The 71,310-nt window shown below is 47.7% G+C and overlaps 1 protein-coding gene and 3 pseudogenes across 1 annotated transcript; 2 read left to right on the top strand and 2 right to left on the bottom strand.

The window, feature by feature from the left end:
• The first annotated feature begins 12,777 nt into the window (after positions 1 to 12,777).
• LOC142024671 (L-amino-acid oxidase-like) lies at positions 12,778 to 15,787 on the top strand (annotated as a pseudogene).
• A 9,284-nt stretch (positions 15,788 to 25,071) lies between these two features.
• Positions 25,072 to 27,982, top strand: LOC142024670 (L-amino-acid oxidase-like; annotated as a pseudogene).
• Positions 27,983 to 31,920: 3,938 nt separating this feature from the next.
• LOC142024872 (L-amino-acid oxidase-like) lies at positions 31,921 to 50,469 on the bottom strand. The gene is made up of 7 exons (XM_075017172.1): positions 50,457 to 50,469; positions 42,279 to 42,502; positions 39,908 to 40,014; positions 38,140 to 38,341; positions 36,775 to 36,828; positions 34,355 to 34,488; positions 31,921 to 32,734 (listed from the first exon to the last, which is right to left on the bottom strand). Exons 1-7 carry the CDS (start codon positions 50,467 to 50,469, stop codon positions 31,921 to 31,923), a joined length of 1,548 nt encoding a protein of 515 aa, XP_074873273.1.
• An 8,247-nt stretch (positions 50,470 to 58,716) lies between these two features.
• LOC142024669 (L-amino-acid oxidase-like) overlaps positions 58,717 to 71,310 on the bottom strand; it is a 14,628-nt pseudogene continuing 2,034 nt past the window's right edge.

Below are 71,310 nucleotides of genomic sequence, written 5' to 3'. Positions count from 1 at the left end.
TCCCTAACTCTGACCCAGTGGTTCTGCCAGGAGTTAGTGCTTTGTTTCAGAGGCACAAGCTGAAATCTGTTGCCTGGGTTTCCAAACATTTGAAATAAAGGTTTACTCGTTGTTCTCTGTTCTTGGAAGGTGTGCCACAAACGGTGAATTTTGAGTAATAACTGACATTTCCACATTTTGAACTGTATTCTCCCCCGGGCCCCACCCCGGCCTTTTTCCAATAAAAGGAAAGGTAAGTGGAGAAGAAACTAAGTCAAGAAAGAATCTCAGAATTACATCTCCCTCTTTTTTTCCCAAGTCACAATTTACCTCCTCTAGGTGATAGTACTCAATGTGTCCCCTCTTCCTGTCCTTACTCTGACTGGTCCTGAAGGCTCCCACAGCAGGCTGTTGCAGCTTGTGGACTGGTGACTCCAGACTAAGTTCAAAGTGAAAATCCTTCCAGCTTGTCAGACCTGTTAGCATAACACTGAACCTGTGATAGAGCCATTAGGTGGTAACAAAGTCATTTAAGTAGCCAAATTAATCTGTGTCTGCAAAAACAACAAGAAGTCCTGTGGCACCTTAGAGATATTTTGGAGCATAAGCTTTGGTGGACAAAGACCCTCTTCACCAGATGCATGAGTGGGGGTTCCAGAGGAGGGTCTAAATTTATAGGCTCATGAAAAGGAGGGAGTCTCCATCAAGAGGAGGGCCAGAGCTGACAAGGTCAGTTCAGCCACGGAGGACGTGACCCATTATCAGCAGTTCTTGTGGAGCTGTGAACCTCAAGAGAGGAGAAATCAGGTCAGTTCAGTCAGGGAGGATGTGGCCCATTATCAGCAGTTACTGTGGAGTTGAGAACCTCCAGAGAGGAGAAATCAGGTCAATTCAGTCAGGGAGGATGTGGCCCATTATGAGCAGCTAATGCGGAGGTGTGACCATCAAGAGAGGAGAAACTGTTTTTGTGCCTGGCCAACCCCTCCCAGTCTCTATCTATTTAACAGGCACGTACCAGCCCTGAAATGACTGACAAAAGCAGCTGTGCCTTGCCCTGTCTGCAGGACCTGCGTTTATAACCTGCTTCAAATGTTTCATTAGTTTGCGGGTGAAGATCAAAAAATCACATCTTTAAAAAATGTCTTGCCTGGATATTCAGAGAGGGTGTACAATCTCCATCCCTGGAGGGCAGCAGAGCAGGGAACTGCCTGTGATACAGGCGGCAGAAGAGAGGAGGAGGGTTGAGGGGAGCCATGTGGAGGAGGTGGTGGCCGTGACGGCCAGGTGGAGGAGCAGCATTTTCGGGGCTCAGAGGGGTTAAGCCTGTGGGCAGAGGGGCAGTTTGGTGTTGGGGGCACAATTAAGGTTTATATATTGTTTTCCCGTGGAGAGCCCTCCCCTCCCCTGGTTTTGAATTGCCTTGGGGCACAAAGTCTTACTGCCTTGCCCAAATGGGTCACCGTCTCCAAAAGGTGGGGAGCTCTTGCTCTAGGGGCTGGGGAACGGCTTGTCTGAGGTGGTGGTGCAAAGGATTTCAGCAAAACCCTCCACATCCCGATGTGGGTTTGGGGTTTCTTCCTCCCCCACCCCCGAGATGCTGCTTACTCAACCGTTCCAATCGGTTGAGAAAGGCTGAGGAAGAAAATGTAAAACTAGAGAAGTGCAGCATCATGGAACCCAGAATATTTCATGGTGGATTCAGCGAGGCAGCTGACTTGACCCTTGCTGCAAAGTTTTTGGCAAATTAATCCTTGATCAACTTCAGGGTCTATAAAAACCCTGTGTCTGGCCTTTTTATTCCCAAAGAGAGTGCTTTTAATTAGGGGCCTTCTGCATCGCCCATCTTCAACATCTGGCCTGCAGTGGAAAACATGCTCCCTTTTCTGTAGAAAGAGGTTTTAGAAGTGTGGTTATTTTTTTCAAATCTTGGCTACATTTGGGCTCAGGCGTTCGGCAGAGCAGGGAGTGGGCGAGAAAAGAAGAGAAAGACGGGGGGGGGGCCTGGGCAGGGCTGGGGTGAAGTTATTAGAATTGATTTTTCCCCTTTATCCCGCCCTCTCTCGACAGAACAGCTGACTGGCATTCGGCAAGTGGGGTTGCCCAGGGAACCAGAAGACCTCTCCGTTAATAGAAGTATCTGTCTGAATGGGGACAGTTGTAACTGCCAGATGAAGAGCTGGGTTTGTTGACAAACTCTCGACAAAGCGCCCTAGCTGTCTAGATCAGGGTTCCCAAACTTTTTGGCATCTCGCCCCCCTTTTGAGTTTTGAGAAATTTTGATCTAAAAATGTTGTTTGGAATTAAAAATAAGCACAAATCATTTTTCTTGGCCCCTCGCTGGTGCCTGGGGGAGCCCCAGTGGACCAGCTTCCTGAGCGCTGTGCCAGCCGCCAGAGCTGCCCACGCCAGCTGCCTGTCCTCTTCAGACCTGCACTGCCAACCTGATCCCCGCGGTGCCGGGGCCAGCCACCCACCTGCCCGCCAGCCGCTGGGGCCAGCTGCCCACCCAAGCCCCACACTGCTTGGGCCAACCACCCACCCACCAGCCCAAGCCACCAGAGCCCCACGCCACTGGGGCCAGTTGCCTGCATGAGTTGCCTGAGCCTTGCGATGAGGCGCCAGCCGCCCAAGCCCCATGAATCCCACAAGCCGGCCGGCCGCCTGAGCCCCACAAGCTGCCCCCCACTCCCTTCCCCTCCCACAAAGCCAGGCACCCCCAGTCCCCCATCTAACCTCATCCTCCTCCTTCCCAACCCACACTCACCTTTTCACGTGGGTCTTCGCCAGCTGTCTGCTTTTCACAGTGGCTGTGCCAGGCCACCCACATAAAATGACAGGGGCGGAGAGCCAGAAGCTAAGTCTGTGGCGGGGGGGTGTAATGAGGGGCTGGGTGGCCTCTCGTCCCCCCAGAATTTCTTCACACCCCCCCCAGCTTGGGAAACCAGGTTCTAGATGCTCCATGGGTTTTGTCAGCGGAAGCCCGGTTCTGTTGACAGACAGTGCCTGCGTAGACAGGGCCATGGCGTGACTTTGGTTGTCTTGTGCTTTCAAGTGTTATGGAAAGATGGAATCATAGCTCTGCTCTGAGCAAGGCTCTAACCCAGTCCCTGGCATCAGAGGACGTCTGAAAGAGTGAACTGTATTTTTTTTTTAACCCCAGTGCATTTTCCCTGAAGGAAAGGTGCTGGAATCCCACCAGCTGGGACCCCACTGGGGCAACCCTGCCACGTGTGGCTGGAAAAAAAAGGCGGCGGGATGCATTCGGCCAGGAGAAAAGCCCTGGGCTTTGCAAGCTACCGTGGGTTATATTTGCAATAGTTACCGGTGGGGCTTGTTTTCTGCCGGAACGCCCCCCCGAACGGCGTTCCCACACCTCTTCTCCAAAGCCAGCCAGGCAGCTCCGCCAAGCTGCCTGCGGGTCTATATAAGAGCCATTTGCAAGTCCGGATGCAGCCACCTCTGGCTGACTCCTCCTCCGCTTCCCCCCGCCTCCCCCCACAGTGCCTGCAGCACTGAAACGCCAGCAGTCAGCTGGAGGAGGCAGTGGTAAGGCGCTGGAGGTAGGGGGTGAGGCAGAGTGGAGGGCCGGTTGGGTGGTAGCAGCTTAGGGGAATGTGGGGTTTAAGCTAGGGGGCAGATTGTGGCCAGGCAGGGGGGGTTAAGCTGCCAGAGGGCGAGATGGGGGAGATAAGCCACTGGGGGGGGGTTGGGGCTGCACGGGGGGTGTCTTAGGGGCCACTCAGGGTGGTTAAACCACCAGAGGGTGGCTCGGGCTCTCCTGGAGGGTGATTAAGCCCTGCAGCTTGCCCTTGATCTTCCCCCCCCGAAAAGTGGAGGGGCCATGTTACTCTGGGACCCTGTTTAACCAGCCCCCCCTGCACCCGCCTCACCATACAGAGGCTGCATTTCAACACCCAGTCCCCAAATACCAGCCCTCAGTGCCCCACACCAGAAGCAGCCGCATTTCAGGTCTGGGCAAGCGGTCGCCCTATCAGCAGCTCCCCGTAGTGTCTCAGCACTGGGAGAGCGATCTCCCTGTAAGCAGCCTGCCGCCCCACCCCAGAGCCAGCCGCATCTCCATCGCTGCACTGAGACACTTTATTAACCATCAGCGGTCTAAACACTGGGAGGAAAACACCAACTGAGACCCCATCTGGTAGGAGAAGCAGCCGTCCAGATAGCGCTAGCAGACCGTCAGGGGGAATGGGGCACTCTGTCACTCGGGGGGGGGGTCCCATCATTTCAGCCACCGTCTAAACCTGAGTGGGGTTTAAGCCGGGGGGTGGGGAACCTGTTGTGTGTGGGACATTTGCTGCAAAACCCCGGCAGCTGGGGCATGGCAGCACCTCCGGCCCTGGGGGCAGAGCCCCCGCTGTGGTGAAGGGCCAGTGGCAGAGCATCAAGCTACCACTGGCCCCGTGGGGCAGAGGTCTGGATGGGGTGTAGGGTCGAGGCAGAGCGGTTTGGGTCTGCAAGGGCGGGGGTTAAGCCTGGGGGTGGGCAGGGGGTTGGGGGCTTAAGGCAGGGGACAGAGGGCAGTTTGGCGCTGCGGGGGGGGGGTTCAGTTTGGGGGCGGAGGGGGCAGTCTGGCGCTGTGGGGGATTTAACCCTAAGGAGGTGGATGGGAGCTTGTTTGTGTTCTGGACGCGTCAAAAATTGCTCTGCGGCCCCCGACGAAAGAGGTTGGGACAACCCCCATCAAGACTTCTCCCTTCTATGGACCAGCCCCTGGTGTGCGGCAGAGAAGGTTTGTCTTCCTGAAACACCCGAAAGAAACAGAGGCCACAGACAGCAATTACCGAAATAATCTATCTCTTACCAAGAACCAACGTCCTAAACTCCTAAAGAAAAGCAAAGGGAAACAAAACTGTGACAGAAATAACACAGATATTGCAAATAACCAGTCCTGAGTGTGTGGCCGTCTATATGCATCAGCCTGTTGTTTGGGATGAGGTTGTGGGCTGCTGTCCAGGGGGTAAACCGAGTTCCCCCTCCAGGAGATCCACCATCTCTGTCTCCTGCCCGTTCGCCCCCTGTCCTTCTGCATCCCCTGGGTGCTGCCAGCCTGGGCCTTCTGTGCTGAGGATCTCTTGAGGTTCTTCTGCAGCCATCTTTGCAGGGAAAAGAAGCTGAGGAAGGAGGGGGTGGATTGGGGCTCTTTTCCCAGTGAGGCATCAGGGGCTGTGGATTGAGTGCATGGTGATAGCTTGTTGGGCCCTCCTTCCTGGCTGATTCCTGATAGTTCCATCTCCGGGCTTTGCTCCCATGGAAAGGGAGCGCCTCCCATCTGCCCCAGGTCTTCCTCCTCGGCTGGCTGCTGCTGAGTGGAATCGCTGTCCATCTGGCCACCACCTCCTGTACCCGAGTCCCTTGGGTTGTCCTCCGAATCCCCACTGGGTTGAAGGCCGACATCGCACATTCTGCTTGTTCTTCCATCAGTCGTCGGGGAACCGGCACGGCGAGGGGGCGGGTAGGGGTGGACGTCGGCGTAGATGCTGTTGCAGGGGACGCAGCATGTGGAGATCAGGGAGTAACTCAGGACGGATTCTTCGTCGAAAGAGCTCTAGGGGTTGGCGTCCTCGAGGAGCCCTGGAGAACAGACGGCTGCTTTTAGGCTCTGCCTCCAAACTCGGCGAGGAGCCCAGCTCACTCATGGCGAACTCCCGCACGAGCAGAAGTCACCGTCCTTTCGGTCACCTGTCGCCGAGCTCCTCTCCCGCTCCGTCCAGCTCGCCGAGATAAGAACTCAGCGAACATTCTAGCACGACATCACAGAGGTTCTCATCGCTTCACACCCCCAAGCCCACTCCGCCTCGTTGCTGTTGTATAAATGAAGGATACGGAGATCTACCTATCTCACAGAACCGGAAGGCCCCTTGAGAGGTTGTCAAAACCAGTCACCTGCCCTCACAGCAGGACTGATCACCATCCCTGACAGTTTTTATTTTAAAATCTACAGTAAATCCCCGAAACGCACGACTTCTGTCTGCCTGCCTGGCTCCCCCAGCTTCTCCCCGGCTTCCCGCAGCTACGAGAAGCCAAGCCACAGCTGTCTGCCGAAGCAGGTTCTCCCAGCTGGGGGAAGCCGGGGACACATACAGCCATGCTGCTGAAGTTTCTCCCCCGCTCCCCCCAGCTGGGAGAATCTGGGGAGGAGGCACACCTGGCTCCCAGAGTGGTGGGGAGCCAGGAACCAGGTGGCAGCCTGGTTCATGGGTCTCCACTGCACCGTGGGAGCCAGTAAACTGTCCAGCGCTGGTGCTGGTCAGTTTCCTGGCTCCAGCAAGTGGAGGTCAGCCAGGAAGCTGACCAGGGCTGATGCTCTGGTCAGTTTCCTGGCTCCTCTACCTTGCGCAGGAAATTTGACTTAGGCAGGGGTTGTGAGAACACATCCCTTGCATAAGCCGGGGTCTAGTGTATTCGCAATCAGATGCCTAAATGGCTCCCTGAAGGATTAGGTTTACAACCCTGGGTTTAGCAGGCCTGTGCTCTAAAGACTGTTACCAATTGTTGGTCCCTGTAACTTATCTGCTTAGCATAGACCAAGCCTAGGTTATTAACTTATTTCTAGACTGTGTCCAGTAACAGAGAGGGAGCCGTGCTAGTCGATACACTATCAAAACAAAAAGCAGTCAAGTAGCACTTTAAAGACTAGAAAAATAGTTTATTAGGTGAGCTTTCGTGGGACAGACCCACTTCTTCAGACCAGAGCCAGACCAGAACAGACTCAATATTTAAGGCACAGAGAACCAAAAACAGTAAGCAAGGAGGACAAATCAGAAAAAGATAATCAAGGTGAGCAAATCAGAGAGTGGAGGGGTGGGGGGGAAGGTCAAGAATTAGACTGAGTCAATCGCTGAACGCAAATTGATAATTTAATTGGTTAATAGCATAAACTTTGATTAATAATGTATACTGATTAACGGTTAAATCAGCATTTTAATACCATGTGCTGCAAAAATCTCCAGAAGAGCCACTTTCTTCTTGCAAGCTCCAGGGGGACCATTGCTGCTTTAAGGCATCTGTAATGCAGAGCTAGCTGTGAATATTCTCAGCTCAGGTGAGGTCCAGAAGACACCATAGCATGCATGGGCTAAACTTTTCCATACAGTTTAGCATTGCAACACATCTGCTCCTCAAAGTTCTACACCTCTGCCATTGTGAAATTCACATCATCACTCTGTCTTCCGAGCATGAGAGATGTCAGTCTAAGCGTCTCTGAATGTATTGGTTTTCTAATTACGCAATCCTAAAGCATAACAACAACGCAACTGCCTGGCTGCCCAGGACTTGCAATGACTTGCTGGGGAGGGTTAGGCCTCTCTGGGTTATCTTGCTGGGTATCTACCAAGTTTGCTCGGGCCTTTGTTCTTTCTTTGGGAAAGTATGCACTTATGAACTTCGGCACTTCACGCATCTGACGAAGGGGGTCTTTGCGCACCAACGCTGACGTGCCAAGAAATCTGTTCATCTACAAGGTGTCCCAGGACGTCTCGCTGGTTTTTGCAGATACAGACTAGCACAGCGACTCCCCTGATATTTGGGAACTTATGAGTGTCAGAGGGATAGTTGGGTTAGCCCCTGTCTGCAAAACCACCAAGGAAATAAAACCTGTTAATGGCTATGTCTGCACTAGAGAGCTGCATAGACAAAACTGGGGTTTTGTCGACAAAACTCATGGAGTGTCTACACGCACAAGGCGTTTTGTCAACAGAACCTGTGGGCAGAAAAGCTGTGTAGATGCTCCAGGGGGCCCTGTTGTCAACAGAGCTGATCAAATGATGGATCCACTTTTATGTGCGGACATGAGCTGTTGGTAGAAGTTTTGTCAGAACGTCTCTTCCGACAGTAACTTCTGTTGACAAATGATTCTAGTGTAGACATAGCCTTAGTCTTCAAGTTGCTACAAGATTCCTGTATGTTTCAAGGTTTTCTGTGCAACTCTCCCCAGTCTGCCTTGATCACATATAGCCAGGGGAATTCATTCGTTCCTTCTAGTTCTTTGGACAGTTGGAATTAGTTATTATTTTTTTTCATCGAGTTCAACCCAAAATATAGTCCCTAAGCTCGAGACCCAGAAGTTTTCTAACTGACCATTTTTTTTATGAAAGTGTTAGTAACTTCTTTTGGTGTCTTGTTTTATCTGATTTGGCTACACTAGGCGTTAAAGTCAATTGCAGATACGCCGTTCTTGGTACAGCAATTGAGTAGCTCGAATGGACTTATCTACAATCGACTTACCTGGCCAGTCTCACAGGGGGAGGTTGATGGAAGAAACTCTCTTGTTGACCTCCCTTATTGCTTGTGCGATTGAGGGGTACGGGGGTCCACTGTCAAGCCCCAAGTGATAGGATGGGTTTCTGGGCACAGCTCGAGAAATCACTCCAGGGTATCTTTGCTTAAACTCTGGGCCACTCACAGCCCAGGCTGGGATTTCCTTCTCACTAAGACAGATCCAACCAGCCTCCATAGCACTTTTGCCAGCACCCCTGGCCAGCAAGAAACCACACAAGCAAACCCACAGACTTCTCAGCTGTTCTACCAGGCAGGACCAACAACCCCCTAGAGACCCTTAAGCCTGTTTCGTCCAACACCCATGGATTCTTCCAGACCCCAAAGGGCCCAGCCCCAGACCCTGCTCAATATATACTTGGATCTTACCCAGACAACCACACAAAAGCCAGATCCTTAGATCTAGGCACTCGTGGGAAAAGACCCACTTCATCACATGCATGACGTGCAGAAGGACATAAGTGCTTACATTCCCAAAGAAAGAACAAAGACCAGAGCAAACTTGGCAGACGCCCAGCAACGTAACCCAGAGATGCCTAACCCTCCCCAGCCAGTCATTGCAAGTCCTGGGCAGCCAGGCAGTTGCGCTGTTCTGCTTTAGGATTGTGTAATTAGAAAACCAACTACCTAAGGGGCTATTGATACAAAAGGAAGAACGGGGCTAGAGAGAAGGAGGGTCAGAGCAATACTTTACATGCCTCCGTCCGACCTCCTATTGCAGCCAGCGGTGTTATTTGCTGATGCCTGAGAGTCTCTGAAAGTTGATTTCAGGTTGCACAGATTTAGGCATTGGCGAAGCGTAGATCTGGCCTGCTGGGGTCCGCCTGCTGGGGCATGGACCCTGGGAGAGCACAAGACAAAGGAACAAAGCAAATACCTGCCAGGGCCCATCTTACAGCTTTTCATGTGTGGAGGGGAAATTCCATTCTTCTCCACAGGCCTTGGCCCACCACCTGACCAAGTGGGTCACTGTGCTGAGTTCCCATTTGCTGCAGTCCCAGTAGGAAAACCCCAACTTCACACAATGGGTGTTGGCCATCTGGGCCTTTGCTCAGTCTATTGTCCTGGCTGGGGTGGAGCCCCGCCTCCCTTAGTGAACCTCAGCTCTGAGACATTTCTCACCCAGCTACAGAGCGAGAAATTTATAACTCTACCTACATGCATGATACAGACACACAAGTAGCATCCACAGATTCAGGGTGTCGTCAGCTTTCATTTGACACCTCACCCAGCCCCCCCCCCCCCCCCCCCCGCCCACACACCAATAGCCACACTGGGCATATCAAATGGTTGCCAGACCCAATATAAAAATCCAGCCACGTAACGCTCCAATAGTTTGATTTTGCAGGTCCCCACTAGGTGTGCGAAATAGATCCCTGGGTTACTGACCCTGACTGAGTCGAGCTCCTGGCAGTCCTAAATATGGGACAGGGAGATATGGGGGGAGGGGTGGCTCCTCCAAGCCCTGGGAAGCCATGAAGGAGGAAGCAGGTGGGGTGGGGGACGGCCCAAATACGGGACAGTTTGTCCCTTTTTAAAAATAAGTCGGGATGTCTTTTTTGGTGTCCCAAACAGGAGACCGTCCCACCCAATACCAGACAGACAGTCACCCTAACCCCGAGCCTCTTCTGGTACGCCTGCTTTGTGGGTTGCTGCATTAATTTCAAGTCAGGAGTGTTTCTGGAAATACCTAGTTTCACATTTCAGGAACACTTTGTCATCAGTCACGCGTGACGCCAAAGATCTCCAGTAACAATGGCCACCTGGAATATGAATCAACTCCTTGACTGCTTTAGTATGCCCGTCCTATTTCGTGCGGGTATTATGGCTTGTTTCTCCTGGGTAACACAATTTTCCGCCTTTGGTACAAGCAATCGTGTTGTTGAGCTGGAACGGGTCCCACACAGCCTGAGGGTAATGACTGATCCCACCCAGGCTATCGCGGCTTGCGAGTTCTAAGCCAGTCTCTCATTTTTCCAGTTTGACCCATTGGTTCAGCTGTTTCACCAGGCCAGACGGCTTTGCTGTTTGAATAGCTGTTTGAAGGCTTACGTCTGCTTTTAACTGTCACTGCTGCGAGTGATTTTTATCTGTAAACCCAGCGGCCAACCCATAGGCGGAGGGTGAAGCTGCCGCATGGGGAGATACACTCCCCAACCTGTGGTCCTCCAACCTTGCTTGACTCAGCCCCACTACCCGGCCTACATCCCACCATCTCTCTGTTCTCTCTGCTCGTCAATTCCAGCCAGATTCCTGAATCCAAATGTAGCAAATAGCAACTAGAATTAAAAAAAAAAAATCCCTCTTCTAAAATTTCTTTCTAAAGGAAATGAAGCTTGTGTACCACTGGAGCCCAGGATGGGAAGTCATTCTTCTGCTCTCCTCTGCGCTGGTTAGGCCTCAGCTGGAGTATTGTGTCCAGCTCAACTCCAAAACGCCGTGTAGACGCGCAGCCACTGGGAGGGCTTCCGGAAGGAAGTCCTTCTTCCAGAGGCCCCTTCTTCCCGAAAAGTTTTGGGAAGAAGGGGCCTCCAGAAGAAGGACTTCCTCCTGGAAGCACCCCCCGGGGCCATGCTTCTACACGGCGTTTTGGAGTCCGGAAGAATGGTCTTCTGGACTTCAAATCACATGACATTATGCTAATGAGGTGTAGGGAATTTGCATCCGTGCCTCGTTAGCATCTTTCGGTCCCTGTATTAGCATGCCACTTCCAAAGGAAGTGGCCTGTGTAGAAACGGCCAATGAGAAAGCAATTGGAATACATTTTCTAGGAGATACCTCGCACCTCCCCTGTACCCCTTCTGCACCTCCCCTGGGGAGGCGCACCCCACAGGTTAAGAACCCCTGCTGTATTCTATCAAAACAAAAAAGCAGTCATGTAGCACTTTAATGACTAACAAAATAATGTATTAGGGGATGAGCTGTCGTGGGGCAGACCCACTTCTTCAGGTCATGGCCTTACCAGAACAGACTCAATATATAAAGCACAGAGGTCCAGAAATTGTTATCAAGGTTGGCAAATCAGAAATATAATTAAGGTTGGCAAAATAGGATAGAAGAACAGAAAGAGGGGGGTGAGGGGTGCAAAAGTTAAGTTTTAGGTCAAACATTAAAGTATGAGAAAGGGTCCTTATAATGGGTCAGGTAATTGCTGTCCCAGTTCAAACCACGGATTAATGTGTCGAGTTTGAATATGAACGTTAGTTCTGATCATTCCCCCTGCAGAAGGTTCTTAAAGTCCCTTTTCAGTAGAACACAAACTCTCAGGTCTTTAACAGAACGGCCCACTCCATGACAGTCCTGGCTGGCAGGTGTGTGTATTTGGAGATTTTTGATGTCTGTTCTCTGTCCATTCATTCTTTGTTGAAGAGTGTTTGCTGTCTGTCCTACATACAAAGTGTGTGGGCATTGTTGGCACATGGCGGCATATATGATGTTAGTTGAGGAACAGGAGGATGTGCCCGTGATTCTGAAATTAACGTGGTTAGGTCCGGTGATGGTATCTCCAAAATAAATATGGGGACAAAGTTGGCAACCGGGTTTGTTGCAAGGAAAAGTTCAAGGATTAGTATTATTGTGGTGTAGCTTGTGGTTGCTGGTGAGAATCCTCATAAGGTCGGCTCTGGCAAGCTGGGAGGCTTTTCGCTTTTAAGGGAACTGATGCACTTCTGGGGAAGTGTCACCAGTCTGCAAGCTGCCATAATCTGCTGTGGGAGCCTTCAGGACCAGTCAGAATAGGAGCAGGAAGAGAGCAGAAGTTGATGCTAAGACCCAGAGGAAGCATTGGCCTCTTACACAGGTTAACCCTCTCTAGTCTGGCACAGTCTCATCCAGCAACATCCGTAATCCAGCGTGATTTTCGTTAGACGGACACCGACTTCTTACAGATGTGACCAAGTTTCCTGTGGTCCCATAAAGTTTGTTTCCAGCCATCAGGCCTGGCTGTCAGTGTCCTGGGCTGTTCTTTAGCTGTCATTTACCCCAAACGTCTTCTCAGAGCCCAGCAAGCCTTGGAACTGTTGGTAATGTGATAGACAATATTGACCTTCCATCCTCCCGCAAATTCTCTCATCTGGCACTGGTTAGGTCCCAAGGGTGCTGAATTAGAGAGGTACAAACTATACCCTGTGCCCATGGGCCAGCTGGTCTCTGATATTTTCATGTTGTACACTCCCCAGAGCTGTTTTGTGCCACTCCATGGAAAGCGCTGGCAAAAGAGTCAACATTTCTCCCTGGTTCTTCAACTCTCTGGTGAAAACGAGCCCTCTCACAGATCGCATTGCTTTGAAATACAAATCATGGCTATTAGCCCTCACAAGTTTATTGGTTAACTGGCCCAGGCCTGTAGACTCCAGCTGCAGCCAGCCACAAGCAACCGAAGCAGCCCTGGCTATGGCGGATCTGGTGAACACGGCAGATGGGCAGTGGGTCTGAGTGGTGGGACCTATGTTAAAACAGTTAATGCACTGTTTGACATCCCTTGTGTAAATGCATAATATAGTATGCATGCATCTTCCACCTTCTTGGCTCTCCCCCACTCATGAATATTTAGCTAAAAAAGTAAGCTTAAGTAGAGGAACCATCAATGTGATTGGTGACTAACTGAATGAAGATGGTAAATTCCAGGTGTCACTTCTTTATTCCCTCATGGAGCACATGACATTATCTGACAAGGGGTAAGGAAAAAGGGGATCTTTATTCAGTCGCTTTATTTGTGGAAGAACATGTCGTTCTGGTGGGATCTGTCTGGGAAACTGAACGGCGAAGTGTCCATCAACCTCAGCTCATCAATGTGGGACAGGGTCTTTGCTGAAGTAGGCACCGATGGTCCAATTCTCCATAAAGGGTAATTGTTTCTTACTATAATTCTCTAGGCAGGGAAGACCAGGGTCACTTTCTCAGTGTCCGTAGCTTCTAACTAGGACAGATCCTATGGTTCTTGGTAATTAATTCCAGAATACACTTGCAATGGACATACTGGGGCATCAGTCTGTTGTATCTCAGAATCCTTTAGGTCAAATGATGCTCTTCAGTGACCTTCATGTGGCAGAGCTAGTTCCAATGTCATCTCAGTACTCAAGCAGATGTTAGAGTATTTCACAGGACCAAGCTTCAAGGAGGTAGCTGATCTAAACTTTAACAAAAAGCAAATCACCCTGTAGCCTCTTAAATACTAACAAATTGATTTATTAGGTAACGCGCTTTCATGGGTAAGACCCACTTCATCAGATTTCCCGTTCTGAAAATCTGAAGAAGTGAGTCTTACTCATAGAAGCACATTACCTAATAAATAAATTTTGTTGGTCTTTAAGGTGTGACAGGACGGCTCACTTTTTGTGGAGCTGCAGGCTAACATGGCAACCCCTCTGAGGGGAGGTCTCTGCAGCAAAGTGATTTCAACATTGCAAGCCCTTACACAACACAACTGCTATTTTGAAAGAATTTCAAAAGAGTGGATGGCTTATTTTGAATTTGGTAAACCTCATTGTACGAGGAATAGTGCTGATTCCAAAATAGATATTTTGGAACAGGGGCAGTGTTGACAGAGAATAGGGGTTATTTTGAAATTAACCATTCCGGAATAGCTTATTCTGAAATAATTCTTCTGTGTAGACATAGCTCCCGAGTGCTTCCAGGGCCTGTATCTGAAATCGGCTCTGTTGTGTGTAGAAGCACTACTTTGGAGAAAGTTTTGCTTATCCCAGGGTTTCCCTGCAGTGTAGATGCATTATTCTGGAATAGCTTGTTTCGGAACAATAACTCCGGAATAAGCTATTCTATAACACCTTTGCTGTGTCAACACACCCTAAGACTAAACGTTAACAACAGCTGTCCTGGAACTCGAATAAAAAAGTTAGAGCTGGTGCTCAGTGGAGGTTTGATTGTATATTCCGCCATGCAGCTCCTTACAATTCTCTTTTTCATTGGGATATTCTCTCAGGCTACGTTGAAATTGCCAAGAATAATCTGCAAAAGATACGCAAATTGCGCAGATCATTTGTGTATCTCCTGCTGACTGTTCTGCTGGGAGGTGCTTTCCCGACATTTTGCCCATCCACATGGGGCCAAATGTCAGGAAAACCCCCTCTGCCGACACCTCCCTTCTTCCTCGTGGAACAAGGATGACCGGGGTGTTGGCTGGGAGCTCCCAGAGAAGAAGACTTCCGTTGGGAGACCGCCAGGCTCCTGACAGAAGCCTGCAATCTAGACATATCCTTGTTTTCCACTGATGTCATTGCCTTGCCGTCTTTTTTTCTCTCCCTTTTTTTAAGTCTTGATGAGATTATGAGGGGGGGATTCGATCCTCTTCCCAATGCTTTCTACCAAGATATTCACAGGAGTGTTCTATTTCACTCCACAGTAGTGAAGATCAGAGTGCAACAGAAATGATTCAGGGGCTGGAGCACATGACCTATGAGGAGAGGCGGAGGGATTTGGGTGTGTTTAGTTTACAGGAGAGAAGACTGAGGGGTGATTTAATAGCAGCCTTCAACTTCCTGAAGGGGAGCTCTAAAGAGGAGGGTGAGAAACTGTTCTCAGTGGTGTCAGATGACAGAACAAGGAGCAACAGTCTGAAGTTACAGAAGGAGAGGAGTAAGTTGGATATTAGGAAAAAACTATTTCCCCAGGAGGGTGGTGAAGCACTGGAATGCGTTGCCTAGAGGGGTGGTGGATTCTCCATCCCTAAAGGTTTTTAAGTCCCGGCTTGACAAGGTCCTGGCTGGGATGACTTAGGTGTGGTTGATCGTGCTTGAAGCAGGGGGCTGGACTAGATGCACTGCTGAGGTCCCTTCCCGCCCTAGGATTCTCTGACTCTATAGAGAATGACCAAGTGATAGTGTTTTACCAGAGGCTGGATAGGTTGGCCCTCTTAGCCGTGATGGCTGACTGTATTCTCGTCACCACCCCAGCCAAAGCTACACATCTTACTGAATTCTCTCTGCTTCTTTTGACTCAAAAGGCCCATGCCTTGCGCGCCATTCACTGCTCGGAAGCCACTACGATTGTTTTGGTCTGCAATGAAAAGTTTTGGGAGAAGGAGGAAATCCACATGGGGAAGTCAATCACTGATCGCCCTTCCCGATTCATCTACGACCCCAACCAGTTTCTCCAGTGGGATGGGAGTGATCCTGGCTTCCTGCGCCTGGGGTGATGACGCTGAAGTCTTGACTTCTTTCAGTGATCACAAGTGTGTTGATATGGTGCTGGAGAACCTGGCAGATATCCACCAGCTGCCCGAGGTTTATAAGCAGAGCATCTGCAATAAACAAAGAAGTGTTCCATGGGCTCCTGTGTTACCTTCACCCCATACAAGTTTACCAAGGACTTCAAAGCTTTGTTTCAGCATGAAGGGAGGGTTTGTTTTGCTGGATAACACAGCACCCAGCTTCTGGGCTGGATTGAGGCAGTTATGAAATCCATGATTAGAGCAGCCAGGAACATCCCTGGGGTTATCAATATCTCACTCAGGTGTCAGCAGGAACCGAAAGGCAATACAATGTTGTGGATGGCATAATAACAAAGGTGTATTGGGGAAGGTGCGGATGGGTCAGCAACTGCCAAGGGTATTTAGTAATTGCACTGCTAATGAGCAGGTGCGACGAGATTGTTGTTTTAGTTTGCGCCTGGAGGGGGAAGGCAGAAACTCTCTGCTTCAGCACTAGAGAGCTGCTCTCACCCTCGGTGAGAGAATGTCGTGGAGGCAATTATCTTTCATTGCACCACATTCTGCTGGGGAAAGAGACAAGTTTTCAAGCTTATGCAGGGCTCTTCTTCAGCTTCCTCTCACCAGCAGATGCTGGTCCAATCACAGGTGCCGACTTTCTCCAGGCCCTGGGAGTGCACAACCTGCCTGGACTTTGCCTCAGGCCGCTACCTGTCCTCATCACCAGCCCTTCACCCAAGCCCCTGCTCCTGCTTTGCTTCTTCCTGCTCAGGCCCCGCCTCTTCCTGTCCATGCCCCGCCTCTTCCTGTCCATGCCCCGCCTCTTCCTGTCCATGCCCCTCTTTTTCCTGCCAAGTTCCACCCTTTCATCAGAGCATGTAGTGCCCCCATTCCACCTCTTGCCTCCATGCACACCATGAAACAGCTGAAAGAAGAAAGCAGGATGGTCTGGGAGGGACGGGAAGTGGAGGAGACCTGGCTGTTTTGGATCCTAGGCACCTCCTAGTTGTTTTTTTTTTTTCCTGAGCGCCCATGAGGTTGGTCTGTACACGTCCAATGAAAGATATTCCATCGCCAACTTTGTCTTCTGGGAAGGCCAGGACCAACCCACCTATGACAACTCTGCATGTCCTGACATTTGCTCTCCTCAGCCACCAGCAGGTAAAGCTGAGGCTGTGTGTTCGCTCGCCTGCTGCTAAGAAGGGAAAGAAGGAGTGACCAGCCCCAGCGACACCTAGGATGTGTCTACGCTACAGACACATGCTACAAACTCCCCATGTGTCCAATGAAGTGCCCACGAAAGCTGGTGCTCCAAAATATCTGTTAGTTTATAAGGTGCCACAGGATGTCCTGTTGTTTTTGAAGTCATATGGATTGGGAGGGGAATGCGGTGTGGGTTCCTGGAAGGAATGGGAGACTGTCTGATTGAACAGGGTGTGGAGGAAGTCAGGTCGGATAAAGTCTACAGATCTTTTATTCACAGGCTCCGTACGCCTGGAAGGCTGTGACTCAACTCTGAGAATCGTACAGTTTATGCTCTGTGCCTCGCTGGCAGAGGTGCTCTACAACCTTGTGCCAGCTACCTCTCCCTTTCACTGGGTACGGAGTCAGCATTTCCTCCAAGGACGTTTACCTGTCTGTCTCTCTAAAAGGTGGATACAAACAAGAGGGTGGACTGGATGACTCCAGCTGCCATTGGAAATGGACGGGTTCTATGAGTGAAACATCTCTTGGAGCTTTTGCAGTGCAGTGGGAGACGCTGTTCCTTTGGGTGCCTCTTATTGTGTCAGTTGGTTAGATGTTAGGAAAGAACTACTTCCCCAGGAGGGTGGCGAAGCACTGGAATGTGTTACCATAGAGATTTTGAAGTCCCAGCTTGACAGCGTCCTGGCTGGGATGATTTAGTTGAGGTTGATCCTGCTTTGGGCAGGGGGCTGGACTAGATGACCTCCTGAGGTCCCTTCCAGCCCTAGGGTTCTGGGATTCTGTGAACTGGTTTTCATCTCTTGCCTCTTTCTTTCTCTTTTCCTCTTCTTGTCTTTTTCTTTCTTGTTTTCAACTGACCTACAAGGATATATGATAGATAGATAGATAGATAGAAATTTGTGTACATGAGGATAGATAGATAGATAGATAGATAGATTTTTGTGTATGAGGATGGATAGATAGATTTGTGTACATGAGGATAGAGATAGATAGAGAGATAGATTTGTGTGTATGAGGATAGATAGGTAGATAGATAGGTAGATTTGCGTACATGAGGATAGATAGATTGATCTCTTACTGTATCAATTGGTGTTTGTTTTGCCTCTTTCTTATTGTCTTTCTCTTCTTGTTTTTTCTCTGCTCACTTCCAGCTGACCTTCTCCCAGAATCCTCTCCTCGTCTTTATGTGAGGCAATGTGAATTTAGGAGGGAAAAACACCAGTGTGATGTTTTTGGTTACATTTCTCCTCCTTGCCACAGCAAATCAATTTTGCTGAGGTACTCCAGTGTTGCCGCTCTGCACTTGCAGAGGTTGTGGCTTGGTGTTTAGATTCAATGAAAAGGTGAAGAGCACAGATTATATGTTCACGAAGTGAAGGGACAGCAGGGTTGTACGTCGCTGCTACAACTATTTATTTTTAAAGAGTAGAAAAGCCACTGAGGCCACTCCTCTTTAAGACCACGTCTACACTGTCGTAATAAGTTTTTCCAGAAGATTTTCCTTTGCAAGAGTGCAACCACACAAAAAAGTGGATTTGATCCACTCTTTTGCTAGAGAGCGGCCACACAGTCCCCGCTCTTTTGAAAGAACGAGCCAGGGATCGAAAAATCCAGCACCATGAGGACTGCTTTTTCTAGAGAAGGGTCCATGGAGTATCTACACAGGTTTTTTTCCGAGTCTTTCGGAACTCAGCTGGGAGAGAAAGAGGGCTTCGGAAAAAAGTCCTGCGTTCTTCCGAATTCCTTTCCAAAGAGTGCATTTTGGGTGTAGATGCTCCATGAGATCTTTCAAAAGAGCCCCGTTTCCGTCGAAAAAACTCACTAGTGGAGACACAGTCTATAAGTGTGGTAAATTTAGAAGGATAACACAACCAGTGTGGTATTTTTGGTTGTGTTTAAACGGATGAAAGCAACTTAAGTTTCTCACAGGCACCAGACTATCCCATACCTCTGTGGAGGTCTCAAGGCAGGAGGGGTTGTGATAGAACAGTAACTATAGGAAACTTAAGTGTAGGGTGGCATGTTTGGGAGGGCTCAGGGCAGGGGGATGTGGAGGTTCTGCAATCGGGGTTTGGGTTAAGGAAGGGCTCAGGGCTGGAGTGTTGAGGGTGCAGAAAACCATTCAGGTAGGTCTACACTCGCAAATGCAGCTCGAGCATTGACCATCTAACTCCAGGGTTGTGAGCTCCATTCTTGAGGGGGCCTTTTGAGGGTCTGGGACAGGTTACATTAAAAAAAAAGTCAGGGATGGTGATGGTTCCTGCCATTAGGACAGGAGACTGGACTCAATGACCTCTCAAGGTCCCTTCCAGTTCTATGATGCGTGCAGGGCTTTTTTGTGGTGGAACCAAGTTCTGGCACCTTTCTTCTGTGAGAACACCAGGAAAACTCACCGCTGGCCCTGCAGCAGCGTGGGGCCCAGGGCATTAAAATCAAACACCCCAATCCCTCTAAGGAATCATCAGACTTGAATTCCGGCACCCTTTTTTCCTAGAAGAAAAGCACTGGCCATGTGTGAGTTCTTTTCAGAAAGGACGGAGCGCTCATGAAAAATCCTGCTCTGCATCTACACACAAAATGAGCTCTTTCGCTATTCAAACGAGGCACTTTTTCTGGCAGCCCTCTTCCCCTCCCACATGAGGACGAGCGCCTTTTTCCGAAATATTCTTTCGGGGGGAAAAAAATTGTTTAGATGCCATGGGGATCCTTTGCTCGAAAGAACAGTCCTCACGGCACCTGATGTTCCGATCCCTGACGTGTTCTTTCGAAAGAGCGGGGGCTGGATGGAAGCTCTCTGTCCAAAGAGCGGGTGGATTTTTCGATCCCTCTTTTGGCGTGTGGACACGCTCTTTCGAAAGAGGGTGTTTTTCAGAAGAGATCTTCCTCCAGGACCTCTTTCGAAGGAGCGCTGTAGCGTAGACAACACAAAGGCCTGTGGCACCTTATAGACTGACAGATATTTTGAAGCATCAGCTTTCGTGGGCAAAGACCTGCTTCGTCAGCTTGTTGTTCTCAAAGCTACAGACTAACACGGCTACCTCTGTGTCAGAAGAGGTTCTGCTGGGAAACATGTCCTGACAGTAACTTCTCTCGACAAAATTCTGTAGCGGAGACCCTGCCACGGGGGGGAAGGAGGTCGTCTCTCGATAGACAGACTGTCTGCTGTGACTCCTGGTGACAGAGATGTCGCCCTGTTAGTCTGTATTCTATCAAAACAAAAAAGCAGTCAAGTCGCTCTTTAAAGGCTAACAAAATAATTTATTAGGTGATGAGCTTTCAGGGGACAAACCCACTTCACTGATCTGAAAAAGTGGGTCTGTCCCACAAAAGCTCATCACCTAATAAATTATTTTGTTAGCCTTTGAAGCGCTACTTGGCTGCTTTTTTGCTGTTTCCTGGTGCCTGTTTTCTCGAGAGAACAGCTGGGCAGTCCGGCCACTCTGTCAACAGAGCCGAGCTCTCTTCCAATCGGCTTTGGTGGGCGTCCGCATTCTGTCGACAGAAATTTTGTCGGGAAATCTCTTCCGAGAGTGACTTTGGTAGCGTAACCATGGCCAGTTATTCTTACAGAGTTAAAAAAAAAACCCCAACCTTTTGAGGTTTTAAATGAGGCTCAAAAATTCATGATCTGAGGCAGCTCAGGTTCTTGTTGGGATTCTTAGGGACTATTTCTTGGAGTTATTGCAGGCTGTTTAACTCAAGTTGTACGTTTAGGGTGACCACACACCCTATGGCAAATATGAGACACCAGCTTCCAGGGATGGGAGGTTTCTGTCCCATGTCAGGGCTCCTCAGCGGTGGGGGCAGCTGACCCCCAGTGAGACACCAGAGATGTGGGCTCCACAGCCTCCTGGTTGGGTGGGGATGCTGAAAATAGGGGTCTGCAGCCTTCAGGTGGCAGGGAATGTAGCAGCCGCTCCATGGCAGGGGTCCCTAATAGTTGGGGCTGCCGTGCTGGGGAGTTGGGCGGCCACCCCACAGAGGTGCCTGGGGTGCGGGATGCCAGGGAACTAGGCAGCCACCCTGTTGAGGATCTCTCTGGCAGCGGAGGGGCTGCCGCCTCAGGGAACTGGGCTGTTGCCCTGCACCGGGGGCTCCCCAGACCCAAAGACACGGTGCCAGCGAACTGAAGCCCCACAACATGTGGGACAAATTGCCCATTTTCTCAGAAAGGTCAGGACACCTGTGAGACAGCTTAAAGAAGGGAGGTCCTGGGAAAAACAGGATGGACGGCCACCTATGTAGGTTAGATGGCCTGGTTAGTTCTCGTCTGTTAGGAATATGGCTGGAAAAGAAAAGACGAAATGATTATTATTATTTATTGTCTTCTAATATTTTGGATGACCATCTTCATCTGTAACTGCTACGCTTCAGTTGTATTTCACAGCCCTAAAACCCGAATAAACCTTCATTGAAAGATTGAGAAAATAGGCTCCAGGAAGGAAAACATCAAATCAATTTAGTCTAGAGTGGAGAAGACTGAGAGGCAATATCCATAAAAGTTCTCTGGTAACCTCCAACCCCCATACGGCCACACCTGGGCATGATGTTCTGATGCTGGAACTAAGAGCCAGGTGTACAGTGGGCACAGAATGATGACCTGGGTAGAGGCCAAGATACACTCTCAGCTTTAATGTATTTGCATAATCAAGGTGTGGTGGTAGTTATCCTGCCTTGGCTTCCTATAGCGGTGTCTCCCATCGGAAGACAGGGATCATCGCAGAATGAAGAATACATAGTTACACTCAGGAGCACGGATGCCTATAAACCAATTGTTTTCGGTTTTACAGCTTGTCAGTGGTTCGCACGCTGTCACTAAATATGCGTTACATGGGTGTGGTGACCCCGCATGATTTTTGGTTTCAGAAACTCTCTACACCCAAAGATAAAAATCTTTGCACCAAGCAGCTCTTTTCAGGTATTGTTCAATAACTCAGAATTTGACTATCAGTGTTATCACAATAGCTTCGATTTAGCAAGGTTGCTTATGAAGTTATACGATGCCACTCTGTGGTGTTATTAACACACACCAAACTGAGGTTGCCACTGACGATGTGCCAACCTACTCCGGGTCCCGTGGGTGCGAGTGGGGTGTGATACAGCGGGGGGAGTCGGGAGGCCCGGGACCGACCACCCCACCTTTATAGCAGCCTGATATAGTGTAGCAGCAATATGTGATTCAGTGTATCCACTTTAAAACCTAGGTTTCCACAGTATTATGAGTACCAGGAACAATAACACTCCGATTGTGAGCACCACAATGCCCTGTGGCTGTTCTAAGTCCCAATAATTCTCTATACAGACCCAGCTAGTCCAGCTAGTGGTATTTACCGATAGTGATTTATTCATTTATTCGTAACTACAATTACTTAACACTTGTTATATATATATATAGTTATTTATTTGGCATAGGCTAAATACTAGGTTACATATAGCTCTATATAATTACATGTAACTTACCAATAACATCCAATGCTCCCACATCTCACCAACAACTACGTTACAGCGGCCCTTCAAGTCAGAGATACGGCTGGGTTGGGACCTTTCGTGGCGGTGACGTCCGGGTGATCAGGCCGGGGTCTGCTGTCTGGACTGGAAGTTGCTAGCCTCCGCCTTGTGTCCAGGAGCCCACACTCTTATTCCTGCTAAATCACCTTTTATACTGTTTCTTACTTGGGGGTTCGATACCTGGCCAATTAAAGCGTTTGTTACCTAATTTGGGCTTTCTATCCTCCCGGCCTGTCAGAACGTGTTACAAGATTTCCTCTGTCCTTGGTCTTTTTCTGAACCTCCCCTGGGACCCTCTGATGTTGTACAACCAAGATGTTCTCTTTGGGGGGCTTCCAGCTACTAGCCCCAGCTGTTCTCTTTGGGGGCTTGCTATCTGCTTGTCAGGATGTTCTCTTTGGGGACTCTCCAACTGCTTGTCAACTTTCTGATTTCTTTCTCCTGGCCTGACTTCAGACCTTCCCGCCGTTGTATGATAGCGTTCCAAGATGGAGTGTATGGTCATTCTGCCTTGCGAGTGAGGCCCGGCCACCGGGTGCTCGTGCTCCCACAGCCACATAACCCTCTGTCAGCCAAGGGAAGTACGCGCTGCTAAATTTGCATTGAAGCAATGAATAGAACAGAATATATGGAGATAGAGATCTCATAGAGCTGGAAGATACTTGAGAAGTTATTAGCCGTGTCTACACATGCACGCTACTTCGAAGTAGCGGCACTACCTTCGAAATAGCGCCTGTCACGGCTACACGTGTTGGGTGCTATTTCGACGTTAACATCGACGTTAGGCAGTGAGACGTCGAAGTCGCTAACCCCATGAGGGGATGGGAATAGCGCCCTACTTCGAAGTTGAACGTCGAAGTAGGGCACGTGTAGATGATCCGCGTCCCGCAACATCGAAATAGCGGGGTCCGCCATGGCGGCCATCAGCTGGGGGGTTGAGACACGCTCTCTCTCCAGCCCCTGCGGGGCTCTATGGTCACTGTGTGCAGCAGCCCTTAGCCCAGGGCTTCTGGCTGCTGCTGCGGCAGCTGGGGATCCATGCTGCATGCACAGGGTCTGCAACCAGTTGTCGGCTCTGTGGATCTTGTGTTGTTTAGTGCAACTGTGTCTGGGAGGGGCCCTTTAAGGGAGCGGCTTGCTGTTGAGTCCGCCCTGTGACCCTGTCTGCAGCTGTGCCTGGCACCCTTATTTTGATGTGTGCCCTGGAGGACGTGTAGACGTTATTCATCGAAATAGACTATTTCGATGTAGCGTGCACATGTAGACGTAGCCACTGAGTTCCATCCCCTGCCCTCTGGCCAAACCCCTTCCCACAAGGATTGTTGTTGTTTTTTAAAATCTATTTGCCCTAGACCACTAACTGGCCTTCTCAAGGCTTAAACTCACAACCTTGTGTTCAACAGGCCTCTCCTCAAACTACTGAGCAATCCTTGCAGCAAAGGAAATCTGGGTTGGACATCAGGAAACGCTTCTGAATCGTCCAGGTAGTTAAACGCTGGAATAAATTAACTGGGGAGGTTGTGGAATCTCTATCACTGGAGATATTTAAGAGCAGGTTAGCTAGACACCTATCAGAGATGGTCTAGATGGTGTTTGGTCCTGCCATGAGGGCAGGGGATGGGACTTGATGACCGTTTGAGGTCTCTTCCAGCTCTAGTGTGCTATGATTCTATGACACTAGCGGTGCTCATTTGCAAGGAGTGTTCCATTCGGAACACGTAACCGTCTTGCTTTGAAAGCTGCATTGGGCCCCCTGGGAACTTTCAAACTGAGTTCCGAGGGCTGATATGAATTTTAAAGCTGTAAGTGGAGAGGGCATTGGTTACCTCACACACCCCATATTGCTTTGCATGATCCTTCCATGTCGCTGCACATCACGGGACACAGGACTCCTTTGTGGCCATGTTTGGGGAGGGGGAGAAATCATGGCTTTCTATTTTGGAAAAGAAAAACTTACCTTGAATTGTGGAGAGCAAAAGCAGAGCCGAGGGTATTTTTTTTTAAAATGACATAAAGCAGAGCTTCTGGTTAGGATCCTCAATCCAATGCATGAAGTTAAGTCTTGAAGACCTTGTTCAGTTGCATCATCCATGGTAGATAAATGTCTCCCTCACCTTCCCTAAGATGATGGCTAGTCCCAGCCCCTCATAATTATCGCATCCCAGTGGTATGCACAGATCTAAGTGACTCTTTAGGGGGCTGGACCCTCAAGAGTAGATTGGGTTGTGGTCCATACGTGGAACTAGCCACTGTCAGAAGACAGGATACTGAGTTTCACGGACTATTGATCTGTTCCACTCTTCGTTCGTAAGTTCTTTATAAGGATGCATGAACTGTGAGAGGATCTGCGCTCTAACTTTCCTTTCACGGGTCTCTTCACTGATTGTATTTGATTGGAACAGCATTCCCAGTGTGTTAACATCACAGAGCTCTGCATTTGAGGTGTAGCAGCAACGAAGGGTCCTGTGGCACCTTATAGACTAACAGAAAAGTTTAGAGCATGAGCTTTCGTGAGTTAACTCACTTCTTCAGATGCTGGTTAACTCACGAAAGCTCATGCTCTAAACTTTTCTGTTAGTCTATAAGGTGCCACAGGACCCTTCGTTGCTGCTACAGATCCAGACTAACACGGCTACCCCTCTGACATTTGAGGTGGTGAACCACTTCCTAGGGCTGAGGAGCACATGTCAGAGACATCACTGATCTGCATGATCCCTGAAAGGAGTTGGCTTCACCATGGGTATTGTCTGTCTTCTTTGCATCTCTGTCTCCAGTTCTGCTTCAGCTCTTCCTCCTCGTGGCCATCCCGAGCTTGGAGAGCTTTCCTCACAAACTTAAGGACTGGGAAAAATGCTTCATTGACAAAAGTTTTGTGTGAGAACAAATGAGGATTGAACTAGGCACAAGAGAAAGTGGTAGAAATGAATGGTTTCGAGGCCAAGAAGTATAACAGGCAAAGCTGGGCGTGCCTGGCTCAGTAGTTATCTCCCCAACGTACTCGAGTAGGGGGGTCCCTCACAACACTTGGTCTGGTGCAGCGCTAGCTGGGCTCACCAAGCCACCACTAAAATGTTCACAAAAGGCCCCAGCTCCTTAAGGTAGCAGTCCCCAAACTTTGTACATCACTCTCCCCTTTACCTGCCAACGACCAGGGTCTGGCGGCATTATAACACCGACGGACCCTGATGGCAGGTAAGGCAGCCAGTTAAGTTCTTTATTTAAGCCCAACTTAATGATATTAAATTTGTAAAGGAATTCCACTTCAGATGTCTCCCTCTCTAATTGGGTGACAAAATTCTTTTGTGGAAGAATGGCTACATTAAATCCATTACTGAACATCCAGGGAGGTTAAAATATTCTCCGATAGGTTCATGCGTGGTCCCATTCTTGGAGTCTGATTCGTGTTCTTTGGTGCAGAGACCGGTTAATGCGTTACCCATAGGACTGGATGTTGTTTTTAAAGTTACAGATGAACACAGCTACCCCCTGAGACTTTTTAGTAGAGTTAGCTCGTTGGGTCTGAGATGGAAAGATGTTCACAAAGACCAGAGGCCCGCTTGCCAAGCGATCTCAGTGTTAATGGCTGGGACATCAGCCCATCTCTTAGGTGTACTGAATAATTCCTCTGTTCATTTGTAATTAAATATCTCTTTAGCTGTCATTTCTCAGTGTGGATATGATAGACATGCCCTTTCTGCCCTTCCTCTCTCCCCCAGCCAGGAATATTTGCTTAAAGAAGGCAATTTAAGCAGAGCCGCCATTGACATGATCGGTGACGTGCTGAATTTGGATGGTAGTTTTCACATGTCTTTTCTTTACTCCGTCATGGACCATGGGAAATTGCAAGAAAGGTAAGAAAAAGAGTGTCTTTCATCACCCGCTTTCTCTGGAGAAGAATGTGGTAGGGTAGGAGCTGTCTATCCATCCATCTTCCAATACATCAACCAGCTCATGAATCTCATCCATCTACCAGCGTGGCCGGTTGTCTTCTTTGAAATGGGCCTTGGAGGTTAGAGGAGGCGGTTGCTCATTACTATATTTCTCTAGTCCGACAGGGCAGGGGACCCTTTCGGAAGGGATGAGGTGTACGTTACTGAAAGGGTCTGTCCGTGGGTCCTGTGGGGAGAAGGCCTATGGAACTCAGTAATTAACTTCAGAACCTCTATGGTGATACCAGTGCATCGTGATGTTGTCTCAAAGCAACCCTTGGCTCAAATCACCCCAAAGTGGTGGTGTTAACCTTACCCAGTGCCCTGGGAGGGACATCTAATTCCAAGGCAATCTTAGGAATCATGAGGAATTTAGATCATTTAGAAGAGTGAAATTTGCTGGTCTTAACCTGAACCAGAGCTGTCTTGTCCGTAGGATGCTCGCTTGTGGCCACCCCAGTGTGACAATGCAGGGATTCCCAAGGCAGCTGCCTCAACTGTCCCGCAGACAGGACCCATGGGGCCCAGAGTAGTTTTGGGGATTACCTGGGGGGTCCAGAATGGCGAGGCAGCTGGGGTAGCCCCCCCACTCACCATGGTGACGGGAGCTGGAGTGTCGCAGCAGCTTTCTGCTCTCTGCTACCCATTTCCCAGCCTGCTGTGCTCCATTCACCACAGCAGCAGGAAGTGGACTCCCCCAGCCTGGCTCCTGCGCTTGAGGTGGGGGGGGGGGCACTGCTCCACTCCCCTCTAGGGATGACCCTCACCTTAAGTGTCACACACCTGGCCCTGAGCTGTAGTAAAAGAAGCTGGCATTGCAACAGTCACGGCAAAAGCAACAAGAAGTCCTGTGGCATCTTATAGAACACCACATTTATTGGAGCATAAGCTTTCATGGGCAAAGACCCGCTTCGTCAGATGCACGTCAGTTGCTGGGAAGGTGGGGAGCAGTCGATAAATTATATCTTGAACAGAGCAGGTCCTTACAGAGCCTCTTATTATTTTTCGTGATATTGTGATGGATGCGGTAATTCCTCTGCCATCTCTTTCCTCTCCTCTCCCCCTTGCCCCCCGCTGCCTTTCTTTCAGTGTCGATGAGATCACTGGGGGATTCGATCAACTTCCAGAAGCTTTCTACAAGACTCTCCAGGGGGACTTTCTATTTGGGGCCCCAGCAATGGAGATAGTACAAGGCGAAGACCAAGTGAGAGTGTTTTACCGTCGGTCACCCAAGTCGGCCATCTTCTCGCTGAAGGCCAACTACGTCCTGGTCACAAGCACGACCAAAGCCGCCCGGCTCATTCATTATTCTCCACCTCTTTCCTCCAACAAGACCCATGCCCTGTGCTCCCTCCACTACTCGAAGGACGTGAATATTTTTTTGGCCTGCAGGAAAAGGTTTTGGGAGAAGGATGGAATCCATGGTGGGAGGTCAGTCACTGATGGCCCATCCCGATTTATGTAATACCCCAGCCACAATTTCTCCAGTGGGGTGGGGGTGATCCTGGCTTCCTACACCTGGGATGATGATGCTGAATTCTCTGCTTCTCTCAGTGACGAAAAGTGTATTGACTTGGTGGTGGAAGACCTGGCCAAAATCCACCAGCTTCCCAAGAATTACCTCCAGAAGGTCTGCGATAAACATGTAATCAAAAAATGGGGCCTGGACAAATATGCAATGGGAGCCTATGTTTCGTTAACCCCCTATCAGTTTGTCGACTATGCCAGTGTTTTGTATCAGAATGAAGGGAGGGTCTATTTTACAGGTGAATACACCGCCCATCCTCACACCTGGATTGACACAGCTATGAAAGCTTCTGTGTGAGTTGCAAAGGACATTTACCATGCTGTGGATGCGATACCCAGGCGGCGACAGAAATCACTGATGGAAGATAAACTTTAAAGAATTTATGGGCATTTAGTAAAGTGGAAACTGACCGGGGAATTAAAAATCGTGCTGCTAATCATGGAGCGTCATGATTATTATCGTTGCTGCGTTAGCGGTAATGACTCTCTGTCCCACTGTGGGAGTCACAGAATGAAAACCAAAAACACAGAACAAAAACACAGAATAAAAAAGACCCTGCCCTCTTGTGATTGTACTACAGTACTACAGTAAACATTTTCCTACCCAACAGCCCTGGGACGGGGAGGTTGCTGGATATTCAAATATTCTGGATAATAGAGAGGTAGACCTAGCAACGCACAACACTACAGAAAAACAAGATGAGATATTAAGAAACAAAAATTCAGGCAGAGTACTTTATTTACCAAGAACAGTCATATTGTACCCTGTAAACTTGCACTGTGTTTGCTGTATTTCTTAGTATTTACTTTCACCCTACTGTACTTAAGGACAATGTCACTAAAATTTACTTATGGTTGAAATGCCGGTTATTTGAGAGTTCCCGATGATAGAATGCCGGATATGAAAGAGTTTACTGTAGTGTGATCACTTGACAATTACCTATTCGTTTCATTCCATCTGGGGCACCTGGCCCTGGCCACTCTCGGACAACAGGATGCTGGGCGAGATGGAGGTTAACCCTGACGCAGTGTGGCGGTTCTTATATTTTTATGTGATGGGATACACAAACCCCATGCTGGGCAACAAAGAGTTAAGGGTTTGTTTTGGGCTCGCCCAGCTCCACCCCGGCACCTCTGTAGCCAATGTGCCACCTGCCAGTGGCATTTAAAGGCAGGGGATTGGCTCGTTTGGGTGGCAGAGCTGGAGTTGAGCAGACCTGCCACCCACAGTGTTAGCAGTGCGGAGCAGAGGGAAGCAGAATATGATACACCTGGGAAGGAAGGATCCACCTCAGAGACCATCTCAGGAGAGCCATCTTGTGAGCCGTGGACTTTGGTGATTTATTGGGGTTTGGGTTCCCCACCAGGGAGGGAACTTTGGACTAAACTGACCCTGCTAGAGAGGTCAGCTCTGTTTACACTAGAAGCATCTGTCGACAGAGTAATCCCGACAGAACCTCGGTCAACAGATTGCATTTTACACATAACTTGCTCTGTCGACAGAGAACCGCCAGGCTGCACTGCCCTCTGGTGCCAGAAAACAGAATGGCAGCTCCGCAAAGAGGGCTGCCCGGCAACCAGAAGCCCCTCTCTGTCGACAGAAGTGTCTACCCCGCACTGTTGTTGACACTACTCTGTCCAGAGATTGTTATGCCTCAAATTTCTGAGGCACAATACTGTTGAGGAAAGTGCAGAGTTCTGTGGAGAGTTTGTCGACAGAATGCTTTAAGCGTGTCGGCGGTCCCTGAGTTATGTTGACAGGAGGCCCCCTTCTGTCGACAAAACTCAGTCGTGTAGAGAAGAGAAGCTTTAAGTAACCTTCGCTGCCAGACTACAGGTATCTGAAGGATCAGACAATCTATCCCCTGTTGCTCATCCCCATCTTCTGATAAACAGAGGCTTCTGGGAGTGGGGAGCCTGTTACCTCCATCCCTGGCCATCATGTTCAAGGACTGGCAAAGGCTGTCGGCTCCCCTGGGACCCTAATTTTAGTTGGGGTGTCTAGGTACCGCTATAAATAAATTATTCTTGTTCTTGTTATTATATAGCGTGGCTCAACTTAGGCTGACTTTATTAGTCACTTTTGAAAATCTTTCCTTTGCGGCTGGTGCTCAAAAACTTTGAGCTCCCTTATTTTCCAGTGTCTTCAGTTGGACTTCTGAATGCTTCAAACACCAGAAAGTCAGGTTCACAAGTGCTTCTAGCCTTAAATGGGCATTGCAGTGCTTTGATTGATTTTGAAGCTGGTTTGGTAGAACTGGGACAAAAACACAATGGTCATTTCTACACAGGCCACTTTCTTTGAAAGTGGCATGGTAATACACAGCCCAAAATATGCTAATGAGGCATGGATGCAATTCCCTTGCCTCATTAGCATAATGTCACACGGAGTCCGGAAGACCGTTCTTCTGGACTCCAAAACACCATTTAGAAGCACGGCCTCCTGGGGGGTCTTCCGGAAGGATTTTTGGGAAGAAAGGGTCTCCAGAAGAAGGACTTCCTTCTGGAATACTGCCCCCCCCAGGGGCCGCACTTCTAAACAGCATTTTGGAGTACAGAAGAATGGTCTTCCGGACTCCAAATCACGTGACATTATGCTAATGAGGCACGGGGAATTTGCATCCATGCCTCATTAGCATATTTTGGGCCATGTATTGCCAAGCCACTTTCAAAGAAAGTGGCCTGTGTAGAAACGGCCAATGAGGGCCAGAGCTGGTCAGCAATGAGCTGTTGACATAGTTTTTCAATGTGCTTTGAAACTAAAAGAAAATGCCTATTTTTATCTAAAGCGTGTGGGTTTATTTTTTCAAAGAAAAGATACTGAATGAAGACAAATCAAAGCAAAACAAAATGAGTACCCTGACATATTTTAAGGAACTCTGCCAGAAAGTCTCTAGGTGTTCCATGCCAGTCCCAAGCCTGGATAAAGAACCTATTGCCAGAAAGTTATACAGTGGAGATTACAGCTATCCGGGAATATATGCAGAATGAATGATGAATGAAAAATCTGGGCATAATGGATGGTTGGAATAGGAGAGGCAGACCCCACAGAGAATGGGGAGATGATGTAGTAGATTGGTGCGGAGCTAGTCTACAGAAATTAAGCCACTCCACACTAGACAGGAAAAGATGGAAGGAAATAGTGAGAGAGGCATCAGACACGAACGGGCGCTGAGCCCAAGTTTATTGGTGATGATCATGAGGATAGCCACCAGCTGTCCTGGGGCGTCATTGGGGATGGCGTTTCTGATGGCTTGTTGTCCATCCTCATGTGGAATATTGGTGTGAAGAGCTTCTACATCCATGGTGGTGAGGACGAGGTTTTCAGGAAGATTGCAAATGTTCAGTAGTTTCCTCAGGAGGTCAGTGGCATCTCAGAGACCCCTAGCAGGGCTGGTAGCATAGGGTTTGAAGACAGAGTCAACACAGCAGGATTGTCTCCATGCCAATACCTGAAATGATAGGACATCCAGGGTTTCCAGGTTTGTGTAGCTTGGGTAGCAGACAGAATACTCCTGGTTGGAGCTCACAGGGTATGTCTGTGACGGTTTGGTCCTGAACTGAAGCAGAGCCTTTCTTGAGTAGGTGGTGTAGTCTCTTTTGGTATTCCTCATTGGGATCAGAGGAAAGAGGCCTGTAGTGGTGTTGATGGGTTGCCCGTTTGTAAAATGAGCTATTCACGATGACTACAGCACCCCCTTTGTCAGCCTCTTGGGTTATAAGGTCACCATTGTACTGGAGACTATGTACAGCGTTGCCTTCTGCATGGCTGAGGTTATGTGTCCCACGGCATTGTTCATGCACAACATCAGCCTGTGCCCGTTTTTCATTTTCTTAGAGCACATGGGCATGAGAGGACTGGATAGGGACTGAGCTCAGCCTTGTCTTCAACCTCTGAGAGTTCCGTGGAGTGACAGAGGTTCCATAGCCGAGTGAGTAACTCTTTAATGTGGGTGCCAGTGGTGTATACGCCATCCCTTCAGGGCAGAACCTCGAGTAATAGTCGTGTGATGCTTGGCAATTAGCAGTGTAAATTTTTCATACCTGGTACATTTGTGCCCTGAGGTAGAAAAAGTACTGCAAAAGTTACCTAAGTAAAAGTGCAGCTGCTTATCTGGATACTTAAGTACAAACAAGATATGACACAGATGTGTATACTTTTATGCAAGTTGTTTTCCAGATGGACACCGATCACTTGTACTTAAGTACACCCCTCAAGCAGCTGTACTTGTACTCAGGTAACTTTTGGGGTACTTCCCCCACCTCTGTTTGTGCCTTCACCAAGCACTCTCGTTCTGACAATTCCTCAACCAATTAAAGCTCGTTTTCCTTCAGCTCCCGTTGCGGGTGACTGGACGCAGCGTTGATAGCGGCATGGATGTTCCTTGCCGATCTCAAGGCAGATTTCATAGCCGTATCGATCCAGGCATGAGGCTGGGCAGTGAGTTCTCCTGCGAAATGGATCTTCCCTTCACTCCGAAACAGAGCCTCGGTGTAGTCGACGTATTGGTAGGGAGTGAATGAAACGTATGAGCCCATAGAGTATCTGTCCAGGCCCCACTTTTTGATCACATACTTGTTGCAGATGTGCCGGATGTAATCTTTGGGCAGCTGGTGGATTTCTGCCAGGTCCCCCGTCACCACATCAAAGCACTTTTCGTCACTCAGGGGAGTGAAGAATTCAGCATCATCACCCCAAGTGTAGGAGGCCAGGATCACCCCTATTCCACTGGAGAAACTGTGGTTAGGGTAGTAGATGAATCTGGATGGAAGATCAGTGATGGATCTGCCACCACGGATTCCATCCTTCTCCCAAAACTTTTTAGTACAGGCCAAAGCAATCTTAACGTCCTGTGCGTAGTGAATAGAGCGCAGGGCATGGGTCTTGAGACGGGAGAGAGGTGGAGAAAACCGAATGAGCCGAGCAGCTTTGGCTGTGGTTGCAACAAGGACATAGTCAGCCGTCACGGACAAGGGGACCGAGGTGTTTGCCCTTTGGTAAAACACTGTCACTTGGTCACCCTGGGTCAGTATCTTTACTACTGCAGAGTGAAACAGAACACTGCCACGAATATGCTGGTAAAACGCATCAGAGAGTCGATCAAATCCTCCGGTGATCTCATCATAGCTGAAAGCAAAGAGGGAAAAGAGGTTATGGTACAAGAACAACATCCTATGACAAGTTATTGGAATGACATTTACAAGGAGAAAAAGTTCAAGGAGAGACGTAAGGAGCTGCATAGCTGAAGATACAAGCTCCTCACACCACCCTGATTGTCCAGCTTCAACTTCTAGCAGAATACCAGGACTGCTGCAGTAAAGTTGAGGACCAGTTTTCTGGTTAAAGAGTCACTCTTCTAAATTCTCTACTGTCCTCCGGCTTATTCACGTTGCCCTGGAATGGGATGTGGTTTATGGGATTGTGGGTAGAATTAGTGATCCTAATTTGGGGTCATTTGACCATAGAATCATAAGGTTGGAACAGACCTCAGGAGGTCAACAAGTCCAATCCCCTGCTGAAAGTAGGGCCAACCCCAACCAAATCATCCAAGTCAGGGCATTGTCAAGCCAGGACTTAAAAACGTCTAGGGATGGCGATTCCACCACTTTTCGAGGTAATCTGTTGCAATGCTTCACCACCATCACGGCGAAATAGTTTTCTCCAATATCCAAACCAGACCTGTCCCACTGCAACTTCAGACCGTTGCTCCTTGTTCTGCTGTCTGTCAACACTGAAAACATCCTCTCCAGAATCTAGTCTGGTCTAGTGCAATTTAGTCTGCAGAAGAGAAGAGATGCCCCACACTCTTCTCTTCTGCAGACTAAATAAACTTAATCCCTCAACCGCTCCTCATAAGTCACATGCTCCAGCTCCCTCATCATTTTTGTTGCCCTCCACTGCACTTTCTCCAACGTATCCACATCCTTTTTGCAATGTGGGGGGGAGAGCCTCAGAACTGGAGGCAGAATTCCAGATCTGATCTCACCTGTATCAAATAAGGGGGAATAATCATCTCCCTAGATCTGCTGGCAATGCTCTGTTTAATGCAGGATTCCTGAGATACAATGAAGCTCTGCTTCAGTATGCCCATAGCACCTAAACTCTGGAGTTAAGTATTGAATTTCATTGGAACCCATCCAGTTCGAAGATTCTTTCAGTTACATCCAGCTCATACTAGCTGTGTTTACACTTGCATTCCTCTTTCGAAAGAGGCATGCAAATGAAGGAAAGCAAAAATGCAAATGAGGCACTGATTTACATATCTGGCACCTCACTTGCATACCTGTTCGAAAGACAGAAAGCCATGTAGACAGGGCTCTTTCAAAAGTAAACCCCATCTTCCAAAAAGCCCTGTCTACGCTGCTTTCAGTCTTTCTTTCGAAAAACGGTCTTTCAAAAGGACAATATGCAAATAAGGCACCAGCTATGTAAATCAGTGCCTTGTTTGCATTTTCAATGTCCTTCCTTTGCATACCTCTTTCAGGAGAGGAGTGCAAGTGTAGAAACAGCTCCTGTGAGAAGGACACCCTGTCTTTCATGTCTCGAGCAGCAACGTAATGGAAAGCATGCCTTCAGTTACTACTCAGGCCAGAAAGCCACCAGCTGCACTGATAGAAGGGATATGAGGTGGATGAGCTGGGATGAAGTGGCAAGATGTGTTGAAAAACGGATGGTTAGACAGATCCTATGAGAGGGGCATAGTCTTCCAACTCTCATGCAATGTAACCAAGATTCATTTTTCCTCACCTCTTGTTGGTGAAGGCCAGGTAGGCTAGGATCGAGTGAAGAAATGACATATGGAATCTACCATCTTCGTTCAGCAAGTCACCAATCATGTCGATGGCTCCTCTGCTTAAATTTCCAACTTTAATCAAATACTCCTGGGTGGGGAAGAGGTGAAAGGGTGGAAGGTGCATGTACCCTTTGTCCCCATTGAGAAAAGACAGCCAAAGAGATATTTCCTTGCAGATGAGCACAGAAATTAATCAGTAGGAATGACGGGAGGGCAGGTGTCCCAACACTTCCACACCCCTCTTGTGTGATTTGTCTACTTCTCACTAACCATTCATTGAAGTAAGGCTGATGCTCTCTATCAAGAGAGAATCCCTCATCCCTTTCAAGTCTCAGTATAATAATTTTATTTATCAGGTCATGAGCTTTTGGGGGTAAGACCCACTTCAACAGATTCTGGGATAAAAATGGGGAAACAAGGTAAATATATCGCTGGTGGGGGTGGGGGTAGGAAGAAAGAAGAAGGCAGCTAAAAAACAGTAGAAACAGAAAGAAAAGGGAAAGAAGAGGGGAAAGTCACCTATCATTAATAGATCGAGGATTAAAAAGAGGAGGAGGAGGAGTAAACCTCCTCCACTCCTACTGCTTGGAGCATAGGCCATTGACGAACATTGGCCAGCATCCCCTGTCTTGGGTAATCGTTTCCATTTCCGACCAGGTGTATTTGTCTCTTTAGTGTTTGCCTTTAGGTTTCTGCACCAGGTGTTTCTCGGGTGCTCTCTTTTCCTTTTTCCTTGTGGGTTCCAACTTCGGGCTTGTCTTGTGACATTGGTGGTTGGTTGTCTGAGGGCACGTACAATCCACTGCCATCTTCTCATCTGGGTTTCCTCTTCAGCAGGAAGTTGGTGAGTCAGTGGCCACAGGTCTTGGTCATGGAGGGTGTATGGCCAGCAGATCCAGGGGATTTTACAGAGGCCGTTATTGATAAATGTCTGGATTTTTTTGGACAGTCCTCTTTCTTGTTCTCCAAGTTTCTGCTCTATACTGTAGGACTGATTTGACATTAGAGCTGAATAATCTAAGTCTGAGTTCTGATCCGCTAAAAATTCCAGATGTTTTTCAGGAGAAGAAAAGCTGTTCTTGCCTTCCCAATCCTCGCTGTCACATCAACATCAGTGGTCCATTCTTTATTGATGATGTTTCCCAGGTATGTGAAGCCCCCAGCTTCTTCCAGCGCTCTGCCACCAAGTGTAACTGGCCGTATGCTACTGAAGGTGATTTTCAAGGTCTTAGTTTTTCCCTGCGGATGTTCAAGCTAATCCAGTGGATGCTGTGGGCCCAGCTGGATGACCTAGACTTTGCAACGATCTGGCACTTCTGTCCCACAGCTGCCAACAGATGCAAGAGAAGACATCACACCTTGCTGACTTCTCAGGATTAAGAGTAAATTAAGTGTGATGGTGCCATTGCTGTGGATCTCGAAGGTGGGGAAATTGCCCTTGTCATGCGTAAGATAATTGAGATCTCTGTTAAGCCCCAGGTTAAATGTGTCAACCCTGCAAACGAATTCCAATTCAGATGTCTTCCTTTCGGAATCTGGTGTTAAAATCCTTTTGTAACAAGATTTGTTACCTGGGAGTCTATTATGGTATGTCCTGCTGTATATTGACCCTCTTGTCTCATTTTTGCTCTAATATCCAATGAGGTGGTTCTTACCCACGAAAGCTCATGAACTAATAAAGAAAATTTTTAGTCTTTAAGGTGCTGCAGGGCTGCTAGTTTTTTTTTATTTAATTTGTTTTGGTTTGGCTTGGCTTGATTTGGTTTTGTGAAGCTACAGACTAACACCACTACCCCTCTGATACCAAGTCTCAGGATGAAATCCTGATCTTCATAAGGTCAATCAGAGCTTTGTCATGGACTTTAATGAGTGCAGGATTTCATCCATAGCCCCCAAGTCACAGTTGCATTGCCTTGGATTAGAGAACCATGGTCCAAACAGAACCTCCTATAAGGTAAAAGTAACAGCGGGAGGGACACAGAGAACTTTATCTCAACTAATAACTGTGGATGAGGACACAGAACTGAATGTCAGCTAGGATCGGAGAAAAAGAGATGCTAAATCCATTATGCAGGAGTGGAAGAGTCCTGTTTTTGTAGTACAGAGCTCGCTGACTTTCTGCAGATAGGTGTTATGGGTTGGAGAGGCACAAAGATGTGGATTAACAGCTCTGCCTCCTCCTGTCTTCTACAAGAGGCCCTTGTGGGAGAATAGGCCATGCCCTGTGAAGACCTGTGAGGTGAATGGATGACAACTGCCCAGCCAGGATCTGCAGGAGGATTCTGATGCATTATCTCCTAGCCAGGACCAAGCAGAAGTTTAGGAATCCCAACACATTTGCATTCAAAGGCACGGGAATGCCAACTTGAGTTACCTTGGTGGAAAAGGAGTCATATTTCTCTTTCACAGCGCTGCAGTTTGTTGTCACCTGGGTAGCAACCAAGAAAACAATTGTTTCATGATCATGATTCTGCCTTAGAAGGTTCCCCGTCCCTACCCCATCCTATAAGTGATTACAAACGTACAGACAGAGCCCTAATGCATTGGTTTTCAACAAGAGGTATGCATTCCCTTGGGCGGTACGTAGACTTCTTCCAGTGGGTGCATCAATTCATGTAGATATTTGTCTAACTTTACAACAGGCTACATAAAAACACTAATGAAGTCAGTATGAACTAAAATTTCATACAATGACTTATTTGTACTATTCCCTAAGCTAGGGAGAGTGGTAAACACGATGGAAGGTAGGGACAGGGTCCAGAGTGACCCAGACAAATTGGAGGATTGGGCCAAAAGAAATCTGATGAGGTTCAACAAGGACAAGTGGATAGTCCTGTACTAGGGGTGGAAGAATCCCAAGTGTTGTTACAGGCTGGGGGCCCACTGGCTAAGTAGAAAAGGACCTGGGGATTACAGTGAATAAGAGGTTGGATATGAGTTAACATTGTGCCCTTGTAGCCAAGAAGGCTAATGGCATATTGGGGTGCATTAGGAGGAGCATTTCCAGCATATCTAGAGAAGTGTTTACTCCCCTTTATTTGGCACCGGTGAGGTCACATCTGGAGCATTGCATACAGTTCTGGGCGCCCCAGTATAGAAAGGGTATGGATGCATTGAAGAAGATCCAGCAGAGGGCAACCAAAATGATTAAGGGGCTGGATTACGTGACTGACGAGGAGAGGCTGAGGGATTTGGATTTATTTAGTTCGAAAAAGAGAAGAGTGAGGGGCGATTTGATAGCAGCCTTCAGCTTCCGGGAGTTGATGGTGGATTCTCCATCCCTTGAGGTTTTTAAGTCCCGGCTGGACAAGGTCCTGGCTGGGATGACTTAGTGGGGGTTGATCCTGCTTGAAGCAGGGGGCTGGACTAGATGACCTCCTGAGGTCCCTTCCAGCCTTAGGATTCTGTAATTCTGTGAGTGGGGCTCTAAAGAGGGTGGAGAGGGGCTGTTCTCAGTAGTCACAGATGGCAGAACAAGGAGCGTTATTCTCAAGTTAAAGTGGGGGAGGTCTAGGTTGGATATTTGGGAAAACTATGTCACCAGGAGAGTGGTGAACCCACCCAGAAAGGTGGAGGAATCACCATTTCTAGATGTTTTTAAGTCCCAGCTTGAGAAAGCCCTGGCTGGGATGAGTCAATTGGGGTTGGTCCTGCTTTGGGCACGGGGCTGGACTTAATAATCTCTGGAGGTCCCTTCTAGCCCTAGAATTCTCTCTTGTCCATTCCACAGAACACATACCATATCCAGCGTCTGCTCATAAAGCTGAATGGCAGATTTCCCCTTCTCTGTGCGATGCACTGGGTACTTCAAGATATCAGGGTTTTGTTCCACATCTTTATGTCTTGCCCTGACGTTGTTAACCAAATACCAGGCATTGTCGTCAGTGTTATAGAATGTGTTCATTTGAAGTCTGAATTGTCTAATAAATTCACGTACAATCCTGGAGGGAAAAAGGAAATAAGAGGAAAAAAAGAAAAAGGTCAAAAATGAGAATGCATGTTAGAGTGTTGTATATGAGCCTCTCACAAAAATGAGCTGGGGGGTTGCTTGACCCCAAAGGCATATTTCAGCTTCATGCAATCATGCAGCTAGTGCTCTGAACCTTTTTCAGTTGTGAAAACTTTTGAAATATTGATGTTATTTCAATTTAACAGCCTTTTAATTGAAAAAAAGTGGAAAAAATTACCGCTCGTCCAAGATTTCAGCAGATGAATGACATTGAGAACCATTTCAATAATTATTTAAGTTTCCGATGACAATTAAGGTAAATATTTCATGAAAAGCATTGGTATAAACTGAAAAATGCCACTTTTCAATGAAAAATACTTTTGCCTGGAGAAGTTTTGACCCTCTCTCCCAATTCAGTTCATGCCTGGAATAGTTCATTGATGTTAAAGATAATACATGATCAAGTATAATGCCATTCTGAAATTAGACTCTCACTTGCTACAAGACACGTGCTGGCAAATTCTTCACAGCACAAAATGCTCAGATATGTATCTGAAATGAGGGCTCCATACCTGGCCCATGAGGGTCTTGCAGGGAATCCATGAAAAAAAATAAAAATGATTGTAGAAAATAAGTTTTGAATAAATTGCAAAGTCACAATTGTTTTTAAATTCAGCGTCTTCCAATAGCATTATGAACTGCTGTCTGACAATCTGTGTCATGGCTTTCTTTTTCCTAGCTGCTAGAATTGGCTTTGATGGGGGTCCACAGATGTTTTGGGGGTGGTGACCAGGGGTCTGAGAACCATTTGGGGGCTGAATGGGCATCCATACTTGTGAAAGGTTGGGAACCACTAGTCTAGATGTTCCCAAACCAAAATGGTTCATTTTGGATAGTGGGTTTGAAATGAAACATGTCTACACTTCCTTAGTAGCCACTGCATGCCGTAGGAGTTGAAATGTGACTCTAACCTCTTCTGCTTCAAGGGAAGTTAATTTGGGACATCCTTAAACCCCGGACCCTGCATGGCGGTTTACCTGGCCTGGCTGGTACAGAAGAGAGTCGTTCCTCCATTCTCTGCTTCTGCCCCACCACGCACAGACCTTTTGTGCAAAAAAGCCCAGTAACCTCTCCAATCTCTCTCCTTGCAGATGCACGAATGATTCAACTCAGGGCGTGTAATCCACAGGGGGAAGTACCTTGCACTCCGACAAATCTTCCCCCCCCCTTGAATTTATCAACAAAATCTTCCAAACAGGATTTCCACTATTCTGAACAAAGTCGGTGGTGAGGAAGATCATAGAATCATAGAACACTAGGACTGGAAGGGACCTTGAGAGGCCATCGAGTCCAGCCCCGTGCCCCAATGGCAGGACCAAGCACTATCTAAACCATCCCTGATAGATGTCTATCTAACCTGTGCTTAAATATCTCCAGCAATGGAGATTCCACAACCTCCCTAAAATGAGCCACCCAATGTGGGGCTTGGAGCCACGACCCTGAGATTAACAGTCTCATGCTCTACCAACTGAGCTAGCTGGGCTGTACTGAATGCTACCTGTGATCCTTCGGCAAACGCATGGGTCCCAGGTCGACGTACCAATCGCGTTCTCGATAGGTGGCGATGCGCCCTCCCAGGTGGCCGCTGGCTTCCAGAATCAGAACCTACGAACGTGGAATGTGGGGGTTTGTCCTTTTTCAATCCCTCGCCCGCATAATTCTTTCCTGTTTGGTAAAGTTTGATTTAGCCCGTGTCCTCCCCATAGCAAATGGTCATCGGAGGGAGGAAAGAACATCAATCCACTCGTATAGAAGAGTGGTGGCTGTTCACTGCCCAAGCGGGGGAAGAACTGCTCCCTGAACCCTGGTGGGATGAAGAAGCCCTGCCCCCCTCACCTGATCGGAAGGCTGGGGGCAGGGCTACCTATATAAAAGCCCCAGCCAGAAGCTCAGCTGAAGCCCAGACGCCAAAGGAGCCATACTCTGATCCTGAGCTCCCAGGCTGACCCAGCCCTTCGAGAAGCTGCACACTGGCCTGGATCGCTGGGCCTACAGCTAGACATCACTGAGGAGGAGCTACCAGGAGGGACGGAGACCCCGTTCTACCCCCAACCCAGAGGAACGTGACCAGCTACCCAGCAGGGTATGATCAGAGGGGGAGTTTTGGAGATGGCTCAGGGTCAGCATAGAATCACAGAATCCTAGGGCTGGAAGGGACCTCAGGAGGTCATCTGGTCCAGCCCCCTGCCCAAAGCAGGATCAACTCCAACTAAATCATCCCAGCCAGGACCTTGTCAAGCCAGGACTTAAAAACCTGTGGGGATGGAGATTCCACCATCAACTCCCGGAAGCTGAAGGCTGCTATCAAATCGCCCCTCACTCTTCTCTTTTTCAAACTAAATAAATCCAAATCCCTCAGCCTCTCCTCGTCAGTCATGTAATCCAGCCCCTTCATCATTTTGGTTGCCCTCCGCCGGACCTTCTTCAATGCATCCATACCCTTTCACCACTCCCTGATGCCCTGTTTGCCACATGTGGCTAACGGGGAGTGTACTGGACAATGTGGCCCTATCGGGAAAGTAGTGGATGTGTAGGTGGTAAAAGGGGCGAGTGGATTTCATTCTTTTCTGAGGCCTAGGGAAAACCCAATAGAGTAGATCCCTCCATGAAAAAAGAAAAGCAATCATAGAATCATAGAACACTAGGACTGGAAGGGACCTTGAGAGGCCATTGAGTCCAGCCCCCTGCCCTCATGGCATGACCAAGTACTGTCTAAACCATCCCTGATAGACATCTATCTAACCTGGTCTTAAATATCTCCAGCGATGGAGATTCCACAGCCTCCCCGGGCAATTTATTCCAGTGTTTGACCACCCTGACAGTTAGGAACTTTTTCCTAATGTCCAGCCTAAACCTCCCTTGATGCAGGTTAAGTCCATTGCCTCTTGTTCTGTCCTCAGAGGTGAAGAAGAACAACTTTTCTCCCTCCTTCTTATGAAATGGAAACAAAAAAAGAGTTATTATGACATGACTCATATTAATTTTCACACAGAGAGAAATATGTGAACAGTGAGGGGTTAGGGGGAACTGTTTGAGTCTTGGAACATTTCCTCAATTAATCACCATTTTTGTAAAATAAAATATTGCATTAGTTGGAGCACCGTCAAAAGATCTCAGGAGGTGGTTATTTCCCTTTATTCGGCACTTCTGGGGCCCCCATCACAAAAAGGACGTGGAAGTACTTGACAGAGCCCAGCGGAGGGTAACAAACGATAAGAGGAGAGGCTGAGGAATTTGGGCTTGTTTATTCTACAGAAGAGAAAAGTGAAGGGGGGTTGGACAGCAGCCTTCAACTACTTGAAGAGGGGTTCCAAAGAGGATGGAGAGAGGCTGTTCTCAGCAGTGACAGATGGCAGAACAAGGAGCAATGGTCTCAAGTTGCAGTGGGGAAGGCCTGGGGTGGATATTAGGAAAAATTATTTTACCAAGAGGGCAGTGAAGTACCAGAATGGATTACCTAGAGAGGTGGTGGAATCTCCGTCCCTAGAGGTGTTTAAGTCCCGACCTGACAAAGTCCTGGCTGAGATGATTTAGTTGCAATTGGTCTTGCTTTAGCAGGGGGTTGGACTCCATGACCTCCTGAGGTCTCTTCCAACCCTAGGATTCTAAAGCGATTGGAAGCTTTATCGTAACCACTTTTTAATGGGTATGTGACCATTACTCTAACAACCACAAGTTTAAGTCAATTGAGCTTTTGTCTGCAAAGGAATAATATTATGTAATCTTTCTTTCTTCTTTTCTCAATTCACCCAGCTTACTTAACTTCACCTTCATTGATTCTTCTCCATTGTTACCACTATGAAAAAGACACAATAAGACTATTTTGAAGCAACATTGGTGCTCTGGCCTTTCTCAGTTGAAAGAATTACCTGGCAACCCGCATCCCTCAACATTTTGGCTGCTGTGAGTCCACTGATTCCTGCCCCAATGATCACCACCTTCTTGGAGTGACACTTTCTTCCCAGTCCATTTCTGGCAATAGTCACCAATTCTTCATAGTCAGGGTCATTGAAACAGTCTTTCCACTTCTTTAGTTTCTCAGGCTGGCTGTCCAAGCCTGGGAATGCCGTGAGGAGGATGAGCTGAAGAAGTACTAGAAGCAAATGTAAAAAGAAAACAGATGATACTGATGGTGAAGGCATCCCCTCCTCTGAGCACATCCAGCTGAGGGCAGGTCTTCGTTATGGGGTTGGTTTGGGATGGGGATACATTGACCTAAGTCATGCAACCTCAGCTATGTGAGTAGTGTAGCTGAAGTCAACACACTTCTATCTGCTTACCATGGTGTCTTTGCTCTGCTGGGTAGACAGGGGAGGCTCTCCTGTCCACTGCCCTTGCACATCTCATTCTGGTGGAGTATTGGAGTTGACAGGAGAGCAATCGGTGTTTGATTTATCATGTCTGTACTAGGCATGATAAATCAAACCCCCTGCCCGGAACATTTGCTGCCCTGCGATCCAGCCATCACTAACATCACCAACATGAGGCTAGAACCTTACATGTGGAGTTCACCCTCCACCCCAGCACTTACCTTTCAAAAGGAGCTCCAGGTACTCCTGCTGCTTCCCCAGCTGCAGAATGTGCATTCTGGCTAGGAAAAAGGCCTTGCCCCACGCCCCAAATTCGAGTTATGCGCACGTGCATGGGAATAGAACCCTCGCGTAACTCAAGGGACTACTGTACTGTTCCGCACTTCCAGTGGACGTGTGAGAACTGCAGGCGAGGTGACCACCTGTCCCTGTTTTTCCCAGGACAATCCCTTATTTAAGTCAGAATCATGGAATCCTAGGTCTAGAAGGGAGCTGAGGAGGTCATCCAGTCCAGCCCCCTGCTTCAAGCATGATCAGCCCCAACTAAGTCATCCCAGCCAGGACCTTGTCAAGCCAGGACTTAAAAACCTTGAGGGATGGAGAATCCACCACCTCTCTAGGCAACACATTCCAGTGCTTCACCACCCGCCTGGGGAAGGAGTTTTTCCTTATAGGCAGCCTACTCCTCTACCTCTGTAACTTCTGACCATTGCTTCTTGTTCTGACATCTGACACCACTGAGAACAGCCTCTCCCCATCCTCTTTAGAGCTCCCTGCAGGAAGCTGAAGGCTGCTATCAAATCACCCCTCAGTCTTCTCTTCTGTAAACTAAACCAGCCCAGATTCCTCAGCCTCTCCTCACAGACCCTGTGCTCCAGCCCCTTAATCATTTTCATTGCCCTCCACTGGACCTGCTCCAGCACAGGTGTCCCACCTTTTTAAAGCAAAGAGGCCAATTGTCCCGTATTTTGTGGGGCTCCTGTTCCCTGGCACCCTACGCTGCCAGGACCCCCTCTGTGGGGCAACTGCCCCTTTCCCCAGCACCCCACTGCGCCAGCCCCCACTTCTGGTGAGCTTCTTCATGGCACTGCCTCGGTTCCTGATGCCCCATGCCTAGTGGAGGCAGCTCCCAGGGCTAGGGAGACCTTCCACAGGGCGGCTGACTCATTCCCCAGCATCCTGCACCTCAGGGAGGCAGCTCCTGATGCAGAGAAACTCCTCTGTAGGGCAGCTGACACATTTCCCAACAGAGCAGCTCCAGCTGCCAGGGACCCCCACTGCAGGGTGGCTTCCGTATTCCCCGAATGCTGCAGAATCCCTGTCCTTGGCTCCCCCCAACCCAGGAGGTTGCAGATCCTCCATCCTCCCCTCCCCCTGAACAGGAGTCTGTGGCACCCCATCCTGGGGGGTCTCCCTGTGAGGTAGCAGCCCCCATCAGTGGGAAGCCCTGACATGGGACCGCAGGCCCCCCACCAATCCCTGGAGGCCGGTGTCTCGTATTTGCAATGGGGCAATGTGGTCACCCTATTTCCAAGAGAAACTCAGGAACAAAGACAGCAAACAATGTGTGTCACAGCCCAGGGGAACCACACAGGAGTTTCCCCTGAGGGTGACACCTCCCCAGACGTCTCTCATGGAGACCTGTGTCTTCCTCCTCCCCGACTGGGTATTTTCAGGCTTCTCAGCTGTCTGCTCACCCTGCAATTTCCCCAGCCCGTCAGGCTGCCCCATCAGGCTTTGCATTTTCCTGACACAGCGTATTTGTCCACTTGTCACCCCAGTTCTCTTCCCAAACAAGTGCATTGAGCGGGGGACAAGATAGAGGTTTTCAGATACCTAAATGGGTGTCGTAAGGAGGAAGGAGAAAACTTGTTCTTCTTGGCCTCTGAGGATACAACCAGAAGCAAGGCAGCTTAAACTGGGCTTAAACTGCAACAAGGGAGGTTTGGGTTGGACATTAGGAAAAAGTTCCTAGTTGTCAGAGTGGTCAAACACTGGACTAAATTGCCTGGGGAGGTTGTGGACTCTCCATCGCTGGAGATATTTAAGAACAGGTTAGACAAATGTCTATCAGGGATGGTCTAAGCAGTACTTGGTCCTGCCGTGAGGGCAGGGGCTGAACTCAATGACCTCTCAAGGTCCGTTCCAGTCCTAGCGTTCTATGATTCTATGATTCATTCTGACTGGAAAAGGGGTAAATGACCCACATTCAACCTTTAGAGCCATACTATCTAATTAGGAAGGAAGGAAGATCAGTGTAGGTGGATTGAACTGGAGAACTTGTAGAAGTTCACATATCTGTGGAGCAACACGACGTTTGATCTAGACTGTACGAAGGAAACAGCAACTAGAACAGCGAAAGCAAGAGCGACTCTGAAGGCAATGGATAAGATCTAGAAAAGCAAAGTGATTAGCTCAGGAATGAAGCTGATGGTCTTGAAAATGTGTATTCAGCAGCATGGTGTATGGATGTGGGACACGGCTGATAACGAAAGATTCAAAGAGAAGGATATTGGCATTCAGGAGGAGTTGTGATAGAAAGATCCTGAGAAGTGGAGGGATGCCGAAGGTCACCAAAGAGGAATTATATAGGAAGATACAGCCGAAGTAGAACCTACTGCAGAAGAAAACAAGGCAGTCAAGTAGCACTTTAAAGACTAACAAAATATTACTCACAAACCTGTCAGCCAGCACTTTAATGGAGCGGGCCATTCTGTTGATGATCGAAAAGTCTGCGTTTTACCGAAAAGGAACTTTAACATCGTTCATAGACAGAATGTTCAGAACTCTCATTTGTATTCAAATTCAGCACATTAACATGTGGTTTGAATCGGGAGAGCAACTACCTGGCCCATTATAAGGACTCTTTTACGCGCTTTGTTTTATCTAACTCTGCTCTTCTGATTTGCCAACCTCGGTAACAATTTTTGTGATTTGCCGACCTTGATTATTTTTGGACCTCTGTGCTTTATATATTGAGTCTGTTCTGGTAAGGCTATGATCTGAAGAAGCGGGTCTGTCCCACGAAAGCTCATCACCTGATGTAGTATTTTGTTAGTCTTTAAAGTGCTACTTGACCTCTCTTTTGTTTTGGTAGAATACAGACTAGCACACCTATCTCTCGGTCACTATTGCAGAAGGTTATACAAGGGAAGTTACAGCTATTCAGGCCTGTCTGCAGAATGAAAGTAAGACCCCGGTATTCGGCATAAAGGACGGTTCAAATAGGAGAGACAGTTCCCCAGAGAATGGGTTGTTGATATAGTACTTTGGTGCGGAGCTAGTCTATAGAAACTAAGCCACTCCTCACTGGACAGGGAAAGGTGGAAGGAACTAGTGAGAGAGGCATCAGACACCATTGGGCGCTGACCCCATGGTTGTTGATGTTGATGGTGATGATATCTAGTTAGAGGTTAACAATGCAACCCACTGGTTCCCAACCCTGGGGTCTGTTGACCTCTGGGGGTCAGCAAGGATATTGCAGGGGGTCCATGAAAAACAAATCAATAAAAAACGATCACAGAAAATGAATTCTAAGTAAATTGCAAAGTTCCAATCCATTAGCCTTTTAAAATTCAATCTCTTCCCATCATGTGGTTCATTGCTGCCTGAAAATCCCTGGGGTGGTTCACGTTGTCATTGAGTGGAGTGTACGTCGTGGGGGGAAGTGGCTTTGACGGGGGTCTGCGAACAGTTCGGAGGGGCGATTGGGGGTGAAAAGATCGGAAACCACTTATCTAGCCAAACAGTTCCTGTCTTTGAAGGATATAGCAAACCTCCTGTGAATGGTAGAGAGTAATTACCTTATGTTAATCGGCATCACTCATTACCAGTGATGCTTGGGAGAGAGATCAAATTTACAAGTCTCCTGGATAGGCTTTTGTTCTCCACTTTCTCTTCAAGGTTCTCATGTTACAGAGGGAGAGGAGTGGGTTGGATATTAGGAAAAACTATTTCCCCAGGAGGGTGGTGAAGCCCTGGAATATGTTACCTCGGGAGGTGGTGGAATCTCCATCCCCAGAGGTTTTTAAGTCCTCTCTTGACAAAGCCCTGGCTGGGGTGATTTAGCTGGGATTCGTCCTACTTTGGGCAGGGATCTGGACTTGATGACCTCCTGAGGTCTCTTCCAGCCCTAGGGTTCTATGATTCTTCTATTCTATGTTCTCCCTTTCCTCTGTAAGCCGATACCAAGGCTATGTCTACACTTGCATTCCTCTTCCAAAGAGGCATGCAAATGAGGGACATCAAAACGCAAACGAGGTGCACATTTACGTATCGGGTGCCTCATTTGCATATTCCTCTTTCGAAAGACCTTCTTTGGCAAGAAGAAAAGCAGTCGAGACGTGGCTCTTTTGAAAGTGAACCCCCTAAAAAAGGGGGAAAAGGTGCTTTCGAAGACAGGGTTCACTTTCAAAAGAGCCGCTTCTATTCTGCTTTTCTTCGTTTGAAATGCACCCCATCTGCATTTTCGATTTCCCTCCTTTGCATGCCTCTTTCGAAAGAGGAATGCAAGTGTAGACACAGCCCAGGTCTCTCATTCTCACTCTTCCGACTGGGTCTACACAAGCAGTCTCACTGCAAGTGTGGGTCAGACATTAACCCATCCCAAGCTTCATGATACCCAGCCAGGTACCTTGAACTAAAGAGTAACAGAAGTCAGCTGATGGATTGGCTCTGCCCAGTGACACCAGCAAAGGCTTTGCAAGGTAAACATTTTTCCAATGAAGAAAAAAGTGAACTATAACTTGGCAGCAAATTGCATTTTCCTTGTTGGTGCGGTTTTCTTTTGGGGCTGGGAACTAAGAAGGGGTAATGGACTGTTTTCCGCTGTTCCCGCAGAAATAAATACTCATGGAAGTATATTGTTTTGTTGATAAAAAAAAACAATTAAGCTAACCCTATGTGATGGGGCTCAGGGGTCTCCAAGCTCTGCACCCCATCCGCAGGCAGGAGCGACACTCACTCAGCAGGAGCACAGCGGGTTTATTAGCCGACAGGACACAGCATCTTACAGGAGAGTCAGTGCAGCAGGCAGGGACAGTCAGTCCAATCCATGTCAGGGAAAGGAGGCTCTGAGGGGCCCCCTGAGCCAGGGACTTACCCCCTCCTTTGTTTCTCTCTCTCCCAGCTTAGATTAACTGCTTCCTAACTCCTGGTTCCAATTCAAACCCCTCTGGCTCTACCTCCTCGTTTGTCTGAAGTCCAGAGGTGTCACCTGGTCACCTCGATTACCCTCAGCAGGAGCCCCACACCCTCTGTGAACCCCTCACGTACACACATGTATCCCCCACTCCATCACACCCTAAAAATAATTTCTCACAAAATATTGTGTATTTAAAACTAGTAAGAAAATCCCTCAACAATTCAGCATTCAGTCTTCATTAAAAAAGACCTTTTAAATAAATAAAAACATTACAGAAAAAAATTCTGGGACCACAAATCAATTTTCTGCTAAATAATCCTGCCTGCATCAGCTAGAAAATCAATTTAGATTTCCACATTCAGATTCATAACTTGCTCCTCTATAAGGGTCAAAATTAAATTTAAAATAACTGCCACCCTGTGCCTGCTGAAACAAAAAAGTAATCCTCAGCGTATTGTCTGTGTAAAAACCTTGGAGAAAGCAAAGCTGAGACACCAATGTCCCACAACGAAGTATAGAATCATAAAACCATAGAACACTAGAACTGGGAGGGATTTCAAGAGGTCATCAAGTCCAACCCCCTTCCCTCTCAGCAGGACCAAGCACCATCTAGACTGTCCCCGATAGGTGTCTATTTAACCCGCTCTTAAAATCTCCAGTGATGGAGATTCCACAACCTCCCCAGGCAATTTATTCTGGTGTTTGACCACCCTGACAGTTAGGAATTTTTTTGTAAAGTCTAATCTAAACCTCCCTCGCTGCAGTTTAAGCCCATTGCTTCTTGTTCTATCCTCAGAGGCCAAGAAGAACAAGTTTTCTCCCTCCTCCTTGGAACCCTCTTTGAGACACTTGAAAACCTCTATCATGTCCCCTCTAAGTCTTCTCTTTTTGAAACTAAACAAGCCCAGTTCTTTCAGTCTTCCCTCATCACTCATGTTCTCTGGACCTTTCATTGTTCTTATTGGTGTTCTCTGAACCTTCTCCAATTTCTCCACGTCTTTCTTGAAATGTGGTGCCCAGAACTGGACACAAGACTCCAACTGAGGTGTAATCAGCACTGAGTAGAGTATGAATGTAATTGATGCAATGAATGTAATTGTGGTGGGGGGGGCGTCCAAAAGTTGTTGTTAATTAGCATGGAGATATACATGTCTCATAGAGCTGGAAGGCACTTAAAGAGGTCATCTAGCCCAGTCCACTGCACTCACAACAGAAACCATCACTAACAGTCTTCTCTTTTTTTAAGTCTAACCTGCCCTAGACAAGCCCCCACAAGGGCTGAACTCACAGCCCTGGCTTTATAAGGGTAATGCTCTATCTGCTTAGCTCTCCTCCTCTGAAACAAAGCCTACAACACCCAGTGTTCCCAGCAGTCTCCCATGCAAATACTAACCAGGCCCCACCCAGCTTAGCTTCCAAAGCCAACACAAAAGAGAGTATGTTCAGGGGGTATGGGTACAAAAGACCAAGATCACCACGGAGGAGCAAAATAAGAAGAAGATAATGGGAGAAAAATGACAAAGAGAGAATGGAAGAAAAGACAAAAAGAGAGAAACCACAATAAGAGACAGCAAAAGATGTGAAACAAGAAAGTTAATTGAATACCAGTGGGGTAAAGTAAGATATGCCCAAAAGGACAACCGCTTCCCATCCTTCTGCAAAAGTTTTAAAAGAAGTTTCACTCACATAACTTGCCCATGTTTCAAGAGAAAGCTCAAGACACCAAAGGAGCCTGGTCTTTTTATACATCCACCTAAGCTTGGTGGATAAATGGCCTCCAGCCAACAGCTAGCTGAGCTGAATAAAACTTGCAGATCAAAGAGCTTCTTTCTGTGAGGTGGTGAGCCTGGGTTATGACTCGAGTCAGCACATTCTGGGCACATTGAACTCAGCATCAAAGGATGTGTGGGTGAGTAGCTCTCGCACACCCCACAACAAAAAAAAAACTAACCCAGAACTAATCCCTGCCACAGGCCCTGTTGTCAAATCTGTCCACACATCAACCCTTGTGACAACATCACAGGACGTAACCACATCAGACTAACCCTCAAAAGCTCGTTCACCTGCATGTTTACTAATGTGTTCTAGGGCACCACATGCCAGCAATGCCCTTCTGCCATGTTCTTTGGACAAAAGAGATTATCGCTATGCAACAGAATACATGGACACAAATCAGAAGGATGCTAACATATGAAACCCAACTGGAGGATATTATGGGCAGTTTAACCTCCCTAGACACAAAGGTACGGACCTGAAAATTGCCATCCTCAAGCAAAACCTAAAAGGAACCAAAAAAACCCTCCAGACCTTCAAAAACAGGATGCAATGTGAAATTGCTGAGCTGGAATCCATATGCAAATTTGACGGCATTAGAACGGGTCTGAATAAAGATTGCAAATGGCCCTCTCATTGCAATAAGCCATTTTCCACTTTAGGTATTCTCACTTTTTTATCCATCATCATCATCATCATCATCAACCATGGGCTCAATGCCCATTGGTGTCTGATGCCTCCTTCACTATTTCCTTCCATCTTTCCCTGTCCAGTGCAGAGTGGCTTAGTTTCTGTAGACTAGCTCTGCATTAATCTACTACACCATCTATCCATTCTCTGTGGGGTCTGGCTCTCCTATATGAACCATACATGATGCCAAATTCCAAGGTCTTGGTTTTTTCATTCTTTGTTAATTCTGCAAATATGCCCGAATAGCTGTAGCTTCCGTTGTATAACCTTCTGCAGTAGAAAAACAAAAAAGCAGTCCAGTAGCACTTTAAAGACTAAAAATAGTTTATTAGGTGATGAGCTTTCATGGGACAGACCCACTTCTTCAGATCAAAGCCATACCAGAACGGACTTCTGCAGTAGGTTCTTTTTCGGCTGTATCTGCCTATGTAATTCCTCATTGGTGATCTTCGGCATCCATCCTATTCTCAGGATCTTCCTATAACAACTCTCAAACGCCAATATTCTTCTCTTCGAATCTTTCATTATCACCCTTCTCCCATCTGTACAACATGCTACTGAATACACACTTTCAAGAAGCTCAGCTTCATTCCTAAACTAATTGCTTTGTTTACCCAAGTCTTATCTATCACCTTCAAATGTCAAACTTTTTTATCCACCCTGATTGAATATGCTCTGATATAACATGCCCGTGGCACAGATTCATCAGCTTCCTGACAAAGAACAAGACATCAGGAAGGGAAGATGGAGCTGGACTGGATGTACCCTCAGAAAACCAACCACCAACATCACAAGGCAAGCCATAAGTTGGAACCCACAAGCAAAAAGGAAGAGCGAACACCCAAGAAACAGCTGGCATAGGAACCTGAAGACAGACCCTAAAAAATCAAGATAAACCCGGTCAGAACTGGAAAGGATCACCCAAGAGAGGGATGCTGGCGAATGATTGTCAATGGCCTATGCTCGAAGGCGTAGGAGTGGAAGAGGGTTACTCCCTTATCTCTGTGTAGTGTATCTTTTGTAACCGTTTCCTTTGTCTTTGACTTCATGCATTGACAGAAGTTAGTTGCAGCTCACAAAAGCTGGCGCCATTATAGAATTGTTACTCTTGAAGGTGTCATTGGACCCTTCTTTGTTTCACTTCTGTCCTTGAGCCTTCACCTCCCCAGAGCAAGCTTTCTGGCATGTACCATTTGCACGGTGTGACTGGGCCATTAGCTCGTCCTTTGCATTGCTACATTCCTTAATGGCTCTTTTGATTTGGATAGTTCCTCTGAAGGGAGGCAGGGGAACGCTTCTCATCTTCCTTCATGGCTACGGCTACACTACAGTGATCTGTCAACAGACGTCACCGTTGGAAAACAGCTACCAGAAAAACTTCTGTCGACAGATCGTGCCTACACATAAAAGCAGATGGAAAGAGCAATGCACTCTGTCAACAGAGAGCTACTAGACTTCCTGGTCTTCTCTCGACGGAATGCAAACAGAGCTGCCCAGTCAATTGGAAGCCCTGTCTGTCGACAGAAGAGTCCTGGAGTGTCTATACTGCACGTTTGTCCACAGAACGCTGAGGACGGAAGCGTTATTCCTCAAAGCAGAGAAAGATAGCACTGTTGGGGAAAGTGCTCTGTTTTGCCGAGACTTTCGACAAAACCCCTTTTGTGTGTAGATGCTCCCTGAGGCTTGTTGACAAAAGCCCAGTTTTGTCGACACAACTCTGTAGCGTAGGCACGGCCCACCAGGTTGGAGCAACCATTTTGAAAGTTGGAAAGCAGAACTGACCCATTTGCTGATCGGACAGAGGTAATGGCGTACTCCATGCCTTCCCAGGTGCCAGCTGTCTTTGAAAATCAGGGTGAGAGAGACGCAGGGTAGTGTAACACCCATGCCTCTATTCACCACCACAGCCAAAGCATAGCCAGAGATTTCTCTTCTTGTAGGTAGAGTCAGTCTTTGGCTAGAGGTATCTATCTTCCTCCATGGCTGACCTCTCATTCTGGCTCCTTCCCAGGCTCTATAGTCCCTGGCTTGTCAGGCTGATGGATGTTTCCAAGCCTCAGTCCAGCATCGGGCCTTTTCATCCTCCCCATCAGCAGCAGGTGCCTCTTGATTGGAGCTGACAGAACCAGGGCTAATGAGGTGGTTTTGCCCCAGCACTGTGCTACAAGGGAATACAGCCATCTCTAGATCAATATAATTAAAGCAGGTAGCAATTTACTAACATTCCAGAGCGTCTAAACCCTGAGAACATGCTTCTAACAGGAATACCTCTTCTGAGCAACAACAAGCATGCAAGGGAACTGGTCTGGTCTCCAGCTCTGAGTTGGGAGCTGGGAGCAAGCATCGACCTCTGGCCTGCCAGCATCACTGAAATTATCGAGAGCTCCTACTTTGGTCTCATTACGCTGTTTGAGTCTGTCTTCCACCTCAAATGTGGTAATTTCTACTTCCTTATTCTTGCTCCCATGCACCAACCTGGTGATTTCCCCAGTACCTCATTACCCTAATTAAATGTCAGGCAAGCGTTTAGGTGCAGGATCATATCTAAATTAACTTTTGTCTCCACCCATCCTCAATGTTTGGCAGTCCCATTTCTTCTTTCCTGCTCTCTTGTTATTTAGGTAGCTCAATAGCTTTTCGTACTTGTCTTAATTTCCTTCAAAGGTTCAACTGTGCTTGGTTTTTGGCAGGCCTCGATTTATCAGTCTAACTTCTGACCTCTACCAGGTAGCTTTCCTTGAGGGTCACCTCTTCTTCCATTTCTTGTGGGCTTTCTGCTTTCTCTTCATCACTTCTTTGAGATGTTTGGTCATCCATTTCAGAATATTTGAGGCCTTATTTCACTTTTAGCTCTAGTGGTCTTGAAGGGTAATATGCACTCAACAAAACATTTTATGAATTTACCATGTCTCAGGGTACAGCTACACTACTCGGGAGATCAACCCGGTCAGTGTCTTCCAGGGTTCGATTTTGCACATCTCGTGGGGAAGTGCGAAATAGAACCATCAGAGGTTATCAGTCAACCCCGACATTCCTAGGTCTTCTGAGGAATAAGGGACCTTCATGGGAGAGTTTCTCCTGTCGACCTCCCTCCATGAGGAAGGCCAGATAAGTTGATTGTAGATAAGTTGATTCCAGTTACTCAATTGCCTTCGCACAGGGTTTCCCAAACTGGGGTGCATGGCCCCCTTGCGGGGGGAGATGAAGAAATTCCAGCGGGGGCACAAGGTGACCCAGACCCCCACTATTCCCCCCACCTAGAGAAAGAGACAGCCACTGCTTCTGGCTGTCAGCCCCGCCGTTTATGTGGATGACCCAGGGCAGCCACTATAAGCACCAGGCAGCCGGCAAAGACCCACATGGAGCTGGCTGCCTTCTGCAAAGGTGATTGAATGTGGGTTGGGCGGGAGGGAAGGAGGATGGGGTTAGATGAGGGGCTGGAGATGGCGTAAGAGCAGGGCTAGCGGTGTCTGACTTTGTGGGAGGTGTGGGGCTCAAGCGGGAGGCTTGCAGAGCTTGTGGGGCTTGGGCAACTCGGGCTGGCAGGTGGGCGCCTGCCCCTGCCAGCATGGGACAGCTTGGGCTGGTGGGCAGGCAGCTGGCCCCAGAAGTGCAGGGCTTGGGCGGTCGCCTCTGGCAGTACAAGGCACAGGCAGGTCTGGTGGCTGGCACGGGGCTCGGGCAGCTGGGGCTGCACCAGGCACCCATGAGGGATGAAGAAAAACCATCTGCGCTTATTTTTAACTTTAAAGAACATTTTTATATCGCATCTTTATGTTTCTTTTAAATTACGAATTGAATTTTTTGTTAAAAGGGGGTGGGATGATGGTAAAGAAGAGGTCGGGGCGTGAGGGTTTCTCAGAAACCAAAAGGAGGGTGTGATAGTCAAAAGCCTGGGAACCATTGCCTTAGCTGGACTTGCCAATCTACAGGTGACTTTAAGGTCGAGTGTACATCTGGCCCTACATTTTGAGTGGGGTTTTGGAAACTGGAGAAAAAGAAGTTTTCCTCTTTCAGAGGGGAGCCGTGTTAGTTTGTAGCTTCACAAAAAAACCAAACCAAACCAAAACCCCACAGTCCAGTAGCACCTTAAAGACTAACAAATTTATTCATTAGGTAATGAGCTTTTGTGGGCAAAACCTGCTTCTTCACATGAGTTAGTCTTTAAGGTGCTACAGGACTGCTTGTTCTTCCTCTTCCAGTTTCCTGTATTTTCCTGATCTCTTTCTCTTACATACTTTCAAAATGCATCTGGCAAAGCGGGTCTTTGCCCACGAAAGCTGATGCTCCAAAATATCTGGTAGTCTTTAAGGTGCCACAGGACTTCCTGTTGCTTTTGAAGATACAGACTAACTCCGCTACCTCTCTGATACTCATCATTTTAGTTACTCTTTTCTGAACCTTTTCTAATGCCAGCACATCTCTTTTGAGATGAGGTGACCACATGTGTATGCAGTATTCAAGATGTGGGCATACCATGGTTTTATATAAGGCCAAGAAGTTATTCTCCATCTTCTTCTCTACCCTTTTTTAATGATACCTCACATCCTGTTTGCTTTTTTGACTGCTGCCGCACACACCATGGAAGTTTCCAGTGAAATATCCACGATGATGCTGAGATCTCTTTCCTATTTAGTGGTAGATAAATTAGCTCCCATCATATTTTAGGTACAGCTGGGGTTAATTTTTCCAATGTGCATTACCTTACATATCATAGAATCATAGAAGAGTAGGACTGGAAGGGACCTCGAGAGGCCATCGAGTCCAGCTCCCTGCCCTCATGGCAGGACCAAGCACTTTCTAGACCATCCCTGAAAGCCATCTATCTAACCTCTTCTTAAATATCTCCACGTTAGATCTTATTTGCCACGTCTTAAATATCTCCACGTTAGATCTTATTTGGCATTTTGTTGCCCAATCACTGACGCTTGATTAACCCCAGGAAGAGGAAGACGGACATCCAGGAGATGCAATGAGCGTAGGAGTTACCCTTCCTCTGGAAGAGGAGGTACAGCAATATCTAGAGCACAGTGTTAATTATGGAGTTGATATCTGAGAACCACTGGTTAGCCAGGAAGAGGAATGTGGCAACGGGAGCCATAAAATGGCCGGTTCAAGGATGTTCTCCAGCAAGAGGCCATGGGAGGCTGCAAACAGCTAAAATTGGACACGGAATGTCTGCCCCTGGAGTTGACCTCCCAGGCCATTCAGAAGGAAGTGGAAGCTAGCTGCAGGGACAAGGGGGCCTATCTGATTTTGCTCTTTAAGGCTAAGTTTCTCTCATCTGGGAAAATCAGGGCATGGGACCAATAAGCACATCTATGGCTTCTCTGGCCCATCCTCTTTCTTTGGTACTTCCCAGAGTAAGTGGAGTGGGTTTTTGCAAGAAGATCCATCGACCTACTTACTTAGTGGCCCTTTGGAAGGGGCTCTACTGGTAATAATGATAACAGTGTCAGGGGATATACATCTGATAGAACTCAAAGGGACCTTGTCAAGTCCAGGCCCCTGCCCTCTTGGCAGGGCCAAGCACCACCCCAACAGATTTTTTTTAATCTATTTGCCCCACAGCCCTTCTCAGGGATTAAACTCATAACCCTGGGTTGAGCAGGCCCGTGGGCAAACCACTGAGCAATCCCTCCACACTTGTAGAAGCCTAAATGGGGGAAAGGTTATAAATATGCCAGAATGTCCAATTTTGGTAAATATTATCACTGATTGGTATTCCCTGTAAGCTGAGAACTTGGTTGGTGCTTAGCAGACCACACCCAGCTGCCCATCACTGGCAGCAGGTATTTCTATTGGTGGTGCAGACCTACAGATGCCTTGGTGCTCATAACAAATGTATTCTGCCCATGAATGGGGAAAAAATTGGACCATTGTCAGTCATATATGGGTGAAATTAAATAAGGTTATGCCAAGTCTGGGAATTACTAAATTTAATGAAACGGTCTTCTCAGATCAACTTATATCTTGGGCAGTTCTCAAATCAGGATATGATGCTCTTCTTAAGCCAGCAAATAGTTTTAGTAATTCACCCTCAAGAATATGTGTGTACAATGAATGATTTAAAGACCACTTGCAAATTACTTGTGGATTCTAGATGTTCCAGGTGTGTATGGAACAAAACCTACAGCTGGGAAAGCAGTTGTCATAGGCAAATACTGTGTCCGAACACGGAACAATCAAAGCATTTACAGTTCCTTCGTGCAAGTCTAAGGGCTTATCTACACTACCATGGACGGTCGATTTGCTCAGGGTTGATCTTTCAGGGCTCTGTTTCACGCATCTAGTCTGGAGCCCTATACTCCTTGTGAGGTGTGAGGAGTAAAGGGGGTTGATGGGAGAAATTCTCCTGTTGACCGTCCCCTGGATAGACAGACAAGTTAGCCAAGTGAAGATCTGTTGACTTGAGCTAGGTAGTTGGCATTGCTCGAATTACATATCGGTGGTCGACTTTCTTGGTCATGCGTAGACATAGCCTCTGGGTTAGTCTGTATCTGCAAAACCAGTGAGGAATCCTGTGTCACCTTAAAGACGAATACATTTATTTAGGTGTAAGCTTTCTTGGGTAAAACCCACTCCATCAGATGAAAGCTTCTGTCCAAAATGTCTTTAGGACAATCTACTTCCCCAGGAGGGTGGTGAAGCACCAGAATGCACTGCCTAGAGAGGTGGTGGAATCTCCATCCCTAGCGGTTTTTAAGTCCCGGCTTGACAAAGTCCCAGCTGGGATGCCTAATACATGTTGATCTTGCTTGAAGCAGGGGGCTGGACTCAATGACCTCCTGAGGTCCCTTCCAGCCCTAGGATTATATGATTCTTCATCAAAGGTGCCAAAGGACTCTTGGTTGTTTCTTACAGCAATTACTTTATAATAATCAGTTGTCAGTTCTCTGGGACCTCTGATACACTTAAGACATTAACTGGTGTGTTGTGATCAAGACACGAGAAGTCATTCTTCCTCTCTACTCTGCTCTGGTTAGGCCTCAGTTGGAGTATTGCGTCCAGTTCTGAACATGACATTTCAAGAAAGATGTGGAGAAATTGGAGAGGGTCCAGGAAAGAGCAACAAGAATGATCAAAGTTCTAGAGAACATGACCAATGAAGGAAGGCTGAAAGAAATGGGCTTGTTTAGTATGGAAAAGAGAAGATTGAGGGGGGACATGATAGCAGTTTCAGGTATCTAAAAGGGTGCCATAAGGAGGAGGGAGAAAACTTGTTCTTCTTGGCCTCTGAGGATAGAACAAGAAGCAATGGGCTTAAACTGCAGCAAGGGAGGTTCAGGTTGGACATTAGGAAAAAGTTCCTAAGTGTCAGGGTGGTCAAACACTGGAATAAATTGCCTGGGGAGGTTGTGGAATCGCCATCTCTGGAGATATTTGAGAACAGGTTAGATAAATGTCTGTCAGGGATGGTCTAGGCAGTTCTTGGTCCTGCCATGAGGGCGGGGGCTGGACTCGATGGCCTCTTAAGGTCCCTTCCAGTCCTACCATTCTATGATTCTATGATATAACACAACTCTCAAGGGAATAGAAGATGGGCTTTGTGTCCTGCTTACGTATTGCCATCCTGGAATACAGGGGATGTAGTGGACTAGGCACAGCCTTGGATTCACACTCTGACGACTGAGCAGGGTGATGGAGAGAGTGCATCAGTGTGAGGGCTTGCCTACACTTCCAGGAAGATCAGCCCAGTTGGGGTCAATCTTCTGGAGTTTGATTTTGCATGCCTGGTAAACACATGCAAAATCAATCTATTTGGGGTCAGCAGTCAACCCCTATATGCCTTGTTATGGCAAGGGATAAGGGAGGTCGATGGGAAAAACTCTCCCATTGACCTCCCTCCGTGTGGACAGCCAGGTCAGTCAATTTCAGGTAAGTAGATTCTAGCTACGCAATTGCCACAGCTAGAATTACATATTTGCAATCAACTTACCTGCCTAGTATAGAACAAGCCTGATTAGCAGTCTGTTTCTGGTGCAGGAACCTAGCCGAACTTAAAGTCACAACAACAAGGAGTCCTGTGGCACCTTGTCGACTAACAGATATTTTGGAGCATCATATTTCATGGGCAAAGACCGGCTTCGTCAGAGGCATCTCGTACTGCTTCATTACAGTAAGGTCTCAGAGTACACAAGGGTTCCATTCCACACACCTTCACGTAAATCTGGATTTCACGCAAGTTGGGGTCCGGCTTTCTCCCCAGCAGAACACATGATCTGCAGCCAGGGAAGTAGCTGAAAGGTAAGTCCTGGGGTGGGGTGGGGGCAGTTGAAGAGGGGTTAAGCCTGGCGGTGGGTTGGGGCTATAGGAGGCAGGCGGGCAGCGGGGTGTGAGCTAAGCCTGGGGTGGGTTAGGGCTGCAGGGGGTGAGTAGTGGAGTTGAGCATCAGTGGTGAGCTGGGCAAGGGGGGCAAGGGGGGCAAGGAGTTGAGCCGGAACCAGAGCTGTGCCTGGGTGGTGAGCCGGCAGGGGGTGTTGCACCAGAGCCGCACGGGGTGGGGGGGTGGGCGGGCAGCTTGTGAGCCGGCAGGAGGGGGGATCACACTGGAGCCACACAGGGTGGGGGAGGTCAAGCACCAGGCAGGCAGGCAGGCCGATGTGGAGGTGGGTCATACCGGAGCTGCATGGGGCAGGCAGGTGGGCTGCTTTTGAGCTGGCAGGGGGGTTGCGCTGGAGCCCTGCAGGGTGGCGGGAGTGGCTTGAACCCGAGCCGCTTGCATGTAGTTTAAACAAGGCCAGGGGGGTGGGGTCAGGGTCAGATGTGTAAGAGCGGGGTCGCGCACTCTGAGTTCGCGTACTCTGAGACCTTCCTGTATTTGCTTTGATAATTCTAATTTGCCAGTCATAGTCAATGTGCCTGTGTTTTCCCAATCACCATAATTATTATTATTAGTAGTAGTAGTAGTCATTGATTGATGGAATTTCATTTCATTTTCCTTCAGCTTTTTCCGCTGTCACCCTCTTGACACGAGGACAGCTCCGTGAACGTTTCTGACTGCTCTCACGGCAGACTTCATAGACGTTTCAATCCAGTCGTGAGGTTGAGCCGTGTATTCTCCGGCAAAATGAAACCTCCCTTCACTCTGAAACATAGCTTCGGAGAAGTCAACAAACTGATATGGGGTAAATGAGACATAGCCTCCCATTGAATATTTGTCTAGGCCCCATTTCTTGACCACATGTTTACCGCAGACCTTATGGATATAAGTCTTGGGCACCCGGTGGATTTCCGCCAAGTCATCCATCGCCACGTCTACACATTTCTCATCGGGAAGGGAAATGAAGAATTCAGCATCATTCACCCAAGTGTAGGAGGCCAGGATCACTCCCACCCCACTGGAGAAATTGTGGGGAGGGTAGTAGATGACTCTGGCTGGCTGATCAGAGGTTGGCTTCCCATAATAGATTCCATCCTTCTCCCAAAATTTTTCAGAACAGATTAAAAAAATCTTAGTGGTTCTTGAGTAGTGGATGGAGAGCAGGGCACGGGTCTTCTTAGCAGAGAGAGGTGGCGAAAATTTTATGAGCCGGGTGACTTTTGCTGAGGGTGTGACCAGGACGTAGTCAGCCGTCACAGAGGCGAGGTATGAGGAGCGTGGCCTGCTGTAAAACACGCTCACTTGGTCATTGTCTTGTAATATCTTCACCACTGGAGAGTTAAATTTAACTGCCCCTTGAATATCCTGGTAGAAAGCCTTTGGAAGCTGATCAAATCCCCCACGGATCTCATCAAAACTGAAAGGAAGATGGGAGAAAGACAACAGGCAAATGGTTACAGCATTGGACCACAGGTATTGGAGAGAACATCACAAGAATAATAAAATGAGCTGATTAACAAGAGGCAGATTCTAACCCTCAGTGACTACAACTCTGAATTGTCTTATTATAGCAGAATGCTTGGTCTCTGGTAAATAAGCTTCCATCCAGCTTTCTATTTAAAGTATCCAGAAGGTTATCAAAGTGCCACGAAACTGTATGTGTCCCAGGGAGACACAGGGTGGGATTAATGAGCCTTGTTATGGGGTCATGTTTGATCAAGAGGTCCCTGCAGTACAGAAGAGCTATGGCCCCATATGTGCCTCGGACAGACTTCCATGAGGGAGTCAGTTAGTGGATCCCAGCAGAACTAATTCAGAAGCTGTGGGCCCTGTCAGTTATATCCAGCTCATCCTTTGTGGAAACGTCCCCAGCTTTTCCTGGGTTTAAAACTACAGCAGCAAACACCTGCCCTCTACGCCAACTCACGGCATCGGTGCCTCGTTCTGAGAAGGCAACCAACCCCACTAACAGGTGGAATGACAAATGGATGAGATCAGAGGAGTTTGATGGGACGCACTGAATAATGAATGGAAGCATAGACAGGCCCTACCGCAGACAAATTGCGCTTCTCTCCATGCAAAGCAACTAACTGAAGATGCTTTTCTACTCACCTCGTCTCGGAGAAGGTGGAAAAGACCATGACAGAGTGCAGAAATGACATCTGGAAAAGACCATCTTCATTCATCACATCACCGATCGTATTAACGGCTCCTCTGCTTAACTTTCCTTCCTTAGTCAGCTATTCCTTGGTGGGGGAGAGTGAAGAGGATGAGAGGTGCATGTATATTAGATGCCATTCAGAAATGACAACCTAAAATAATTCATAGCATCACAGGATCCTAAGGCTGGAAGGGACCTCAGGAGGTCATCGAGTCCAGCCCCCTGCCTGAAGTTTCTCTTGAACTGAGCAATTCTTCACGAGCTGTAAGAGATGTGTAGGAGTCAACCCCATTCACTGTCTTACTCAGTGATTTGTCTGTTTCCTCAAAAACAACCACTGAAGTAAGGCTGATGCACACATTCAAGGCCTAATCCCTCATCCCTTTTGACTCACCAGCTTAAAGCCTGATTCTAGTAAAGTCAATCGGTGCTTTGCCCTTGGCTTCAGCTGGGCCAGGGTTTTACTCACAGCATCCCTGCCAAGATGTCATCGTCTTTAATTAAAAAAACCATGACCCAGACCAGAGCTGGTCCCAGGGTTTTTGGCACCCTAGGCAATCTTTGGTGTCCCCTCCCCTCACATTCAATATAGAGGAAAATGAGACTTTGAGAATGAAATTTTGCCATTCTTTTCTTGGCCTTCAAAAGGAATGAGGTAAAAAGAAACACGAATATTCGTATTGCTTCTTGCAATGTTTCATTAATCCTAGCACCATTCTGCTGCATAGGATAAACAGCCCAATAGCTGATGCTTTAGAGTTTTAACCGTGTTGAGCTCTGCCTCCTGTTCCGGATCAGCACTCTAACCAGTTGCTTTTCGAGTTGGAAGTTTTGGAAGTTGGAATTTTAGGAAGTTACGGAAATCTTTTTTCCTCGAGAGCGAACGAAGCCCAGTTTGGAGCTGTAACCCTGGCGCAATGGGTCGTCAATTTGTGTAAACGTTTAGAGCTGGGGTGTCCAAACTGTTTTTGTCAGGGGCCACCCGGCAATTTTTTACATGTTCCAGGGACACAAAATAGCCTCAAACAGTTCCGCCGCCACCAGGCTTAATCCTAACCCCTCAGCCCAACCCACCCACCGACTTAACCCTACTCCCCCCGGCAGCCAAGCACCCTACACTCCACCTTCAGTGACTTGCCAGAGCCACCCCATCAGAGCCCTGAGAGCAGCACCACGCCGAGCTGAACCCAACCCCAAGTTCCCCTATAGCTGGGCAGCCACCTTTTAAAAACAGCACCGCTGCCAGCTCCACGGGCCGGATAAAAAGGCTCCATAGGCCAGATTCTGGCACACAGGCCACGCATTAGACACTTGTGGTTTAGACCTTTGCTTTCACAAATTGAGCAACAAGTCATTGGAGACAACGATTCGAAGCTATTTGACATTCTGCTGAGCTACTGGCCAGTCCGACAAGCCTAGAAGAATGAAGATTCTCTTTACCCATTTTAACTTTTGAAAGCCACGGTCTCCACAAGCGACAGAAACTAGAAGAGTCAGGAGAAGTCCAAGAGCAATGAAGATGTTGGGAAATCTGTCTGAGAGTCTCCGTCGCTTTGTTAGTTGGTAGCATCTCAGAAAAAGAGCAGCCCTGTAGCACCTTAAAGGCGGAGAATTTTATTGCTTAGGTAACGAGCTTTCAGGGGTAAGACCCACTTCATCAGACGTGGAGCAGAAATAAGAATCCAGGGTTTATACAGTGGGAGAAAGAGGGAAATGATTAAGGGGGGAAAAGAGGGAAGTAGTCATCTCTCATTAACAAGACCTGTGCAAGAAATAAATGAGATAGGATGGCAACCATGGCTCCCATCCCATTTAAATTAATTTACGCCTTCCCAGATCGTATTAATGACAAGTGACTTCCCCCCTCTTTATTTCCCCTTCTTCCCCTCCAACTTCCTCATCCAGCCCACCAACCTCCAGCTGTATAAACCCTGGGATCTTATTTTTGCTCCCAATCCGATGAAGTGGATCTTCCCCAAGAAATCTAATAAATAAAACTGATCATCTTTAAGGTGCTAGAGGACTGCTTGTTTTCTGTCCAAGAGCCTCTCTTCAGAAATCAACTTCAGCATATTCAAAGGGGTAAAACAATAGAGGATGTAGCTCTCGACCTCTCGAACCTCTCCTGATGAGTTACTGTGCCTGTGTTAGAGAGGTGACCATGTTAGTCCATAGCTTGGAGAACAACGAGAAGTCCTGTGGCACCTTATAGACTAACAGGTATTTTGGAGCATCAGCTTTCATGGGCAAAGACCTGCTTCATCTGACGTGCCTGCGTTGACATCACAGTAACACAAATCTGGAAGAAAACTAATTTATTTCATCATTTGAAAGTTTACTTAGAACTATTTTTTTTTAAATCCTACGGAAGGCCAGAACTTCTGTTATTATCCAACATTATTGCAATTAAAATCGAAAGGAATGTCTATGTTAAGTGGTGTTTGTTGACATTAGGAGTAAGGATTTTGAAAATCAAGGCTTTATCATTACTTTAACAGTAATCCAACTTCTACTTAATCCTTGTACTCCACATGGAGCATAGGTCACCTACATGTCTCCTCCACTTCATGCTGTCTCCGGAGAAAACTTCTAGCTGGCTCCAGGAGTACCCCAGTTGCTGTCCTTCAATCTCTGTAGACCTTTTCTACGTTGTCCGAGGTCTTCCTTTTTTGCGTTTTCCTTGCGGGTTCTATGTGAGAGCTTGACGGATGATGCTGGAGGATGGTTTTCTGAGCATGTGGCCTCGCCATCGCCCCTTTCTTCTCTTGGTTTCAATGTCATTTGGTTCTCGTCCTGCTCTGTTCCAAAGCTCCTCATTTGTGACAAAGTCTTGCCATTGGATGTGATGGATGTATATATAAATACCCAACCTTAATCTTACAAGTCCCTGTGATTCTCCTTTTAGGCAGTCTTGTTAAAACTTCTTACCAGGTATTTCAGGTCCAGTACAACATAAACTCTTCGTGGGCAGAGTGTCTTCAGGATCATGGCTCATAACATGTCAGAACAGCTGTTGCGGGTTGCTGACGGGCTTTCACTGACTCACCGGTGTGATCAGCCAACACTGTGCTACTCTCCACACTCAGCCCTCAGGCAACAAACTTAGGTGGTGCTCTTTGAAGCTCAGCCATGACACATTTTAACTGCATTTACATACACAGCCATGAGCCACAATGGGAAATAAATCCTATGACCCAACTACAATAGCTGATGCTTTCATTTACGAGGGTGAGTCTACACAGCCAAGTTACAGTAAAACCCCGAGTTATGCCCGAGTTGCATTCCTTGCATAACTCCGCATAACTCAAATTTTGTCTAAGTTGGGGGAGGGGTAAAAGTTCTCTCTTTTTCTTTTTATTAACCAGGTATTGGTTAATGTTTGTGTCCTGGTTTTTTTACTTTTGGGGCCGAGATTTCCCAAGTAGTCTCTCCCTGGTTTCCTTATTATTACTTGAGTGGTGGCAGCAAATTTTATCCCCAAAATCTTTTAGGATTTTGGGAGGAGAGTTTATACCAAAACCTGGTAGATAAGGTTTTGAGGGTACTTTTGCTGGTCCCCACCTTCTGCATTTATCTTGCTAGAGTAGGGAAGGAGCCATGACAGCCTGGAGCCAGGCGCAGCAGCGCCTGGTCAGTTTCCCAGCCCCCGGCTGCTTGTATAGACAGGCAAGTTAGCTGAGCGCAGATACATCGATTTTTAGCTACGCTACTGGCGTAGCTAGAATTGTGCATCTGCGTCCGACTCTTTTAGTCTAGTGTAGACATAGGAAATTGGCACCGGTAGATTTAAAGACACCGGAATGTCAAGCTCAATTACCTTGGTGGAAAAGGAGCCATATTTCACTTTCAGAGCACTGCAGTTGCTTGTCACCTGGGGAGCAAACAAGAAAACAGTTGTTTGTTTCAAGCTGATGGAGGCGCTGCCTGTAAAGCAGCGGGTCTTAACCTTTGCTGCAGCCTGCACACCTTTGGTTCTCAAAACACGTTCGCGCGCCCCTTCTCAAAAATCAACAACAGAGATGCTGGGGCCTATACACTTTTAAATGCACATTAAATATATGTAACATAGTTTTATGTTATTAATCAGCACAAATAATAGTGCAGCAGGCATCCAAAAATACACAAGTACCACCCGGAGATGTTGCAAGGTTTTGCTGTGGAAGTCAACTGGAACTGACGCGCTAACAGTTGACGGCTAACTGAATACAAACAAAGCCACCGCACTGCCATGTCATCTGGGCATGTGTCCAGGAATACCGGCACAGTGTATTTTTGTAGCGAGAGAATTTCACTCCAAATAGCTTAAAAACTTGAACATAAATTGTTTGTTTGCATATTACAGTAATTGCTAAAAAAATGTATAGTGCTAATAAATATGCAGGTTTGATGAAACAAAGTCGTTGCACTTGTGTGCCTGTGGTTACTTTGCGTTTTTGATGATTTACCGTCTCGAAAAATCTGGCTTGTCTCACACCCCAGAAAGGGCGTCACGCACCCCCAGGCTGGGTGTGCACCCCAGCTTAAGAACCGCCGCTTTCAAGTTTTATTCTTTTCCCTGTATGTGACAATGTAAATATAAACTGTATCCTGGAGCAGGCATGTCAAACACCCTCTTATGGGGCTGCGTGCGGCCCTATCACAATTTTTTTTTTGGAGTCCCCAGCTAGATGTTAGCAAAACGTCTAAGTGAGCTCCACCCCTGCACTCACAGACAGGCCAAGGACCCCTTGTCATGCGTGTGTGGAGAAACAGGCTCCCTGCGGTTTTGGTTCCCTGGGGTTTTAACATGCATGGGCCACATACAGGAAGCCAAAGGAGGCAGGGAATGGGACAAACACTTATCCCAGCCTGTGTGGCCACCGGCCCAGTCCCCTGCTTCCTGCTGCTGGAGACTGCAAGCTTCTTGTTTGGCCAGAGATGCTGCAGAGCTCTCTGGGGACTTGGCTGTCACTAGTGATTTTGCAAGGAAGGAAGCCAGAGGCTGTGGAGATGGGAAAGGCTAAATCCCAAGAGCATGTGAGAAACTGCTATAAGGGGGAAAGGGTGGTCATCTGGTTCATACAATCATAGAATCGTAGGGCTGGAAGGGACCTCAGGAGGTCATCTCGTCCAGCCCCCTGCTTCAAGCAGGATCAACCCCAACTAAGTCATCCCAGCCAGGACCTTGTCAAGCCTGGACTTAAAAACCTCTAGGGGTGGAGAATCCACCGCCTCTCTAGGCAACACATTCCAGTGCTTCACCACTCTCCTGGTGAAGTACTTTTTCCTAATATCCAACTTATACCTCTCCTTGTGTAACTTCAGACCATTGCTCCTTGTTCTGCCATCTGACACTACTGAGAACAGTTTCTCGTCATCCTCTTTAGAGCTCCCCTTCAGGAAGTTGAAGGCTGCTGTTAAATCACCCCTCAGTCTTCTTTTCTGTCTCTTCTTCTCTGTCTTCTCTTTTTCCTACAGGAGAAAAGCAAATCCTTTCCCACAGTTCTCCAGCTGACTAATCTGCCTTCCCCGAGACGGTGTAAACAATGAAAACAAACATACTCAAGGTAAAATTCTCAGATGTGCGTAAGGCCTTGTCTACCCTACCCCACTTCTGCTCACCCCCCTCAGTTTATCCGCCGCAACTTGAAGTCAACATACTTGTCACCATAGGGCACGGGTCCTTGCTACAACCCACGTACCTTATCCTGGGTCTGGTTATAAAGCTCACGGGCAGTTTTTCCTCATTCTGTGGGAAGCAGGGGATACTGAAAGATATCCGGGTTTTCTTCTGCATCGTCAGCTCTTGCTCTGATGTTGTTAACCAAATACCAGGGGTTCTTGTTAGCATTATAGAATGGATTCAGCTTAATGTTCAGTTTTTTCACAAATTCACACACAATCCTAAAGAAAAGGGCAAGAGGAAAAACAGAAAATTTCAGCAACTAGAAAGGAAGTTAGGTGCTTGCTTATGAGTCTCTATGATAAATGGCCCAACCCTTCCTAGGTCATCACCGTCATCAACAACCATGGGCTCAGAGCCCGTTGGTGTCCAATGCCTCCTTCACTATTTTCTTCCATCTTTCCTTGCCCAGTGGCTTAGTTTCTGTAGACTAGCTCCGCACCAATCTACTAGATCATCTACCCATACGCTGCAGGGTCCGCCTCTCTTATTCCAACCATCTATTATGCCGAACACCAGGGTCTTGATTTTTTGTTCATCATTCATTCTGCAGATAAGCCCGAATAGCTGTAACTTCCATTGTATCACCTTCTGCAGGAGGTTCTCTCTTGGCCACAAAGTTTGGGGCTAATGTAGACATGGCCATTGTGATATATCTATTTTGGAATAGGTGCTATTCCTCGAAGAACGAGGTTTACCAAATTCGAAATAAGCCAGCTGCTGTTTCGAGTAGTGGTTGTGGTTGTGTTGTGTAGACACGAGGGCTGTGAAGTGGCACGGTAATGAACTGTCTGGAAGATGCTAATGAGGGGCGGATGCAAATTTTCCATGACTCATTAGCATATCGGCACGGGGTTCGGAGTCCAGAAGAAGCTCTCCCAGACTCCAAACTACACGTGCAGATGTGTGGCCCGCGGAGATCTTCCAGAAGGAAACCCTCCTTCTGGAAGCCCCTTCTTCCTCAAAATTTTGGGACTTCTTCCGCACTCCGAACCACATGCCAATATGCAAATGAGGTGTGGAAAAATCACATCCATGCCTCATTAGCATCTTCCAGATCGCTCATTACCATGCCGTTTCTGGAAGAAGTGGCATGTGTAGACGCAGCCTAGGACATAACAGCCGTTAATCTGACATAATTTGGTGGTGTAGACCTACCCTAACTGGCCCCAGTTGACAGGAGGAGGATTACAAACCTGGGATCTTCAGAGCTCCAGTCAGGAACCTGCACAAGCAAAAAGGCACTTCTCCTCTAGCCACGGCGGTAGCTCAGCCATGTGGATTTTGGTTTAGCTGCCAGGCAGAGGGTCACACCAACCATGGGTGAATTATGCAAGGTAACAATTTACTGGTCTTCTGGCATATAGGATCTAAAGTCTTTGGACTAGTTTCTGGGAGGCAAGCTTAGTATATAGCTCCATTGGTGCCCCACTTCTCCTGAGTCCATTCCCCCCTGTTTCATCCTGAGGTGGATGCCTGCATCACAGTTGAGAGCACGTCTTCTATCCAAGGTAGGTCTCTAGGTACAAATGGGCTAGCTCTGCTCCAGCGCTCTCAAAAAGCAGTGTGGATGCACTGGCAGCTGCCTATCCAAACCCACAGGTCTGAGGCCAGCCTTCCCCAATTGCCACGCTGTTCCTTTTAGCACATTAGCTCAAGCAAAATGAGAGGTAGCCTGTCTACCCGGCCTGGAAGGCATGGTCCCAGCATCAACGTGGACTTAATGCAGACCTCAGAGTCCCGTCGTATGCCCTCGCCTCAGCTTTCGTCCACACAGGAGCTTGAAAGTTTGGAGATATACCTGTCTCATAGAACAAGAACGGACCTTATGAGATCATAAAGCAGAGTTCTGTCCCATGCTGACGCTGGGAGATGTGCTGAAAGGGGGAAGGAGGAGAACACACTGGGGACACTGGCGGCCAAGAGGCCTCTGGAGGCCAATAAAGCCAGTTTAAAGTGAAGTTGTTTCCACATTACCATTAACCCGAATGCTTACATCTGAACTTCCCATTAATCCCACTCGGGTTGTTGGAGTAAGACTATCGGCCATAGCGCCACCGAATATCGAAATAATGTCGGTGGATGCACGCGAGAGACAAGCAAAAACCAAACAAACAAAACCAAACCCCATCGCCCTCATTGACCTGGACCCCAAGTGAGCTGGAGACATTCCCTTTGGAGTCAGCTCCCCAACTCCAGGCAGGACCTCAGAGTCCCATGTGGGTCTACTTACCCTAGGAGTGTCAACTTGGGGCTGGATGTATTCCTGGAAATTTCTTCACGTGACATAGTGTTTGATTAAAGATGAGTTTTTAATTTTTTGAGACTCCAGGACAATCGGTGGGTTGGCAACCCCAGCGTACCTTTCTCTAAACAAAAACATTCCCCCTCTCTTCTACTGCTTGGGCTTTTGGGATTTTTTTGGGGGGGTTGGCTTTTTGGGTGGGTTTTACGGTTTCTTGCTGTTCTCCTCTGGGCTGTTGGACAATAGGTGTGACCATTCCATCCATTGGGATTTCCATGGTTTCCTCTATACCTTCCATTCTAATATATAAATTCTGTTCAGTCCAGTAATTATTTCGATCTCTGATCAGCTGTCCAAACTGGCCCTTTGCATTCCGCACATCACCATAGAAAAGACCAAAGGAAACTGAGGCATGCACATCACAAAAACATTGTCAACATTTCCTCCTGTACCTCCCTAGTTCCTGAATCCCACATTCCTCACTCCGCCCTGCCTGTGTCAGGGACTGTGCTCAACACCTCCTGGGAAAATGCCCATGATTCAGCATGTTGGCCTGTTCCCCATATATCATCAGACACAAAACTTGTTGGAACACCCACACTAAGATAGCTCCAAAATTGCATGTGTGCAGCTATGGCCCCTGTTTTATTAATACGCATGAGATTTGCGAGTCTGAAGAGTCAAACATGACCCTAAAACTGTAGAACATTCAACAGCTTTAAGCAAGATGTGGGGTTTGATTTCTACAGCCCTCAGGTCCCCCAGCGCCATGACAAACACACACATCACGCTGGAAGGGACCTTCAGAGGTCATCAAGCCCAGTTCCCTGCCCTCTTAGCAGGACCAAGCACCATGACTGTGTTTCCCCCACCCTGCCAGCCTAATTGGCCGAGATCTCTACACAGCCTCTACAAGGATTGAGCTCATAACTGTACCTTTAGTAGGCCAATGCTCAAACCACTGAGCTCGCTCTCCTGAAGAAGGTAAAAGGCAAAGGAGCCCCCCATTCTGGACCCCCCACTACAGAAAGGATGTAGATGTGTTGGAGAGAGTCTAGTGAAGGGTGACAAAAACAATGAGGGGGCTGGAGCGCATGACCGATAAGGAGAGACTGATTTGATAGCAGCCTTCAACTTCCTGAAGAGGGGCTCCAAAGAGGATGGAGAGAGGCTGTTCTCAGTGGTGACAGATGGCAGAACAAGGAGCAATGGTCTCAAGTTACAGGAGAGGTCTAGGTTGGCTATTAGGAAAAACAATGTCCCCTGGCGGGTGGTGAAGCACTGGAATGCGTTACCTAGAGAGGTGGCGGAATCTCCATCCCTCGGGATTTTTAAGTCCCAGCTTGACAAAGCCCTGGCTGGGATGATTTAGTTGGGGTCGATCCTGTTTTGGACTGGACTCCATGACCTCCTGAGGTTCCTTCCAGCCCTAGGAGTTTGTGATTTGAAATGTAAAGAATTAAAGAAATCTTTTATTCAAGCATTGTACTGCCACCTCCTGGTCCCCAGCCTCATCAGCCATGAGAACCCCTTGACTGGCTGTTTTTGTTCACTGGCTTATGATGTAGCTGAAAGATATGTGGAGTTGGCAAGGAATTATCCCCCAGGGCAGATTGGCAGTGTGCTCAGCTTTTTGATTTTATTTCTACTTTTCATCTTCGATGATAGTGTCGGGGTGATGCTCGTGATCCTGGATTACATGAGTTAACCTCTTTTAATCCTTTCCTTGTCTTAATCAGTGCTGCCACTCTCCTTCTTATCCTGCCTACAGGACATAATCATCTCATTTCCTGAGAGCTGTAATACTTGGGTTTCATTTTGATCTGGGGAATTTAGCACACAGGGCCTGGGTGGAATTAGCATCCTGAGATATACAGCAGGTTGGAGTGGACGATCCCACTCTTTCTGACCTTAAGCTCTACAGCTCAGTCTACTATATATTTCAGAGAGTTTGTGTGTTTGATCCAGAAAACCTCCTAAATGGTAAGAGCTAGGACCACCATATTTGGTATACAGCTTCCTCTGATCCTAAAGTAAAGCATAGTCAGGGTGTAGCTGTGCCAAGACAGTGGGATGTGCCTTGAATGGGATTGTTTCTCATCTCACCAAACAGAAAAAAAGACAGAATCACCAAATGGAAGACGGCCCTGAAAACTGAGACAAATCAGTGACAATCGAGAGAGACTGAACCAGGAGGAGTGAGAAACATAGGCTGACCCTGCAACAGGATTGCTTCTCAACATACCTTACCGAAAAGAGGGAAAACAGAGAATTTATGAGCTGAGGCCTGGTTTGGCACAGGTAAATCAATGCTTCAGGTTTGAAAGGTAGACGAAAGTGTTATTGGAAACCCGATGTTTTTTGTTTAAACATATTGAGTGCAAAGAGTTTATAGGGATGAAGAAAAAAATACACTTGATGGAATTCCCATTTTAATAAAAATGCCCGACAAAGAAATGGACAGACAAACGTTAACAATCCTTTCTTTAAAGAAATATGAAAACAATTCACGTCACCAATATAACACTGTATTTTAGAAAAATGCATTCATTTAAATCCAGTATTTACATTTTCCATTTTTTTCCAAAAAGAAA

The sequence above is a fragment of the Carettochelys insculpta genome, chromosome 22 (assembly GCF_033958435.1).
Source record: "Carettochelys insculpta isolate YL-2023 chromosome 22, ASM3395843v1, whole genome shotgun sequence".
NCBI lineage: Eukaryota > Metazoa > Chordata > Testudines > Carettochelyidae > Carettochelys > Carettochelys insculpta.
This window is presented reverse-complemented; position numbering and strand designations above follow the sequence as displayed.

Coding starts and splice junctions, on each gene's coding strand:
- LOC142024872 (XM_075017172.1), bottom strand. Junction 36,829..38,139: donor ATGAGCAGACGCTGGATATG/GTATGTGTTCTG, acceptor GTTGCTACCCAG/GTGACAACAAACTGCAGCGC. Junction 32,735..34,354: donor CTGGCCTTCACCAACAAGAG/GTGAGGAAAAAT, acceptor CTTTGCTTTCAG/CTATGATGAGATCACCGGAG.